Genomic DNA, 72089 nt, shown 5'->3' with positions numbered 1-72089 from the left:
TCATGGATGAGTTATCATTTGTGCCTAGGTTATCATCCTTTCTCATGAGATTTTCCATGCCCATACTAAGTGTAGCCAAAACATGGGTGTTTATATTTGAGAAGGCTTTTGGAGTATCTTGTAGTATACCATGTTGTTCCTTAATATAGAAGTTCCTCCTAGATTTTTGCTCCTACTTAGCATCATGGGTTCCTTTTTTTCCAATCCCCTTAGACACAAAATCCCAGTCTATCTCTTCCAGGCTATCTTTTATTTCATCTTTCTTTTCTTCCACATGTCCACATTTCTCTGATGTAATACTAGAACTTTCAATTATGTTATTTTAGACATTTCAGGGTGTGGATGTAGGTGAGGTTAGGATGGAATTAATTAACTAGGGGTGGGAGACATTCCCATAGAGATGTCTCAAATATTAATAAGAAAAAAAGAGTGAAAAATAATGAGAGCCTGAAAGAACTAGATTCTAACTCTAAGTCTAAAGTAAGCGAGGAGAAAGAGAAACATGCAAGGAAAAAAAAAGAAGCTAGAAGGTTCTAGTACATCGATAATGAGGAGGATGAAAATGTTACTAAATCCCCCCTTAAGATGCAGGAAGTTTCTCAGGATAAAGATATATCTCATGTTTTGGCTAGTTTCAGTTTGGACAAGCTAGATCTCACAGCTTTTTATATGGGAGGCTAGGTTGGACAACCTGTGAGATCCAAATTGTCCAAACTGAAACTAGTAGAAAAATGAGATATACCTTTATAATGACTAAAATTCCTCCATCATCAGGGGGACTTAGTAGCATTTTCCTTCTCATCATCATTGATGCACTAGAACCTCCTAGTTTTCTATTTTTTCCTCGCATGTTTCCCTTTCTCCTCACTTTCTCTAGACTTGGAGTTAGAGGGTGAAAGTACAAAGTTGTGTCACCTTTCAGGCTGACTTATTAGAATGAAAAAATTTGAGTTATTTTAATAGAGTTTCTAAAAATCTATAACTTTTCTAGCATTCTTCGAATTACAATCAAGATATTATTCAATTTCTAATTATAAAATTAAATCTAACAAAATGAATTAATGATTGGCATTCAATTATATCTGTATAAATTTTTGACACTTTTTCAATTAAGATTAGATGTAAACCCTAATATTAATAATAATAATATTTTTTTAAAAAATAGGTCTATTTTATTTATTAGAGTTTGATCCTTAGTAAGGAGAATACCACACAAAAACTTAACTTTCATACAATACCACTATTAAATTGAACACCACCAAAACTTAACCATCATATATTATTATTATATACTACTATTGAATATGATAGATCTTAACAAGGAGTGCAAGCGCCAAAGTTCTTGCCTCTAGTGTGGTGGGTTTTGGGGTAAGTGTTGAGTCAAATTGTACATTAAAATTTTTGAACATTTAGTAATGGTGACATATTCTTAAATTGTAAAGTTTCTTAAAGTAATGTATGTGTTCAAGTGTTCATCTAAAGAGTCATAGACAAAGAATATAGAACTATGTTGCAGCTGTAGCTTGAAAATAAATATTGAACATAAAAAAATGATGTGCACAAGAAATTTAGGAAATATTTCATATTGTTTCTCCTTTGAATGGTTTTTTAGATCCTACAAATGTTCTATTAAAATAGGTGTTAAGTAATTTTAAATTAATAACAGATTATATTCTAAAAATGAATGAGTGGCTCAAGTTAGAAACTTGTTTGTTATGTACTTTATACAATGTATAAAATTTATATTATCTATATTATTGTTAATGTATCTTTAAAATGAGTGTACACCTTAGGCATTGTCAATGTGTATTGTGCTTTTGAATGAAGCAATGCCAAGTATGTATGTTGCTATTAAAAAAGTAGTTAGTCTCATGAATGTACTATTGCCCAAGTCATATTTTGAAGATGTATGGATAATTATAATGATCCTATTTTATCAATGACATGATCTAGCTTTAAACTTGAAACTATATTTTCCTTGAAGTCTTTAAAGGATTTTCTAAAAGTTCATGTTGTGCATGTCCTACAAAAAATTTTGTTCTTGATATAGTGTTTCTTGCAAGAATTACTTAAAAGTTCATATTTCCCTCTCAACAAAATCATTGGGCACATATCCTACAAGTTCTACAAGATTAAATCTAACATAATATGATCTCATCCATTTACAAGATATATTATATTAATTTACTTTTTAAATACTATTGGTTAACAATTTTCTCTCCTATTAGATTTTAAAATCCTAACTCTTTGATACCCAATGCTTGGAGAGACAAAAACGTGTTTACCAAAAAATGGGTTAGTATATGTATTCTATCTTTACCCTCTGAATGATTAGGTGTAATTCCCTATTATTTGAAATGATATGCAATGAATTTGTTTTTATGAGATCAGAGGTTTTGACATTATAAGCTCATAACTTGAGAGTGATAAAATATAACCAAATTTCTTGTAGGCACGAACAATTTAGGCAAAATAGATTTGAATAACCTATCACTCTCAATGGAATGGCTCCAGTATTAGATCTTAATATTTTTAACTCTAACTTCTATTCTAAATGTAGATTAACCATTAAAATGTAGAAGAGGAATGAAGAGATATGCATACGAGAGAAAATGGAATTCCTCTCACTACATTTATAGTTTTTCATTATCCTTTAGTTTAGCAGAGCAATAGTCACAAAATAGAAAAGGAAATAAAATGTGAAATTATCTAGTCATATGAATATGTGGCATCTTCTCCATCAATGATTCTAAATCTATGGTGTTTATGAAAATAGGAAATGACTATTCAATTTCATGCAATCTCACAAAAACTTGTAGAAAATTGTTAATTCTTCATAGTCTACTATTTTGCGCCAAACCTGTGTATTTCATATTCCAATGGTCATTGCATTTTTGAACACTAACCATCGATCTTAAATTAGCGATCATGATTAAAACATTATAAATTTTCTTTAAAACTTCCTCCATGAGTCCCTCCATGTACATGTATCTTTCAATCATTCTGTCACTATGATTATTTTCCTTGTAACTTTTTATAGCGACATAACAATGAGCGTTGATCTCTCTTTTGATCTGATGGAAAAAAATAAAAGATATTAATTCTCTATTTTCTTTATGATGCGGGTCCACTTTCCTACTAGGTACACCATGGTGAATAGTTGGAACTATTTTATTACTTGGAGGATCTAACATTGACCTAGTTTTGCTTCGTGAAATGTAATGGCCTATAGGACACATGTCTTTCTTTCGCTTTTTTGTAATGATTAAAGCATGTTCATCTTTTCATAATGATATAGTGACGAGTGTAGATGTTCTTTTGATCTGACAATGAATAAGATGCATCATTGAATAGTCATATTTCCATCATTAAAACTTCATCCATTGATCTGGTCTTTATGGATGATCTGGATTTGATCTTCTAAACCATTTGACTTGTCAACTAGCCAATAGTGTGCATTCTTCCATTCATTTGAATTTTCTCCACCGTGTAGCTTATTATGATTGCATATGAACCGTTCATGTACTAAATCGACGATGCATATTTTCTTATCTTCATATTTTGACTCTAGGAGGGTTCTGAATCTTTTCTTCTGCATGAACTACTTCTTCTGCTCATTGATCTTTCTTATCTGCAATGTCTTTCATGGAAACCATAACATAATGTTGAATCTTTTTGTTTATCATGGTTGGAACAAATCAATAGAAGGTATAGACCTTCTTCTCATCGAGATGACACATAAAACCTCTCAAACCCTAATCACCTAGCTTTGAATTGATGCCTTGTTCATATGATTCTCTACATTAGGTTAGCTCATTTGAAGGAATGATGAGAAGATAGATAATCCTATGAGAAATATAGACCTAGACTTGAAACATTGATACTTGATTTCACTCGAAAACCCTGAAGCAAAAAGATATGAACTGAAACTTGGGCAAAAGCTGACTCTAGATGGGTATTTAAGCATGATAATGGTTGAAAGAAATCTAGCAATCTTTGGTTTTGCACAAAAGGTGACAACTCAAAAACAAAAACAAAAAACACTAAACTAGGAAAACAACAACAAACTACCTAAGAAAGCAAGCAACTAAGCTAAAGCAAACTGCATGTTACCTACCTATCTAACTACTATGCAAGGGTTATCTACTTTCAATTTTGCATTTGATACAACTTCAAAACCTTCTAATTATAGGAACATAGTCGGGTTTCTCCAGTGGGATATTCCAATTTGAAAGAATTATTCTGATTCACTTAAATGATCTAAAATGGCCCTTTCCACAAAGACTAAAACTTCGAGTGCATACCTCTTGGCTCATGTCTCTTATCCCATAGCAACCCCAAATCACCTTCCATAAATTTTCTAGGCCTTTTTCTTCTATCAAACAGCCTTTTGATTCTTCCCTAGTGTTTAGTGATTTTATCAACCATCTCTTCTCTTTCCTCTTGCAATTTGCTAAGTTACAGGATCATCTTCTCTAATACATCTTTTAAATCATCCTCTTTAATCATAGTCTTTAGTTTACATGTAGAAAGCTCTAAGGGTAGTGGCAAATTAGCTTCCACTTCATAGACTAACTGAAAAGGTGAAATACCAATAGCCCTTTTAGGTGTGGTCCTATCAACCCATAAAGCATCATGAATCTTCTTATGCCCATTTTTTTGTTTATTTGAGACCAATTTCTTTAAAATATTAATCAGATTCTTATTACCAAACTCACCATGCCCATTTCCTTAATAAAAATAGTCAAAGGAATGTCCAACTTGAATACCATTATCATAGCAAAATCTAATAATTTATAAAGAGGAAAAATTAGATGTATTATCCATTATCAATTTTATAGGAACCCTAAACCTAATAAATATATGCTCTTTAAGGAATTCACATACTACTTCTGATGAATTCTTCTTCATTGGCTTTACTTCAACCCATTTACTAAAATAATTTGTGGCAATTAGTATGTAAGAGTGTCCTTGACTAGAAGGAGGATTAAGTGGACCTATAAAATATAAACCCCATTCATTGAAAGGAGCTTCAACTACCATTGGCCTAAGAGGTAGAATAGCAAGCTGAGGTTTACCAGCAAACATCTTGCATTTCTCACAAGTAACCACCCACTTATATGCATCTTTATACATGTAAGGACAATAATAACCTCACCTCAAAATTTTAAATGCAGTAACAGTAGAATAAAAGTGTCCTCCACATGCTTCATTATGAAAAGATGTCAACAATTTTACCTATTGCTCTTTATTCACACATCTCAAAAATGTTCCATCAATTGCTTTTTTGTACAAGACATCATCATGAATCACATACTTCAAGATATTTGTTTTTAGAACCCTTCTTTTCTTAGTAATCAATCCATCAAGGAATTCACCATATATCATAAAATAAGTAATGTTTGAGAACCAAGGATCCTAAAGGCTTACCATTAGAACTTTTGGAGTATCTTCTTCTTTGAATTGTTGATCCTCTACCAAGGCTTTACAAAGTGTATTACTTCCTACAAGTTTTGTTGGCTTAATTTCTATATCATATTTTTGGACTTTTTCTATCCATACTCCTCTATTATTACAACCAACCTCTTGTTCCATCAGAATACTTTTTCTTGTAGGATCTGGCACATATATTATTGAATGAGAATGTAGCACATAAAACCTAAAAAATTAAGGGCTCTCACCATTGCATATACATGTTTTTCCATCTATGAGTATATCAATTCTTGATTCTTCAATGGTATACTCATGAAAGCAATTTGAGCTTGTATTCTTTCTTTATTCTCTTTCATCAATATAGTTGACATAGTATGTTCTAAGGAATAACAGTAACTAATGGATTCTTTACTGTAGTTAGGATGGACAAGAACATGGGCTTTGTCTATGGAACTCTTAATATCTTCAAAAGTCTTTTCCCAACATCATTCCATTTTAAATTTGTATTTTCTTTTATCATACCAACTATACATTTAATTATTTTAGAGAAGTCAAGCATAAATCTCCTCAAGAAATTTACTTGACCAAAGAAGGACTTTACTCTAGTTTTACTCAATGAAAGACTTAATTGTTGAATGACTTTAACTCTGCCTAGATAAATCATCACTCCTTCTTGGGATACAATATGAGCAAGTGGCTTGGCTTCTGTCACACAAAATACTAATTCAACACCCCCCCCCCCAAAAGTTATATTGGTCGAATATATTCAAACACTTTGGGTCCTCTAATTCTAGACCAAGTGGATTCTTCAATTTCTGATCCACTTTACCTTGTGTCTTGTTAAGACATTCAACGGTAGCTTCAAAAATATGCTGAAAACTTTTAATCCTCCCATTCATAGTATTTTCTAGATTCTCAATTCTTTCTATCAATGCTAGAATAACATTGTTATTTTTAATGGGTTTCCTATAATTCTATTTCTCTACGCAATTTTGCACTTACCTAAGATTTCATACATCTTAGCATTTAGGGCCCTATAATTGATATTCGAGAGTTTAATAGCATTGAATGACTAGTTCTCCATACAAAATGTGTTCAAGGAAATTGCTTCCACTATCTACAAAACACCCAAGGAAGGTTCAACACTAAGATCCTTAAGCTCATCTTCCAAAAGCTTCAAATTAACCTCATCCGTGTCCACAATATTAGTTATAGGAATGCTCTTTCTGTTGGAATTCTTTCTTTGACTTTCAACATCTTTATTGATCCCCTTTTTGGGTTGAGGCATTCAGTGAACTGTGCACATCATGATTCACATCATCCACAAATTTTTCAAGATGGAGAGTCTCTTTATCAAAATCATCATCATCCTCCTCTTGATTAATCACTTTTTCCTCCTTTGCCATGTCATTCTGACGAAGGCCTTGGTTGTCATGAGAATGGGATGAAATAGGGGAAGGACAATTATTGAGAGGCTTGTATATTTTGTCCATCGAACCACCAAAATACTCACTATCCCCATCATCCACCATCTTCAATATCTTTCCATCCTCCTCACTTCACCTTCTAACTCTATTTTTGTATCCTTTTAACCGATATTTTTCTTCTTCCTCTTACTCATTTCACTCTTAATATCACCCAACTCTTCCATAATTCCTTTTCCCTTACCTTTATTGCTAGAAGGAAATTTCTAGCTTTTATCCTTATTAAACACCAAGGACCTCGCAAGGTTTAATTTCACATTTTTCCACTATGTAATCATAAATTAAAACCATTAAACCTTGGCGCAAAATGGGTTTATGTGGATTCTCTCTATGAGCCTTGATACTATGAGTGAGAGAGAAGAGCTGACAGAAAGGAAAGAAAACTCATTTCTTAAACCTAAATTATTTAAAAGGGTGAAATAGTAGTTGTGGGTGTTAGCCCTTATTCTAGTAAAGTGCAAAGTCTAATATTTGTATCATAAAATGCTCAAACTTTGTTGATAGGGTGGGATTTCTACTTGTTTCCATGTCCATTAAAGTTTACTAAGTATAAAACCCTACGTGAAACTCTTGAAAACCTTTACCACATTATAATTTTGAGTTACTTTTTGAAATCAATTAATGAAGGGTCGATTGTCATGTTTAAGGCCCCTTTGTTTTCCCAACAGTCAAAACTTTTTAATGTTTCTAGTCTCACTGTGGTCATAAAAATCCCTAAGTCCTTTTTCACAGGTGCAATCATTTTTCATTCAACTATGAGTATAGTATGATGTTGGGTTTCAAGCTGAGGGATTTTTCAGTATTCATTGCTCTTGCTTCTTCCCCATTTTTTTTGCGCAAAATATGCTTGAGTCAAGTTTGTGTGAGAAATATCATTTGGGTTATGCATCAACTTTCCTAGAAAATTCATAGGATCCATCCCCAATTCAAAAGTAAATTTTGTAGACACCTAAATCTATTTACATCACTAGATAATCTTATTTAGTAGTCTCCTAGGACATTACTAATTAAATATTTATTATTTAATTAATTAATCATCATCCCCTAGTTAATTTATTTATTTAATTGACTATAGTCCAATTGATAAAATCAAATGATAACCCAAAATCAATCTATCAATTAAATCCATATTCCTCTATTAAATTAAATAAATCCTCAAAGCTATTTAATTTAATGCCACGTCCCCCATATTATTAAATAAATTATCCAAACCCCTAAAAATATCGCTAAACCCAACCTTTACCCCTAATCCAACTCATGCACCCATACTAACCTTACTTGGCCACCTAACTAACCCATCCCATCAAAGCTAAGCCACTTGCCCCCTAATCCCCTTTCTAAACTAAGTTTAATCCCCCTCCTAAACATGTGCACAACTTTAAGCAAGGGTTGAGACTTGCTAACCCAAGCTAAAGTCAAAAAGTCTCCCTTATCCTCTTCCATCCCTATCCAAGAGCATTTATGGCTCTTACATACCATTAATACCTCTTGCATACCATTAAATACCTCTTACATCCCTCTTACACACTCATCCTCCCTCATTACTCCCTCTGACCAACCATTATCCCATCCCCTCATATTGATCCTCCTTGTGACAAGTGTCACTTCCCTATTGGCTCTAAACAAGCACAATCCATGTGCTTCCCTTTGAAAGCATCATAGCCCTTCCTCACGATTCTTCCATCCTTGCATCTTGACCCTCCATTTCACTACCCCTTAGACTATAAATAAAGCCCTTCCCTCTCACAATCTATCAATCCACTTTTATGAAAACTTATAATGCCCCACTGACTACTACATCATAGCCATTTTACACCATCATAATGCTGAAATACATACACACCTCCATTGTTGAAACTCTCACCCATCTACACACTTGGTAAAAACCCCCACCCATTGGAAGTTTGAGTACATCATCATCATACATCCCCTATCCATCAGGGACATATCTACGTCATAATAGGTTACACCCAAGGAGCTTACCATTCTTGGTTTTCCTTCCTTTTGGTGGTAACCTCGTCTTATTATAAGTTTTTACTTATTTACTTTTGTGAATGCTTTTACTAGTTAATATTCAATATTACGCTACTAGATTAGGTGATACATTTTGGCACACCCAGTGGGAGTCCGCATTCGGGTCACTATAATCACCCTTTTGTTTATTCATGTTTGAACTAACCAAACTAACATTTTGTGTCTTTTATGCATGTAGGTGTTCTTTTAAAAAAATTTGAAGGCACCAAAGTCCCTTGCCAAGAATTATGCTCCTGGCCATAAAATCAAATTCTAGTTTCACCAACATTTTAGAACCCCTGGTTCGCAATCCTGTAACCACAAAATTGTAAACCCGTATTTGTGAAATTGTGATCCTCAACCCACGAGAACACAACCTGGTGAAGGAGAAGTCACCCTTTGCCCCAAACCCCACCACTACGTGCCATTAAAAACATCCGGGTTGTCATTCCCACTGACCCTATTCCCATGGGAACGCTAATTTTTACCAGCAGGATCTCTGTAAAAACCTACAGGAATGTTTCACCTATTTATTCAATCATTCTACCCCACTTTTTTCCCTCCACTATCGAACCCACAGATAAATTTGTTAGTGGGAAAGTGTCCCCATAAACCCATGCGATCATTGTTTTGCAAGATTGCCCTGATACTTTCTTCTCACGACCCATTTTTTCGTAGTTTCACCAATTTTTTTCACTGCAAACCCGATAACTTTTAGCTTCGATCTTGCATTGTGGGATCGCAATTTAAACCTATGAGTTTGCTGGATTGACCAAGCAGTGGCAAACCTATAATCTTTTTTTGTTGCAAGTATTTGTGGGAGCAAAATACTAACAGGTTTTTGCAAGTTTCTTATAATGATTGCTTGAAAACCCATGTTTAAAAGCTTAAAAATGAACCATTCTTGATTTTTCATGGAATGCATGTCTAAATATTATAATTTTTTTCATTGGAATGTTTGGATAGTTTAATTAAGAAAATCCACTCTTGAATGGCAAGTATTAAAAACTAAACCAGTGCGATGAACACTTCATTTAAAATGCAAATGAACATTACGTGAAAACACTTCCATTTCGGGGCTTAAAATCAATCCATCAAATCTTGAATGCTCTAAAGTAAAAATGTTATGCTTCCCTTCTTTTCAAAGCTTTCACGCACGATTTACCTTTTGTTGACTCCATTTACTAGTCTTTGCTAGTCATGTAGATAAATTTGACAATGTGCTTAATCAGTTCTAGTTTTTTCTATCTACTGAAGTGATTTTGTATCTTCAGAAAAAGAGGAATGATGAAGTCTTCCAAAATATCAAGAGGGAACTTACTAGGTTTATTCTTAAACTCACCTTCTTCAATATCATGTCACAAGTATCTATGGTTGTAGAGTTCCTCAAGGATCACTTCATGATCTAGATTAATGAGGGAACAATGATTGTATATAAGGATGGTATACAACTAGTCCATTTTTTTGACATTTATTCAAACATGCTAAATTAGGAAGAATGTGAAGCTTTAAGATAGCTCACTAAAGAGAGTCATTGATATCTAGAAAGTGAATGGGGCCATCCAACTGAAGTGGGACAAGGTAGGCCCAAGTTGGGAGACTTTTCATTAATTCTATTTTATTTATTAGAGTTTGATCCTTAGTAAGGAGAATACCACACAAAAACTTAACTTTCATACAATACCACTATTAAATTGAACACCACCAAAACTTAACCATCATATATTATTATTATATACTACTATTGAATATGATAGATCTTAACAAGGGGTGCAAGCGCCAAAGTTCTTGCCTCTAGTGTGGTGGGTTTTGGGGTAAGTGTTGAGTCAAATTGTACATTAAATTTTTTGAACATTTAGTAATGGTGACATATTCATAAATTGTAAAGTTTCTTAAAGTAATGTATGTGTTCAAGTGTTCATCTAAAGAGTCATAGACAAAGAATATAGAACTATGTTGCATCTGTAGCTTGAAAATAAATATTGAACATAAAAAAATGATGTGCACAAAAAATTTAGGAAATATTTCATATTGTTTCTCCTTTGAATGGTTTTCTAGATCCTGCAAATGTTCTATTAAAATAGGTGTTAAGTAATTTTAAATTAATAATAGATTATATTCTAAAAATGAATGAGTGGCTCAAATTAGAAACTTGTTTGTTATGTACTTTATATAATGTATAAAATTGATATTATCTATATTATTGTTAACATATCTTGAAAATGAGTGTACACCTTAGGCATTGTCAATGTGTATTGTGCTTTTGAATGAAGCAATGACAAGTATGTATGTTGCTATTAAAAAAGTAGTTAGTCTCATGAATGTACTATTGCCCAAGTCATATTTTGAAGATGTATGGATAATTCTAGTGATCCTATTTTATCAATGACATGATCTAGCTTTAAACTTGAAACTATATTTTCCTTGAAGTCTTTAAAGGATTTTCTAAAAGTTCATGTTGTGCATGTCCTACAAAATTTTTTGTTCTTGATATAGTGTTTCTTGCAAGAATTACTTAAAAGTTCATATTTCCCTCTCAACAAAATCATTGGGCACATATCCTACAAGTTCTACAAGATTAAATCTAACATAATATGATCTCATCCATTTACAAGATATATTAGATTAATTTACTTTTTAAATACTATTGGTTAACAATTTTCTCTCCTATTAGATTTTAAAATCCTAACTCTTTGATACCCAATGCTTGGAGAGACAAAAAAATGTTTACCAACAAATGGGTTAGTATATGTATTCTATGATTACCCTCTGAATGATTAGGTGTAATTCCCTATTATTTGAAATGATATGCAATGAATTTGTTTTTATGAGATCAGAGGTTTTGACATTATAAGCTCATAACTTGAGAGTGGTAAAAGATAACCAAATTGCTTGTAGGCACGAACAATTTAGGCAAAATAGATTTGAATAACCTATCACTCTCAATCGAATGACCGTAGTAGATTATCTTAATATTTCTAACTCTTACTTCTATTCTAAATGTAGATTAACCATCAAAATGTAGAAGAGGAATGAAGAGATATGCATACGAGGGAAAATGGAATTGCTCTCACTACCAGCCTTGAATGAAATGGAATCCAACCAATAACTAATAGATTCATACACATTTATCTTTCATTTCCCAATGAAACTATCTAATGTGAGACGAAATTAATAAGAGGAGTAACAAGACCATATATAAAAAAAGTAAATGGAATCACCTTCACTATTGTTACCAAAATAAAATAGAATCCATATGTTAACCACAGAGCCACATATGATTTTCTTTCAACTCTTAATGTAGAACTAATCTATGCATGGGCAATAAAACATGACAAGAAAATAGGGTAAATGAAATTATAGACCAATTCACCATCAAGTTTGTCAACCTTTATATCGTCAAATGAGGTTACATTTATAGTTTTTTGTTATCCTTCAGTTTAGCAGAGCAACAGTCACAAAATAGAAAAGGAAATAAAATGTGAAATTATCTAGTCATATGAATATGTGTCATCTTCTCCATCAATGATTCTAAATCCATGGTGTTTATGAAAACAGGAAATGATTATTCGATTTCATGCAATCTCAGAAAAACTTGTAGAAAATTGTTAATTCTTCATATTCTACTATTTTACGCCAAACCTGTGTATTTCATATTCCAATGGTCATTGCATTTTTGAACACTAACCATCGATCTTAAATTAACGATCATGATTAAAACATTATAAATTTTCTTTAAAGCTTCCTCCATGAGTCCCTCCGTGTACACGTATCTTTCAATCATTCTGTCACTATGATTATTTTCCTTGTAATTTTTTATAGTGACATAACAATGAGCGTTGATCTCTCTTTTGATCTGATGGCAAAAATAAAAGATATTAATTCTCTATTTTCTTTATGATGTGGGTCCACTTTCCAACTAGGTACACCATGGTGAATAGTTGGAACTATTTTATTACTTGGAGGATCTAACAATGACCTAGTTTTGCTTTGTGAAATGTAATGGCCCATAGGACACATGTCTTTCTGTTGCTTTTTTGTAATGATTAAAGCATGTTCATCTTTTCATAATGATATAGTGACGAGTGTAGATGTTCTTTTGATCTGACAATGAATAAGATGCATCATTGAATAGTCATATTTCCATCATTAACACTTCATCCATTGATCTGGTCTTTATCAATGATCTGGATTTGATCTTCTAAACCATTTGACTTGTCAACTGGCCAATAGTGCGCATTCTTTCATTCCTTTGAATTTTCTCCACCATTTAGCTTATTATGATTTCATATGAACCGTTCATGTACCAAATCAACGATGCATATTTTCTTATCTTCATATTTTGACTCTAGGAGGGTTCTGAATCATTTCTTCTGCATGAACTACTTCTTCTGCTCACTGCTCTTTCTTATCTGCAATGTCTTTCATGGAAACCATAACATAATGTTTAATGTTTTTGTTGATCATGGTTAGGAACAAATCAATAGAAGGTCTAGACCTTCTTCTCATCAAGATGACACATAAAACCTCTCAAACCCTAATCACCTAGCTTTGAATTGATGCATTGTTCATATGATTCTCTGCATTAGGTTAGCTCATTTGAAGGAATGATGAGAAGATAAATAATCCTATGGGAAATATAGACCTAGACTTGAAACATTGATACTTGATTTGACTCCAAAACCCTGAAGCAAAAAGATATGAACTGAAACTTGGGCAACAACTGACTCTGGATGGGTATTTAAGCATGATAATGGTTGAAAGAAATCCAAAAATCTTTGGTTCTGCACAAAAGGTGACAACTTAAAAACAAACCAAACAAAAAAAAAAACTAAACTAGGAAAACAACAACAAACTACCTAAGAAAGCAAGCAACTAAGCTAAAGCAAACTGCATGTTACTTACCTATCTAACTACTATGCAGGGGTTATCTACTTTCAATTTTGCATTTGATACAACTTCAAATCCTTCTCATTATAGGAACATAGTAGGGTTTCTCCAGTGGGATATTCCAATTTTAAAGAATTATTCTGATTCACTTAAATGATCTAAAATGGCCCATTCCACAAAGACTAAAACTTCGAGTGCATACCTCTTGGCTCATGTCTCTTATCCCATAGCAACCCCAAATCACCTTCCATAAATTTTCTAGGCCTTGTTCTTCTATCAAACAGCCTTTGGATTCTTCCCTAGTGTTCAATGATTTTATCAACCATCTCTTCTCTTTCCTCTTGCAATTTGCTAAGTTACAGGATCATCTTCTCTAATCCATCTTTTAAATCATCCTCTTTAATCATAGTCTTTAGTTTACATGTAGAAAGCTCTAAGGGTAGTGGCAAATTAGCTTCCACTCCATAGACTAACTGAAAAGGTGAAATACCAATAGCCCTTTTAGGTGTGGTCCTATCAACCCATAAAGCATCATGAATCTTCTTATGCCCATTTTTTTGTTTATTTGAGACAAATTTCTTTAAAATATTAATCAGATTCTTATTACCAAACTCACCATGCCCATTTCCTTAATAAAAATAGTGAAAGGAATGTCCAACTTGAATACCATTATCATAGCAAAATCCAATAATTTATAAAGAGGAAAAATTAGATGTATTATCCATTATCAATTTTATAGGAACCCTAAACCTAATAAATATATGCTCTTTAAGGAATTCACATACTACTTCTGATGAATTCTTCTTCATTGGCTTTACTTCAACCCATTTACTAAAATAATTTGTGGCAATTAGTATGTAAGAGTGTCCTTGACTAGAAGGAGGATTAAGTGGACCTATAAAATATAAACCCCATTCATTGAAAGGAGCTTCAACTACCATTGGCCTAAGAGGTAGAATAGCAAGCTGAGGTTTACCAGCAAACATCTTGCATTTCTCACAAGTAACCACCCACTTATATGCATCTTTATACATGTAAGGCCAATAATAACCTCACCTCAAAATTTTAAATGCAGTAACAGTAGAATAAAAGTGTCCTCCACATGCTTCATTATGAAAAGATGTCAACAATTTTACCTATTGCTCTTTATCCACACATCTATGTCACTTAAAGTGCAAAATCTAATATTTGTATCATAAAATGCTCAAACTTTGTTGATAGGGTGGGATTTCTACTTGTTTCCATGTCCATTAAAGTTTCCTAAGTATAAAACTCTAGGTGAAACTCTTGGAAACCTTTACCACGTTATAATTTTGAGTTACTTTTTGAAATCAATTAATGAAGGGTCGATTGTCATGTTTAAGGCCCCTTTGTTTTCCCAGCAGTCAAAACTTTTTAATGTTTCTAGTCTCACTGTGGTCATAAAAATCCCTAAGTCCTTTTTCACAGGTGCAATCATTTTTCATTCAAATATGAGTATAGTATGATGTCGGGTTTCAAGCTGAGGGATTTTTCAGTATTCATTGCTCTTGCTTCTTCCCCATTTTTTTTGCGCAAAAAATGCTTGAGTCAAGTTTGTGTGAGAAATATCGTTTGGGTTATGCATCAACTTTCCTAGAAAATTCATAGGATCCATCCCCAATTCAAAAGTAAATTTTGTAGACACCTAAATCTATTTACATCACTAGGTAATCTTATTTAGTAGTCTCCTAGGACATTACTAATTAAATATTTATTATTTAATTAATTAATCATCATCCCCTAGTTAATTTATTTATTTAATTGACTATAGTCCAATTGATAAAATCAAATGATAACCCAAAATCAATCTATCAATTAAATCTATATTCCTCTATTAAATTAAATAAATCCTCAAAGCTATTTAATTTAATCCCACGTCCCCCATATTATTAAATAAATTATCCAAACCCCTAAAAATATCCCTAAACCCAATCTTTACCCCTAATCCAACTCATCCACCCATACTAACCTTACTTGGCCACCTAACTAACCCATCCCTTGAAAGCTAAGCCACTTGCCCCCTAATCCCCTTTCTAAACTAAGTTTAATCCCCCTCTTAAAAATGTGCACAACTTTAAGCAAGGGTTGAGACTTGCTAACCCAAGCTAAAGTCAAGAAGTCTCCCTTATCCTCTTCCATCCCTATCCAAGAGCATTTATGGCTCTTACATACCATTAATACCTCTTGCATGCCATTAAATACATCTTACATCCCTCTTACACACTCATCCTCCCTCATTACTCCCTCTGACCAACCATTATCCCATCCCCTCATATTGATCCTCCTTGTGACAAGTGTCACCTCCCTATTGGCTCTAAACAAGCACAATCCATGTGCTTCCCTTTGAAAGTATCATAGCCCTTCCTCACCATTCTTCCATCCTTGCATCTTGACCCTCCATTTCACTACCCCTTAGACTATAAATAAAGCCCTTCCCTCTCACAATCTATCAATCCACTTTTATGAAAACTTAGAATGCCCCACTGACTACTACATCATAGCCATTTTACACCATCATAATGCTGAAATACATACACACCTCCATTGTTGAAACTCTCACCCATCTACACACTTGGTAAAAACCCCCACCCATTGGAAGCTTGAGTACATCATCAGCATACATCCCTTATCCATCAAGGACATATCTACGTCATAATAGGTTACACCCAAGGAGCTTACCATTCTTGGTTTGCCTTCCTTTTGGTGGTAACCTCGTCTTATTATAAGTTTTTACACTACTAGATTAGGTGATACATTTTGGCACACCTAGTGGGAGTCCGCATTCGAGTCACTATAATCACCCTTTTGTTTATTCATGTTTGAACTAACCAAACTAACATTTTGTGTCTTTTATGCATGTAGGTGTTCTTCTAAAAAAATTTGAAGGCACCAAAGTCCCTTGCCAAGAATTATGCTCCTGGCCATCAAATCAAATTCTAGTTTCACCAACATTTTTGAACCCCTGGTTCGCAATCCCATAACCACAAAATTGTAAACCCGTATTTGTGAAATCGTGATCCTCAACCCACGAGAACACAACCTGGTGAAGGAGAAGTCAGCCTTTGCCCCAAACCCCACCACTACGTTCCATTGAAAACATCCGAGTTGTCATTCCCACTGACCCTATTCCCATGGGAATGCTAATTTTTACCAGCAGGATCGCTGTAAAAACCTACAGGAATGTTTCACCTATTTATTCAATCATTCTACCCCACTTTTTTCCCTCCACTATCGAACCCACAGATAAATTTGTTAGTGGGAAAGTGTCCCCATAAACCCATGCGATCATCGTTTTGCAAGATTGCCCTGATACTTTCTTCTCACGACCCATTTTTTCGTAGTTTCACCAATTTTTTTCACAGCAATCCTGATACCTTTTAGCTTCGATCTTGCATTGTGGGATCGCAGTTTAAACCTATGAGTTTGCTGGATTGACCAAGCAGTGGCAAACCTATAATCTATTTTTGTTGCAAGTATTTGTGGGAGCAAAATACTAACAGCTTTTTGCAAGTTTCTTATAATGATTGCTTGAAAACCCATGTTTAAAAGCTTAAAAATGAACCATTCTTGCTTTTTCATGGAATGCATGTCTAAATATTATAATGTTTTTCATTGGAATGTTTGGATAGTTTAATTAAGAAAATCCACTCTTGAATGGCAAGTATTAAAAACTAAACCAGTGCGATGAACACTTCATTTAAAATGCAAATGAACATTATGTGAAAACGCTTCCATTTCGGGGCTTAAAATCAATCCATCAAATCTTGAATGCTCTAAAGTAAAAATGTTATGCTTCCCTTCTTTTCAAAGCTTTTACGCACGATTTACCTTTTGTTGACTCCATTTACTAGTCTTTGCTAGTCATGTAGATAAATTTGACAATGTGCTTAATCAATTCTAGTTTTTTCTATCTACTGAAGTGATTTTGTATCTTCAGAAAAAGAGGAATGATGAAGTCTTCCAAAATATCAAGAGGGAACTTACTAGGTTTATGCTTAAACTCACCTTCTTCAATATCATGTCACAAGTATCTATGGTTGTAGAGTTCCTCAAGGACCACTTCATGATCTAGATTAATGAGGGAATAATGATTGTATATAAGGATGGTATACAACTAGTCCATTTTTTTGACATTTATTCAAACATGCTAAATTAGGAAGAATGTGAAGCTTTAAGATAGCTCACTAAAGAGAGTCATTGATATCTAGAAAGTGAATGGGGCCATCCAACTGAAGTGGGACAAGGTAGGCCCAAGTTGGGAGACTACCACTTACCCTCCTCAAGGTGTAGATCCTCTTATCGGTGCTTTTGAGAAAAATAAAGAAAAAACTAGCAACATTAATTTTGGTGCATTGGACTAGTCCTTCACGTGAAACAATATCATTTTGTTAATTCTTTGTTATCAGCAAGATTTTTTTTGTATATGATAAGCATTGTAACTTGTCACTATCTATTTTTTTATTCACTCATGAGATTACATGGCTTGGTTTCAAATTTAATATTCTTACATGATTGATAGTAATCATTATTTTGATGTTGTAGTTCAAGTTTTTTATGCTATGTATGTAGTTTATCCTTTATCTTATTATTAAAGAAATTAGATCAAAAGTAAGAATGAGTATAACTTTATCAATTTTTGTGAAATTTTTGAAATGAAAACATGTACTTTTCATTCAGTTGACAACTATATAGATCGAACAATTTGAGGTGGTCCCTAAAATTGGTAACAAAGTACTTCAAATAAGTATTTAGAGTAGACAGTGTATGATTTAGATATCTAATTATTTAAAAAAAAAAGTCCTCAATAATATATGATAGTTAAAAATACATATTAATCATTTTCATTATTTCTAGGATAAATATTAAAAATAAGTAAAAGGATAATATATATGTTCTACAATTTTTTGAAGTAGATAAAATTTAATTTAATTTTAACACAACTTAGTGATTAATTGGAGGAAGTTTATAAGCATGTGTCAGGGAAGTGTAGTGGAATTAAACTCTAACAAGTAAGCCCAAATTTAAGGGAAATACCAAAAATAAAAACTAAGAAAACATATTACACAAAATTTAACTTATGCACAATGTCATTATAGAGAAAAAAAACAAGACATGTTACATAATTGTATGCATGAGGTGGATAGTGTTCTCAACTATTTTAATTTTATTAAATATAGTAAACCTAAAAATAATTCTAACTATAATCCTAATGGTAAAATCTAAGTGTTGATCATAATTATAAACACTAACCTTGACACTAAAATTTACTATTATGTGTCCCTAATTAGAACCATAATGCATACTATGATCTAAATACAAAACCCTAAATTTTAACTCCAATCTCAAACACCCAAACAATAATTGTAGTGAGAATATTAAATAAATTAGGGTTATGATTTTTTATTACGCTTACAATCAAAGGTGAAATTTATGTGAGCATAAGGATTAATATATTTCATTAAAGTTTATGGTGAGAATTTGTATTATAGTTCAATTGTAGTTAGGTTTGTGATTAATATTTTTTTCAAAAATTAATATATTTAACCTTAACCTAAGTCTAAGTCTCTCCAACCCCAAATCCCATTTTCTAAACCCTAATCCTAATCCCACCCAAAATTATGATCCTAAATCATAATTTCTAATCACTATTATCAAACACTAATCCTAGCCCTTATTATTGAATCATAATCCTAAATGTTAAACTTTAACCCAAATTCTATCATAATTCAAACTCTACTCATAGCTATAATACTAACCATGATGTAATATCATATCCTATTTCCATAAATAACTAAATAAATCTTAAATTATAAGCCTTAATTGTAATCCTAGTTCTAAATGCTACACCCTAAATAATAAACTCCAATCCTAATCCCAATTACCACATCATAATCCGAAAAACTAAACCCTAAATCTAAATCCAAACTATAATCCTAAATGATAAACCTTAAATCATTATCCAATCCTTATGTTAAACCCTAATCCTAATTGCTAATCATCAAGTCTAAATATACAACCCTAATTCTAAATCCTAGCTCTAACTATTAAACCTAAGCTTAATATAAATCCCAATCTTAACTATGATGCATACCCATACCATAACGCTCAACGTAATAATAACCATAAATGTTAAACCCTCATACAAAATGTAAAAGACTAACCTTGAATCCTAAATCTTAAGATAAACCCTAAGCCTAAATGGTTAACCCTAATAACTTGTTATGAATGTTAAACCATGATCCTAATCCTAAATGTCAAACCCTAATGCTCACCCTAACCCTTAAATCCTTACTTTAACCCTTGTCCCAATAAAAAACTAACCTTAACAAAACTCCTAATAATGTAATTCTAGGTATTAAAATTAAATTTTAATTTATAAAGCCTTCAATAGATTTAAATTAATTAATTAATATAAGATTTAGTATTATTAAAATGAGGTTTGAAGACTTAGAAAATAATTTTGAGAAAAATATTATTTTACATGAAACGTTAATCAATTACAAATGTATTAAAATAAAAATAATTTTTTACTCAAAGAGATTATTATAATGAAAAATAATAATTATGTCTTTCATTTTGTTATGAATTTCCTTGTGGAGGAACCTATTCAATTTCTTATAAGTTCAAAAAAAACTATGACATTTTTCAACATTTCAAATCTTCTTCTTCTTTTTTCTTTTGAACCCATGAAATCGTTGGCATACACATTAATAATGACTCACTTCAACATTTGCAAATGTGTGGATGTAAATATGTGTGTGCGCGCTTTATATAGCTATAAAATATGAATCCCTAGGTCCTTGGAAATCTTTCTATTCAAATCATTCATAATATTTAAAACAATTGGTTTCAAAACTTGAATATTTACTATTTATTTAAGGTTTTCCATTGTCTTGTTTGTAGGTGGCAGTAGTTGCATTGCAAACCTTTTGTTTGTTCTAAAAAAGTGTGCCCAAGCACTCTACACACCAACTTTCAAGTAAAAGGAAAGGTTTGAGATTCTTTTACTCTATTTTAAACCAAAAATAATAACTAATAACAAATATAAAAATAATTAAATTTACTTTTAAATATAGTTAGATATAATCATAAATGAAATCTAGAAGTACATATCATGAAACAATGATGATATAAAGCAGATATTTGAAGGAAGAATGATATTGATATATTTAGAGAAAAGCATATGAAAGAAGAGAACGATGTTTTATAATCTGAAATATTTTCGATAAATATTGTTCATTACTACAAATATTTTTGGTCATGAATAAACATATATTTGATATTTGGAACATAAGAGGTAGTGGTCTCGAAGACGTAATATCAAGAGTTACAGAGATGTAGATATAGCTAGTGGAAACAAATAAAGAATAATCATGATATAAAAGTATGTGATGAGATTATAATTATAATAATAAATAAGAATAGAAGGTATTATAGATTGATATTAGTAAATTAGAAAGAAGTGAGAATTTAAAATGTTATTTGACATCTGCTCAAACAAGATTGGAAGTAGGTGTAACAACTAGTCTTTGAAAAGTTTACAAAAATTTACCAATGTCATAATAGTGTATATTGTTTTTAAATTGATTATTTGGTATAATTATAATATTATTCGATTAGACATGCATAGTGAAGTTAAGATATGTGCTCCTCTCAGAAAGATTGGGATTAGGAGTAGCTCATGGTGTCAGCAAGATGATATGACAATTGTGAGAGAGACAAAAATGAGACTAACGTAAATCATTAATACATAAAATTTAATAATGCAACCATAGAATTTGACTTTGTTTCTGGCAAGCTTAATTTTTCCCTAAAAATTGACTCCTGTATTCGAGTGTGAATTGAAGGGAAAAATCAGTCGACATTGTTGATATGTACACATCTTTCTGGCGTTCTTGCAAGACTGGGTCTCTGGATATAACTACGGGGAGAAGCAGAAGTAGTTATGATTAAAGCCTCCTGATTCGACGTCAAAGGATTGTGAGGCTTGAATTTTGCCATTGCCGCGAGCTCTTCCACGGCGTGTACCACGTGCTCAAGCCTCGCTACGATCTCCACCACCAACCACGCAAACGTAGCCAATGGAAGTGCTTCTCCAAATTCAACGCCGTGTCTCAGCATTAACCTCTTCTCGTCACTACTTTCTCCATGCCATGATCTTCTTCTCGTCGCCCACCTTACCTCCTCCTCTCTATTTTCATTCTCAAGTACAATTTTCTGACTCGGCGTTCTTGTTGTTGAATGCAGTAAGAGCTTTGGTTGAGAATTCAAGGAAACTTGAAGATCCTCCAGTGCATGTTGAACTTCTTCCAATATTGGCTCGAAGTCGTATATTCTCATTTGTTCAATGTAGCTTGACAACTCTGCCAGTAAATTGGCTGCTTTGTGGGCGACGTTGGTGCATGGCTTCTTCAATGGTGAACGAAGGGAATGAGGGACCTGAAACGTATGCAAAACAAAAATTCATCAGCTATAGTGCATGCATTGAAGATAATTTGTAAATTTAAGGTAATGATACCAAATGAGGAAATGCATACGAATATACCTTGATTTCAGATCGAAGGCATCCGTGCAAGGCCACAATAGGATAAGCCAGAGCTTCACTCCAATTTTCACATACTGCTACCATGGATGCCGACATCGAAATAGACCGTGCCTTGGCTCCCACCTAGCAAATGCTTCCTGCAATTAACATGTACAATCACTGCTTTCAGACGATCCATTTAACATTCTTTAATGTCAAAAGTTGTCATGGCTACCACTTAATTAGTTTCTTCTAATAACTATATATTTTTACGGTTTACCAAAGAATCGTCGGTAGCCTTTGAGTCCAGCACAGACTTGTATCCTCTGTGTATAATATCTTCTGACTCATCTTCCACCTTCTCATCATTACGGTATCCGCTGAAATATTCATCCACATATCCTAACATCAAATATATCATGCCCATTACATTAGTCGGATATTTTAACAAGTTAATCTACCGAACTGATAACAAGCCACACCAATCAAAGCGTACTAGTAGTTCATCTGTAACAGCCCATTGCGAAAAACACAAATTTTACGCTGAAGAAAATGTTACGTTTTCATCACAATCAAAACAAGGATTTCTAACCTCAATTGTTTTCGTTCGATTTTCTTACCCTGCAGAGATTTCCCCAAGCCTTGTAACTTCCTGACAGTGGAATTGTAAAGATCCTCCCCAGCCCAAGCGGGGAAGATGAGCAGACTTACAACCAAACACACTCCACATCCGATGAGTATGGTGGCGAAGCGTTCGTATGCCATGCGCGATATATTCTCCACTCGATATCCAGAGACCGTTATCATGCTGAATGTGAGCAGGAATATAAGCACTGCATAGTCAAATGTATTCTTGAGGGAACGAAAGAAACGGGCATACGTGGTAGCCGCTCCTCCAAAATGAGTGTAGCGGAGTACTAATTGAGATTTGGTGAATGCAACAAGGTGATTCCAAGAGAGCACAAAAACTCACCCACGATGAAGAGGGAAGATCCCACTACAAATGCCTTTCCTCGCACTACCTTCTCTGACACGTGGCAAACGAGGAAGGCAAGAAATGCAGCCACCATGGTTCCAATTCCTCTGTTGAGGCCTTTCTTCATGGTAGCCCCTGCTCAAGCAGCAACAACAACCATTCTAAATGTTAGTCGATTAGGGTGAAAAATATGGTTGCGTGGGAAACAATCGAACAAGGGGTAAATTAAATTAAACTAACTCATACCCGCAGAGAATTCGAGAATGACAACGACAGTCATGACTGCCCAAATTGCATGGTTACCAAATCCCACCCTGCGAAATAATCGATCCCACAGAAATAACAGCGAAACCGATGACAATGCCAACCCAACTTTTATAGCATGCGTAATCCTTCTGGGATCCTCTCTTCCAACATCCATTATGTTTCTACACCACCCCATCAAAACATTGCTTATATTTAACCAAATTTTTCTTAGAAATCCCTCCTTTCGAGACTCATTGTAGCTAATTTCTTCATTAGATGTACTGATGTTAGTTCTGCATTCGCCGCTTCCAAGAGACGCCATGGTACACAAAATCGATTCAATCAAATTTCAGATACAAGAGCTTAAATTTCAAGTAGAGGAGATCCAGCCAACCTGATTTATAATGTAATTTAATCTTGGTCTGAACAGTTACACGAGCGCTCAGAAACTCCGAACACCCTGGCTAAAATCTTGGAGCACCTTGTAAATGAGCTCAATTGTAGTAAGGAAGCAGATCTTATAAATTCTGAGGATCGAGAAAACCGTTCATTTCTTCTTGCGGTTGCCTTACAAGATGGAAGAGAAAAAACTCGGCTTCTCGAATGAATCGGCCTGTGCATTTCTTGTTTTACTAATGGAAGAGATAATACTTGTCACGGAGAGGGAGAGGGAGATGATTGAGTTACTTTATTTTCATTGTCACGGAGATAATACTTGTGAATTCTGGGTGGGTGATCTTGTATCTCCCTTCTTTTTTGGTGAATTGTATTCCTAGATTATTAATCATTAATAGAAAAGGCTATTATAAAAAAAAAAGTTAAAAATTTTTTTATATGCAAATATATAGTCTTATAAAATTTAAACGTCTTTCGTTGAAAGTTATTATAGGGAGATTTTATATTATCATTTTTTCTAAATAAGAATATATATTAATTTTAAATTTTAAATTCCATTCTATGGATTGTTCTTTTCGAAATTTGGATGAAATTGTATGATTTCTTTTTCTTTTTTCTTACTTTATGTATGATGGATAATAGACTTTATTCTACCATGTAAGCCAAGAATGGCTTATAAAGTGGGATCAAGTAAGGGACTTTAGATTTAATAATTATCAAGTGATAGATTCTTGATTACAAGAATCTTTAAAGAGCAATATCTATTACTTTTAGATTTTATTGGATGATTTTTTTCCTAGGTGTTCAATATCAAATTTCATGATCTGTCATTTGTCTTGTCATATTTCCCATTTCTAATATTGGATGAGATAGTTTGTGAAAAAACCTTACAAAATTAAATATATAAATAATATACGCAACCAATAGCTAGATCAGAGATTTTGATTGTTTTTGTACTACTTCGAGATATAGTATTTGAATTTTTTTATTAATATTTTATAAAAATATAAATACATAATTAAAATAAATTTTCAGTTTAAATCTTAAAAGAATTACTTTAGTCTAAATTAATCTAAATAATAGTTGAATATATTCTTAACAATCCAAGATAATATAGTCCAACTTCATGCGATTAATTTGAAGGCGTTATATGATTTATTATGCCTAAGAAGGCAATCATCCCCTTACCATCAAATATTATTATGTGGCTAAAGGAGTTTCATATTTGATGTCACATTTATTATGTATAACACTATCAGTCCAAAATGGGCAACTAGCCCAGTGAGAACAACCATAGTGAAGGAAACACTATCACCTGACAGATAGCTCACTGACCCAAATCATAAACAACAAATTAGATGCCCATTATCATAAAAAATAAGTACCTACAAGAATTTGTCAATCTACTATCAAAACCATTATAGTCTATAGTGTCATACAAGTTACCAACAAGAAAACTAATTAGGCTACCAACATTAAAGTTCATATAAAAAGTTTCCATATTGGCCACACAAGATCAAAGTTTAACCATCATAACAATATTAAAAAATTAACACAAAATGAGGCCAAGTAGTCGTTCTTTCTTCTCATCAGGGAGTTGGTTTCCCTTGCTGCACATTCAACATTTCATTTAATTGGAACCTATAGAGTCTTTAGGTGCTTTCCTCATCTTCCTCCACCTTACCTCCCATCTTCCCTGATTGAAGAAGCTAAAGAATGGTTACTACAAAATGCATAAACTTTACAAAAAAAATCCACCAAAGTGGTGAACCTCATATTCAAATAAATTAGCAGGTTCTTTTTCTTTTTCATCTTGGTCCACAATGTCTTCAATTTAGCTTCAACCTATTTGAAAGTACTTTGATCTAAATTGGTGGGTGGGTTGGGGTCTTGAACAAGGGGGTGCATGGGACAAGTAAAAGGGGTCAAGGGTTGGACAGGGGGTTTCTTAGGGGGAGGGGAAATAAGGGGGTCCTCCTTAGGCCTCTTGAGAGGGGAAGTAGATGTCATGGATGAGTTATCATTTGTGCCTAGGTTATCATCCTTTCTCATGAGATTTTCCATGCCCATACTAAGTGTAGCCAAAACATGGGTGTTTATATCTGAGAAGGCTTTTGCAGTATCTTGGAGTATACCATGTTGTTCCTTAATATAGAAGTTTCTCCTAGATTTTTGCTCCTACTTAGCATCATGGGTTCCTTTTTTTCCAATCCCCTTAGACACAAAATCCCAGTCTATCTTTTCCAGGCTATCTTTTATTTCATCTTGCTCTTCTTCCACATGTCCACATTTCTCTGATGTAATACTAGAACTTTCAATCATGTTATTTTAGACATTTCAGGCCGTGGATGTAGGTGACGTTAGGATGGAATTAATTAACTAGGGGTGGGAGACATTCCCATAGAGATGTCTCAAATCTTAATAAGAAAAAAAAGAGTGAAAAATAATGAGAGCCTGAAAGAACTAGATTCTAACTCTAAGTCTAAAGTAAGTGAGGAGAAAGAGAAACATGCAAGGAAAAAAAAAAAAGCTAGAAGGTTCTAGTACATCGATAATGAGGAGGACGAAAATGTTACTAAATCCCCCCTAAAGATGCAAGAAGTTTCTCAGGATAAAGATATATCTCATGTTTTGGCTAGTTTCAGTTTGGACAAGCTAGATCTCACAGCTTTTTATATGGGTGGCTAGGTTGGACAACCTGTGAGATCCAGATTGTCCAAACTGAAACTAGTTGAAACATGAGATATACCTTTATAATGACTAAAATTCCTCCATCATCAGTGGGGACTTAGTAGCATTTTCCTTCTCATCATCATTGATGCACTGGAACCTCCTAGTTTTCTATTTTTTCCTCGCATGTTTCCCTTTCTCCTCACTTTCTCTAGACTTGGAGTTAGAGGGTGAAAGTACAAAGTTGTGTCACCTTTCAGGCTGACTTATCAGAATGACAAAATTTGCGTTATTTTAATAGCATTTTTAAAAATCTATAACTTTTCTAACATTCTTCGAATTACAATCAAGATATTATTCAATTTCTAATTATAAAATTAAATCTAACAAAATGAATTAATGATTGACATTCAATTATATCTGTATAAATTTTTGACACTTTTTCAATTGAGATTAGATGTAAACCCTAATATTAATAATAATAATATTTTTTAAAAAAATAGGTCTATTTTATTTATTAGAGTTTGATCCTTAGTAAGGAGAATACCACACAAAAACTTAACTTTCATACAATACCACTATTAAATTGAACACCACCAAAACTTAACCATCATATATTATTATTATATACTACTATTGAATATGATAGATCTTAACAAGGGGTGCAAGCGCCAAAGTTCTTGCCTCTAGTGTGGTGGGTTTTGGGGTAAGTGTTGAGTCAAATTGTACATTAAAATTTTTGAACATTTAGTAATGGTGACATATTCATAAATTGTAAAGTTTCTTAAAGTAATGTATGTGTTCAAGTGTTCATCTAAAGAGTCATAGACAAAGATAATAGAACTATGTTGCATCTGTAGCTTGAAAATAAATATTGAACATAAACAAATGATGTAGACAAGAAATTTAGGAAATATTTCATATTGTTTCTCCTTTGAATGGTTTTCTAGATCTTGCAAATGTTCTATTAAAATAGGTGTTAAGTAATTTTAAATTAATAACAGATTATATTCTAAAAATGAATGAGTGGCTCAAATTAGAAACTTGTTTGTTATGTACTTTATATAATGTATAAAATTGATATTATCTATATTATTGTTAACGTATCTTGAAAATGAGTGTACACCTTAGGCATTGTAAATGTGTATTGTTCTTTTGAATGAAGCAATGACAAGTATGTATGTTGCTATTGAAAAAGTAGTTAGTCCCATGAATGTACTATTTCCCAAGTCATATTTTGAAGATGTATGGATAATTCTAATGATCCTATTTTATCAATGACATGATCTACCTTTAGACTTGAAACTATATTTTCCTTGAAGTCTTTAAAGGATTTTCTAAAAGTTCATGTTGTGCATGTCCTACAAAAATTTTAGTTCTTGATATAGTGTTTCTTGCAAGAATTACTTAAAAGTTCATATTTCCCTCTCAACAAAATCATTGGGCACATATCCTACAAGTTCTACAAGATTAAATCTAACATAATATGATCTCATCCATTTACAAGATATATTAGATTAATTTACTTTTTAAATACTATTGGTTAACAATTTTCTCTTCTATTAGATTTTAAAATCCTAACTCTTTGATACCCAATGCTTGGAGAGACAAAAACATGTTTACCAACAAACGGGTTAGTATATGTATTCTATGATTACCCTTTGAATGATTAGGTGTAATTCCCTATGATTTGAAATGATATGCAATGAATTTGTTTTTATGAGATCAGAGGTTTTGACATTATACGCTCATAACTTGAGAGTGGTAAAAGATAACCAAATTGCTTGTAGGCACGAACAATTTAGGAAAAATAGATTTGAATAACCTATCACTCTCAATCGAATGACTGTAGTAGATTATCTTAATATTTCTATCTCTTACTTCTATTCTAAATGTAGATTAACCATCAAAATGTAGAATAGGAATGAAGAGATATGCATACGAGGGAAAATGGAATTGCTCTCACTACCAGGCTTAAATGAAATGGAATCCAACCAATAACTAATAGATTCATACACATTTATCTTTCATTTCCCAATGAAACTATCTAATGTGAGTTGAAATTAATAAGAGGAGTAACAAGACCATATATAAAAAAAGTAAATGGAATCACCTTCACTATAGTTACCAAAATGAAATAGAATCCATATGTTAACCACAGAGCCACATATGATTTTCTGTCAACTCTTAATGCAGAACTAATCTATGCATGGGCAATAAAACATGACAAGAAAATAGGGTAAATGAAATTATAGACCAATTCTCCATCAACTTTGTCAACCTTTATATTGTCAAATGAGGTTACATTTATAGTTTTTTGTTATCCTTCAGTTTAGCAGAGCAACAGTCACAAAATAGAAAAGGAAATAAAATGTGAAATTATCTAGTCATATGAATATGTGGCATCTTCTCCATCAATGATTCTAAATCCATGGTGTTTATGAAAACAGGAAATGATTATTCAATTTTATGCAATCTCAGAAAAACTTGTAGAAAATTGTTAATTCTTCATAGTCTACTATTTTGCGCCAAACCTGTGTATTTCATATTCCAATGGTCATTGCATTTTTGAACACTAACCATCGATCTTAAATTAATGATCATGATTAAAAAATTATAAATTTTCTTTAAAACTTCCTCCATGAGTCCCTCCGTGTACACGTATCTTTCAATCATTCTGTCACTATGATTATTTTCCTTGTAACTTTTTATAGCGACATAACAATGAGCGTTGATCTCTCTTTTGATCTGATGGAAAAAATAAAAGATATTAATTCTCTATTTTCTTTATGATGCGGGTCCACTTTCCAACTAGGTACACCATGGTGAATAGTTGGAACTATTTTATTACTTGGAGGATCTAACAATGACCTAGTTTTTCTTTGTGAAATGTAATGGCCCATAGGACACATGTCTTTCTGTCATTTTTTTGTAATGATTAAAGCATGTTCATCTTTTCATAATGATATAGTGACGAGTGTAGATGTTCTTTTGATCTGACAATGAATAAGATGCATCATTGAATAGTCATATTTCCATCATTAAAACTTAATCCATTGATCTGGTCTTTATCGATGATCTGGATTTGATCTTCTAAACCATTTGACTTGTCCACTGGCCAATAGTGTGCATTCTTTCATTCCTTTGAATTTTCTCCACCATTTAGCTTATTATGATTGCATATGAACCGTTCATGTACCAAATCGACGATGGATATTTTCTTATCTTCATATTTTGACTCTAGGAGGGTTCTGAATCTTTTCTTCTGCATGAACTACTTCTTCTGCTCACTGCTCTTTCTTATCTGCAATGTCTTTCATGGAAACCATAACATAATGTTGAATGTTTTTGTTGATCATGGTTAGGAACAAATCAATAGAAGGTCTAGACCTTCTTCTCATCGAGATGACACATAAAATCTCTCAAACCCTAATCACCTAGATTTGAATTGATGCAATGTTCATATGATTCTCTGCATTAGGCTAGCTCATTTGAAGGAATGATGAGAAGATAGATAATCCTATGGGAAATATAGACCTAGACTTGAAACATTGATACTTGATTTGAATCCAAAACCCTAAAGCAAAAAGATATGAACTGAAACTTGGGCAACAACTGACTCTGGATGGGTATTTAAGCATGATAATGGTTGAAAGAAATCCAACAATCTTTGGTTCTGCACAAAAGGTGACAACTTAAAAACAAAACAAACAAAAAAAAAAAAACTAAACTAGGAAAACAACAACAAACTACCTAAGAAAGCAAGCAACTAAGCTAAAGCAAACTGCATGTTACCTACCTATCTAACTACTATGCAGGGGTTATCTACTTTCAATTTTGCATTTGATACAACTTCAAATCCTTCTCATTATAGGAACATAGTAGGGTTTCTCCAGTGGGATATTCCAATTTGAAAGAATTATTCTGATTCACTTAAATGATCTAAAATGGCCCTTTCCACAAAGACTAAAACTTCGAGTGCATACCTCTTGGCTCATGTCTCTTATCCCATAGCAACCCCAAATCACCTTCCATAAATTTTCTGGGCCTTGTTCTTCTATCAAACAACCTTTTGATTCTTCCCTAGTGTTCAGTGATTTTATCAACCATCTCTTCTCTTTCCTCTTGCAATTTGCTAAGTTGCAGGATCATCTTCTCTAATCCATCTTTTAAATCATCCTCTTTAATCATAGTCTTTAGTTTACATGTAGAAAGCTCTAAGGGTAGTGGCAAATTAGCTTCCACTCCATAGACTAACTGAAAAGGTGAAATACCAATAGCCCTTTTAGGTGTGGTCCTATCAACCCATAAAGCATCATGAATCTTCTTATGCCCATTTTTTTGATTATTTGAGACCAATTTCTTTAAAATATTAGTCAGATTCTTATTACCAAACTCACCATGCCCATTTCCTTAATAAAAATAGTCAAAGGAATGTCCAACTTGAATACCATTATCATAGCAAAATCCAATAATTTATAAAGAGGAAAAATTAGATGTATTATCCATTATCAATTTTATAGGAACCTTAAACATAATAAACATATGCTCTTTAAGGAATTCACATACTACTTCTGATGAATTCTTCTTCATTGGCTTTACTTCAACCCATTTACTAAAATTATTTGTGGCAATTAGTATGTAAGAGTGTCCTTGACTAGAAGGAGGATTAAGTGGACCTGTAAAATATAAACCCCATTCATTGAAAGGAGCTTCAACTACCATTGGCCTAAGAGGTAGAATAGCAAGCTGAGGTTTACCAGCAAACATCTTGCATTTCTCACAAGTAACCACCCACTTATATGCATCTTTATACATGTAAGGCCAATAATAACCTCACCTCAAAATTTTAAATGCAGTAACAGTAGAATAAAAGTGTCCTCCACATGCTTCATTATGAAAATATGTCAACAATTTTACCTATTGCTCTTTATCCACACATCTCAAAAATGTTCCATCAATTGCTTTTTTGTACAAGACATCATCATGAATCACATACTTCAAGATTTTTTTTTTTAGAACCCTTCTTTTCTTAGTAATCAATCCATCAAGGAATTCACCATATATCATAAAATAAGTAATGTGTGGGAACCAAGGATCCTAAAGGCTTACCATTAGAACTTTTGGAGTATCTTCTTCTTTGAATTGTTGATCCTCTACCAAGGCTTTACAAAGTGTATTACTTCCTACAAGTTTTGTTGGCTTAATTTCTATATCATATTCTTGGACTTTTTCTATCCATACTCCTCTATTATTACAACCAATCCCTTGTTCCATCAGAATACTTTTTGTTGTAGGATCTGGCACATATATTATTGAATGAGAATGTAGCACATAAAACCTAAAAAATTTAAGGGCTCTCACCATTGCATATACATTTTTTTCCATCTATGAGTATATCAATTCTTGATTCTTCAATGGTATACTCATGAAAGCAATTTGAGCTTGTATTCTTTCTTTATCCTCTTTCATCAATATAGTTGACATAGTATGTTCTAAGGAATAACAGTAAATAATGGATTCTTTAGTGTAGTTAGGATTGACAAGAACATGGGCTTTGGCTATGGAACTCTTGATATGTTCAAAAGTCTTTTCCCAACATCAGTCCATTTTAAAGTTGTATTTTCTTTTATCATACCAACTATACGTTTAATTATTTTAGAGAAAACAACCATAAATCTCCTCAAGAAATTTACTTGACCAAAGAAGAACTTTACTCTAGTTTTACTCAATGAAAGACTTAATTGTTGAATGACTTTAACTCTGCCTAGATAAATCATCACTCCTTCTTGGGATACAATATGAGCAAGTGGCTTGCCTTTTGTCACACAAAATACTAATTCAACACCCACCCCCCCAAAAGTTATATTGGTCAAATATATTCGAACACTTTGGGTCCTCTAATTCTAGAACAAGTGGATTCTTCAATTTCTGATCCACTTTACCTTGTGTCTTGTTAAGACATTCAACGGTAGCTTCCAAAATATGCTAAAAACTTTTAATCCTCACATTCATAGTATTTTCTAGATTCTCAATTCTTTCTATCAATGCTAGAATAACATTGTTCTTTTTAATGGGTTTCCTATAATTCTCTTTCTCTACGCAATCTTGCATTTACCTAAGATTTCATACATCTTAGCATTTAGGGCCCTATAATTGATATTCGAGAGTTTAATAGCATTGAATGACTAGTTCTCCATACAAAATGTGTTCAAGGAAATTGCCTCCACTATCTACAAAACACCCAAGGAAGGTTCAACACTAAGATCCTTAAGCTCATCTTCCAAAAGCTTCAAATTAACCTCATCCGTGTCCACCATATTAGTTATAGGAATGTTCTTTCTGTTGGAATTCTTTCTTTGACTTTCAACATCTTTATTGATCCCCTTTTTGGGTTGAGGCATTCAGTGAACTGTGCACATCATGATTCACATTATCCACAAATTTTTCAAGATGGAGAGTCTCTTTATCAAAATCCTCATCATCCTCCTCTTGATTAATCGTTTTTTCCTCCTTTGCCATGTCATTCTGACGAAGGCCTTGGTTGTCATGAGAATGGGATGAAATAGGGGAAGGACAATTATTGAGAGGCTTGTATATTTTGTCCATCGAACCACCAAAATACTCACTATCCCCATCATCCACCATCTTCAATATCTTTCCATCCTCCTCACTTCACCTTCTAACTCTATTTTTGTATCCTTTTAATTGATATTTTTCTTCTTCCTCTTACTCATTTCACTCTTAATATCACCCAACTCTTCCATAATTCCTTTTCCCTTACCTTTATTGCTAGAAGGAAATTTCTAGCTTTTATCCTTATTAAACACCAAGGACCTCGCAAGGTTTAATTTCACATTTTTCCACTATGTAATCATAAATTAAAACCATTAAACCTTGGCGCAAAATGGGTTTATGTGGATTCTCTCTATGAGCCTTGATACTATGAGTGAGAGAGAAGAGCTGACAGAAAGGAAAGAAAACTCATTTCTTAAACCTAAATTATTTAAAAGGGTGAAATAGTAGTTGTGGGTGTTAGCCCTTATTCTAGTAAAGTGCAAAGTCTAATATTTGTATCATAAAATGCTCAAACTTTGTTGATAGGGTGGGATTTCTACTTGTTTCCATGTCCATTAAAGTTTCCTAAGTATAAAACCCTAGGTGAAACCCTTGAAAACCTTTACCACGTTATAATTTTGAGTTACTTTTTGAAATCAATTAATGAAGGGTCGATTGTCATGTTTAAGGCCCCTTTGTTTTCCCAGCAATCAAAACTTTTTAATGTTTCTAGTCTCACCGTGGTCATAAAAATCCCTAAGTCCTTTTTCACAGGTGCAATCATTTTTCATTCAAATATGAGTATAGTATGATGTCGGGTTTCAGGCTGAGGGATTTTTCAGTATTCATTGCTCTTGCTTCTTCCCCATTTTTTTTGCGCAAAAAATGCTTGAGTCAAGTTTGTGTGAGAAATATCGTTTGGGTTATGCATCAACTTTCCTAGAAAATTCATAGGATCCATCCCCAATTCAAAAGTAAATTTTGTAGACACCTAAATCTATTTACATCACTAGGTAATCTTATTTAGTATTCTCCTAGGACATTACTAATTAAATATTTATTATTTAATTAATTAATCATCATCCCCTAGTTTATTTATTTATTTAATTGACTATAGTCCAATTGATAAAATCAAATGATAACCCAAAATCAATCTATCAATTAAATCCATATTCCTCTATTAAATTAAATAAATCCTCAAACCTATTTAATCTAATCCCACGTCCCCCATATTATTAAATAAATTATCCAAACCCCTAAAAATATCCCTAAACCCAACCTTTACCCCTAATCCAACTCATCCACCCATACTAACCTTACTTGGCCACCTAACTAACCCATCCCATCAAAGCTAAGCCACTTTCCCCCTAATCCCCTTTCTAAACTAAGTTTAATCCCCCTCCTAAACATGTGCACAACTTTAAGCAAGGGTTGAGACTTGCTAACCCAAGCTAAAGTCAAAAAGTCTCCCTTATCCTCTTCCATCCCTATCCAAGAGCATTTATGGCTCTTACATACCATTAATACCTCTTGCATGCCATTAAATACCTCTTACATCCCTCTTACACACTCATCCTCCCTCATTACTCCCTCTGACCAACCATTATCCCATCCCCTCATATTGATCCTCCTTGTGACAAGTGTCACTTCCCTATTGGCTCTAAACAAGCACAATCCATGTGCTTCCCTTTGAAAGCATCATAGCCCTTCCTCACCATTCTTCCATCCTTGCATCTTGACCCTCCATTTCACTACCCCTTAGACTATAAATAAAGCCCTTCCCTCTCACAATCTATCAATCCACTTTTATGAAAACTTATAATGCCCCACTGACTACTACATCATAGCCATTTTACACCATCATAATGCTGAAATACATACACACCTCCATTGTTGAAACTCTCACCCATCTACACACTTGGTAAAAACCCCCACCCATTGGAAGCTTGAGTACATCATCAACATACATCCCCTATCCATCAGGGACATATCTACGTCATAATAGGTTACACCCAAGGAGCTTACCATTCTTGGTTTGCCTTCCTTTTGGTGGTAACCTCGTCTTATTATAAGTTTTTACTTATTTACTTTTTTGAATGCTTTTACTAGTTAGTATTCAATATTACACTACTAGATTAGGTGATACATTTTGGCACACCCAGTGGGAGTCCGCCTTCGGGTCACTATAATCACCCTTTTGTTTATTCATGTTTGAACTAACCAAACTAACATTTTGTGTCTTTTATGCATGTAGGTTTTCTTCTAAAAAAATTTGAAGGCACCAAAGTCCCTTGCCAAGAATTATGCTCCTGGCCATAAAATCAAATTCTAGTTTCACCAACATTTTTGAACCCCTGGTTCGCAATCCCGTAACCACAAAATTGTAAACCCGTATTTGTGAGATCGTGATCCTCAACCCACGAGAACACAACCTGGTCAAGGAGAAATCACCCTTTTCCCAAAACCCCACCACTACGTGCCATTAAAAACATCCGGGTTGTCATTCCCACTGACCCTATTCCCATGGGAACGCTAATTTTTACCAGCAGGATCGCTGTAAAAACCTACAGGAATGTTTCACTTATTTATTCAATCATTGTACCCCACTTTTTTCCCTCCACTATCCAACCCACAGATAAATTTGTCAGTGGGAAAGTGTCCCCATAAACCCATGCGATCATCGTTTTGCAAGATTGCCCAGATACTTTGTTCTCACGACCCATTTTTTCGTAGTTTCACCAATTTTTTTCACTGCAATCCCGATACCTTTTAGCTTCGATCCTGCATTGTGGGATCGCAGTTTAAACCTATGAGTTTGCTGGATTGACCAAGCAGTGGCAAACCTATAATCTTTTTTTGTTGCAAGTATTTGTGGGAGAAAAATACTAACAGGTTTTTGTAAGTTTCTTATAATGATTGCTTGAAAACACATGTTTAAAAGCTTAAAAATGAACCATTCTTGCTTTTTCATGGAATGCGTGTCTAAATATTATAATGTTTTTCATTGGAATGTTTGGATAGTTTAATTAAGAAAATCCACTCTTGAATGGCAAGTATTAAAAACTAAACCAGTGCGATGGACACTTCATTTAAAATGCAAATGAACATTATGTGAAAACGCTTCCATTTTGGGGCTTAAAATCAATCCATCAAATCTTGAATGCTCTAAAGTAAAAAATTTATGCTTCCCTTATTTTCAAAGCTTTCATGCACGATTTACCTTTTGTTGACTCCATTTACTAGTCTTTGCTAGTCATGTAGATAAATTTGACAATGTGCTTAATCAGTTCTAGTTTTTTCTATCTACTGAAGTGATTTTGTATCTTCAGAAAAAGAGGAATGATGAAGTCTTCCAAAATATCAAGAGGGAACTTACTAGGTTTATGCTTAAACTCACCTTCTTCAATATCATGTCACAAGTATCTATGGTTGTAGAGTTCCTCAAGGACCACTTCATGATCTAGATTAATGAGGGAATAATGATTGTATATAAGGATGGTATACAACTAGTCCATTTTTTTGACATTTATTCAAACATGCTAAATTAGGAAGAATGTGAAGCTTTAAGATAGCTCACTAAAGAGAGTCATTGATATCTAGAAAGTGAATGGGGCCATCCAACTGAAGTGGGACAAGGTAGGCCCAAGTTGGGAGACTACCACTTACCCTCCTCAAGGTGTACATCCTCTTATCGGTGCTTTTGAGAAAAATAAAGAAAAAACTAGCAACACTAATTTTGGTGCATTGGACTAGTCCTTCACGTGAAACAATATCATTTTGTTAATTCTTTGTTATCAGCAAAATATTTTTTTGTATATGATAAGCATTGTAACTTGTCACTATCTATTTTTTTATTCACTCATGAGATTACATGGCTTGGTTTCAAATTTAATATTCTTACATGATTGATAGTAATCATTATTTTTATGTTGTACTTCAAGTTTTTTATGCTATGTATGTAGTTTATCCTTTATCTTATTATTAAAGAAATTAGATCAAAAGTAAGAATGAGTATAAATTTATCAATTTTTGTGAAATTTTTGAAATGAAAACATGTACTTTTCATTCAGTTGACAACTCTATAGCTCGACCAATTTGAGGTGGTCCCTAAAATTGGTAACAAAGTACTTCAAATAAGTATTTAGAGTAGACAGTGTATGATTTAGATATCTTATTATTTAAAAAAAAAGTCCTCAATAATATATGATAGTTAAAAATACATATTAATCATTTTCATTATTTCTATGATAAATATTAAAAATAAGTAAAAGGATAATATATATGTTCTACAATTTTTTGAAGTAGATAAAATTTAATTTAATTTTAACACAACTTAGTGATTAATTGGAGGAAGTTTATAAGCATGTGTCAGAGAAGTGTAGTGGAATTAAACTCTAACAAGTAAGCCCAAATTTAAGGAAAATACCAAAAATAAAAACTAAGAAAACACATTACACAAAATTTAACTTATGCACAATGTCATTATAGAGAAAAAAAAACAAGACATGTTACATAATTGTATGCATGAGGTGGATAGTGTTCTCAACTATTTTAATTTTATTAAATATAGTAAACCTAAAAATAATTCTAACTATAATCCTAATGGTAAAATCTAAGTGTTGATCATAATTATAAACACTAACCTTGACACTAAAATTTACTATTATGTGTCCCTAATTAGAACCATAATGCATACTATGATCTAAATACAAAACCCTAAATTTTAACTCCAATCTCCAACACCCAAACAATAATTGTAGTGAGAATATTAAATAAATTAGGGTTATGATTTTTTATTACGCTTACGATCAAAGGTGAAATTTATGTGAGCATAAGGATTAATATTTTTCATTAAAGTTTATGGTGAGAATTTGGATTATAGTTCAATTGTAGTTAGGTTTATGATTAATATTTTTTTCAAAAAATAATATATTTAACCTTAACCTAAGTCTAAGTCTCTCCAACCCCAAATCCCATTTGCTAAACCCTAATCCTAATCCCACCCTAAATTATGATCCTAAATCATAATTTCTAATCACTATTATGAAACACTAATCCTAGCCCTTATTATTGAATCATAATCCTAAATGTTGAACTTTAACCCAAATTCTATCATAATTCAAACTCTACTCATAGCTATAATACTAATCATGATGTAATATCATATCCTATTTCCATAAATAACTAAATAAATCTTAAATTATAAGCCTTAATTGTAATCCTAGTTCTAAATGCTACACCCTAAATAATAAAGTCCAATCCTAATCCCAAATACCACATCATAATCCGAAAAACTAAACCCTAAATCTAAATCCAAAATATAATCCTAAATGATAAACCTTAAATCATTATCCAATCCTTATGTTAAACCCTAATCCTAATTGCTAATCATCAAGTCTAAATATACAACCCTAATTCTAAATCCTAGCTCTAACTATTAAACCTAAGCTTAATATAAATCCCAATCTTAACTATGATGCATACCCATACCATAACGCTCAACGTAATAATAACCATAAATGTTAAACCCTCATACAAAATGTAAAAGACTAACCTTGAATCCTAAATCTTAAGATAAACCCTAAGCCTAAATGGTTAACCCTAATAACTTGTTATGAATGTTAAACCATGATCCTAATCCTAAATGTCAAACCCTAATGCTCACCCTAACCCTTAAATCCTTACTTTAACCCTTGTCCCAATAAAAAACTAACCCTAACAAAAGTCATAATAATGTAATTCTAGGTATTAAAATTAAATTTTAATTTATAAAGCCTTCAATAGATTTAAATTAATTAGTTAATATAAGATTTAGTATTATTAAAATGAGGTTTGAAGACTTAGAAAATAATTTTGAGTAAAATATTATTTTACATGAAACATTAATCAATTACAAATGTATTAAAATAAAAATAATATTTTACTCAAAGAGATTATTATAATTAAAAATAATAATTATGTCTTTCATTTTGTTATGAATTTCCTTGTGGAGGAACCTATTCAATTTCTTATAAGTTTCAAAAAAAACTATGACATTTTTCAACATTTCAAATCTCCTTCTTCTTTTTTCTTTTGAACCCATGAAATCGTTGGCATACACATTAATAATGACTTACTTCAACATTTGCAAATGTGTGGATATAGATATTTGTGTGCGCGCTTTATATAGCTATAAAATATGAATCCCTAGGTCCTTGGAAATCTTTCTATTCAAATCATTCATAATATTTAAAACAATTGGTTTCAAAACTTGAATATTTACTATTTATTTAAGGTTTTCCATTGTCTTGTTTGTAGGTGGCAGTAGTTGCATTGCAAACCTTTTGTTTGTTCTAAAAAAGTGTGCCCAAGCACTCTACACACCAACTTTCAAGTAAAAGGAAAGGTTTGAGATTCTTTTACTCTATTTTAAACCAAAAATAATAACTAATAATAAATATAAAAATAATTAAATTTACTTTCAAATATAGTTAGATATAATCATAAATGAAATCTAGAAGTACATATCATGAAAAAATGATGATATAAAGCAGATATTTGAAGGAAGAATGATATTGATATATTTAGAGAAAAGCGTATGAAAGAAGAGAACGATGTTTTATAATCTGAAATATTTTCGATAAATATTGTTCATTACTACAAATATTTTTGGTCATGAATAAACATATATTTGATATTTGGAACATAAGAGGTAGTGGTCTCGAAGACATAATATCAAGAGTTACAGAGATGTAGATATAGCTAGTGGAAACAAATAAAGAATAATCATGATATAAAAGTATGTGATGAGATTATAATTATAATAATAAATAAGAATAGAAGCTATTATAGATTGATATTAGTAAATTAGAAAGAAGTGAAAATTTAAAATGTTATTTGACATCTGCTCAAACAAGATTGGAAGTAGGTGTAACAACTAGTCTTTGAAAAGTTTACAAAAATTTACCAATGTCATAATAGTGTATATTGTTTTTAAATTGATTATTTGGTATAATTATAATATTATTCGATTTGACATGCATAGTGAAGTTAAGATATGTGCTCCTCTCAGAAAGATTGGGATTAGGAGTAGCTCATGGTGTCAGCAAGATGATATGACAATTGTGAGAGAGACAAAAATGAGACTAGCGTAAATCATTAATACATAAAATTTAATAATGCAACCATAGAATTTGACTTTGTTTCTGGCAAGCTTAATTTTTCCCTAAAAATTGACTCCTGTATTAGAGTGTGAATTGAAGGGAAAAATCAGTTGACATTGTTGATATGTACACATCTTTCTGGCGTTCTTGCAAGACTGGGTCTCTGGATATAACTACGGGGAGAAGCAGAAGTAGTTATGATTAAAGCCTCCTGATCCGACGACAAAGGATTGTGAGGCTTGAATTTTGCCATTGCCTCGAGCTCTTCCACGGCGTGTACCACGTGCTCAAGCCTCGCTACGATCTCCACCACCAACCACGCAAACGTAGCCAATGGAAGTGCTTCTCCAAATTCAACGCCGTGTCTCAGCATTAACCTCTTCTCGTCACTACTTTCTCCATGCCATGATCTTCTTCTCGTCGCCCACCTTACCTCCTCCTCTCTATTTTCATTCTGAAGTACGATTTTCTTACTCGGCATTCTTGTTGTTGAATGCAGTAAGAGCTTTGGTTGAGAATTCAAGGAAACTTGAAGATCCTCCAGTGCATGTTGAACTTCTTCCAATATTGGCTCGAAGTTGTATATTCTCATTTGTTCAATGCAGCTTGACAGCTCTGCCAGTAAATTGGCTGCTTTGTGGGCGACGTTGGTGCATGGCTTCTTCAATGGTGAACGAAGGGAATGAGGGGCCTGAAACGTATGCAAAACAAAAATTCATCAGCTATAGTGCATGCATTGAAAATAATTTGTAAATTTAAGGTAATGATACCAAATGAGGAAATGCATACGAATATACCTCGATTTCAGATCGAAGGCATCCGTGCAAGGCCACAATAGGATAAGCCAGAGCTTCACTCCAATTTTCACATCGAAATAGACCGTGCCTTGGCTCCCACCTAGCAAATGCTTCCTGCAATTAACATGCACAATCACTGCTTTCAGACGATCCATTTAACATTCTTTAATGTCAAAAGTTGTCATGGCTACCACTTAATTAGTTTCTTCTAATAACTATATATTTTTACGGTTTACCAAAGAATCGTCGATAGCCTTTGAGTCCAGCACAGACTTGTATCCTCTGTGTATAATATCTTCTGACTCATCTTCCACCTTCTCATCAGTACGGTATCCGCTGAAATATTCATCCACATATCCTAACATCAAATATATCATGCCCATTACATTAGTTGGATATTTTAACAAGTTAATCTACCGAACTGATAACAAGCCACACCAATTAAAGCGTACTAGTAGTTCATCTGTAACAGCCCATTGCGAAAAACACAAATTTTACGCTGAAGAAAACGTTACGTTTTCATCACAATCAAAACAAGGATTTCTAACCTCAATTGTTTTCGTTCAATTTTCTTACCCTGCAGAGATTTCCCCAAGCCTTGTAACTTCTTGACAGTGGAATTGTGAAGATCCTCCCCAGCCCAAGCGGGGAAGATGAGCAGACTTACAACCAAACACACTCCACATCCGATGAGTACGGTGGCGAAGCGTTCGTATGCCATGCGCAATATATTCTCCATTCGATATCCAGAGACCGTTATCATGCTGAATGTGAGCAGGAATATAAGCACTGCATAGTCAAATTTATTCTTGAGGGAACGAAAGAAACGGGCATACGTGGTAGCCACTCCTGCAAAATGAGTGTAGCGGAGTACAAATTGAGATTTGGTGAATGCAACAAGGTGATTCCAAGAGAGCACAAAAACTCACCCACGATGAAGAGGGAAGATCCCACTACAAACACCTTTCCTCGCACTACCTTCTCTGACACGTGGCAAACGAGGAAGGCAAGAAATGCAGCCACCATGGTTCCAATTCCTCTGTTGAGGCCTTTCTTCATGGTAGCCCCTGCTCAAGCAACAACAACAGCCATTCTAAATGTTAGTCGATTAGGGTGAAAAAGATGGTTGCGTGGGAAACAATCGAACAAGGGGTAAATTAAATTAAACTAACTCATACCCGCAGAGAATTCGAGAACGACAACGACAGTCATGACTGCCCAAATTGCATGGTTACCAAATCCCACCCTGCGAAATAATCGATCCCACAAAAATAACAGCAAAACCGATGACAATGCCAAACCAACTTTTATAGCATGCGTAATCCTTCTGGGATCCTCTCTTCCAACATCCATTATGTTTCTACACCACCCCATCAAAACATTGATTATATTTAACCAAATTTTTCTTAGAAATCCCTACTTTCGAGACTCATTGTAGCTAATTTCTTCATTAGTAGTATTGATGTTAGTTCTGCATTCGCCGCTGCCAAGAGACGCCATGGTACACAAAATCAATTCAATCAAATTTCAGATACAAGAATTTAAATTTCAAGTAGAGGAGATCCAGCCAACCTGATTTATAATGTAATTTAATCTTGGTCTGAACAGTTACACGAGCGCTCAGAAACTCCGAACACCCTGGCTAAAATCTTGGAGCACCTTGTAAATGAGCTCAATTATAGTAAGGAAGAAGATCTTATAAATTCTGAGGATCAAGAAAACCGTTCATTTCTTCTTGCGGTTGCCTTACAAGATGGAAGAGAAAAAACTCGGCTTCTCGAATGAATCGGCCTTTGCATTTCTTGTTTTACTAATGGCAGAGATAATACTTGTCACGGAGAGGGAGAGGGAGATGATTGAGTTACTTTATTTTCATTGTCACGGAGATAATACTTGTGAATTCTGGGTGGGTGATCTTGTATCTCCAGTTCTTTTTTGGTGAATTGTATTCCTAGATTATTAATCATTAATAAAAAAGGCTATTATAAAAAAAAATTTAAAAATTATTTTTATATGCAAATATATAGTCTTATAAAATTTAAACGTCTTTCATTGAAAGTTATTATAGGGAGATTTTATATTATCATTTTTTCTAATTAAGAATATATATTAATTTTAAATTTTAAATTCCATTCTATGGATTGTTCTTTTCAAAATTTGGATGAAATTGTATGATTTCTTTTTCTTTTTTCTTACTTTATGTATGATGGATAATAGACTTTATTCTACCATGTAAGCCAAGAATGGCTTATAAAGTGGGATCAAGTAAGGGACTTTAGATTTAATAATTATCAAGTGATAGATTCTTGATTACAAGAATCTTTAAAGAGTAATATCTATTACTCTTAGATTTTATTGGATGATTTTTTTCCTAAGTGTTCAATATCAAATTTCATGATCTGTCATTTGTCTTGTCATATTTCCCATTTCTAATATTGGATGAGATAGTTTGTGCAAAAACCTTACAAAATTAAATCTATAAATAATATACGCAACCAATAGCTAGATCATAGATTTTGATTGTTTTTGTACTACTTCGAGATATAGTATTTGAATTTTTTTATTAATATTTTATAAAAATATAAATACATAATTAAAATAAATTTTCAGTTTAAATCTTAAAAGAATTACTTTAGTCTAAATTAATCTAAATAATAGTTGAATATATTCTTAACAATCAAAGATAATATAGTCCAACTTCATGCGATTAATATGAAGGCGTTATATGAATTATTATGCCTAAGAAGGCAATCATCCCCTTACCATCAAATATTATTATGTGGCTAAAGGAGTTTCATATTTGATGCCACATTTATTATGTATAACACTAGCAGTCCAAAATGGGCGACTAGCCCAGTGAGAACAACCATAGTGAAGGAAACACTATCACCTGACAGATAGCTCACTGACCCAAATCATAAACAACAAATTAGCTGCCCATTATCATAAAAAATAAGTACCTACAAGAATTTGTCAATCTACTATCAAAACCATTATAGTCTATAGTGTCATAGAAGTTACCGACAAGAAAACTAATTAGGCTACCAACATTAAAGTTCATATAAAAGTTTCCATATTGGCCACACAAGATCAAAGTTTAACCATCATAATAATATTTAAAAATTAACACAAAATGAGGCCAAGTAGTCGTTCTTTCTTCTCATCAGGGGGTTGGTTTCCCTTGCTGCACATTCAACATGTCATTTAATTGGAACCTATAGAGTCTGTAGGTGCTTTCCTCATCTTCCTCCGCCTTACCTCCCATCTTCCCTGATTGAAGAAGCTAAAGAATGGTTACTAAAAAATGCATAAACTTTACAAAAAAAATCAACAAAAGTGGTGAACCTCATATTCAAATAAATTAGCAGGTTCTTTTGCTTTTACATCTTGGTCCACAATGTCTTCAATTTAGCTTCAACCTATTTGAAAGTACTTTGATCTAAATTGGTGGGTGGGTTGGGGTCTTGAACAAGGAGGTGCATGGGACAAGTAAAAGGGGTCAAGGGTTGGACAGGGGGTTTCTTAGGGGGAGGGGAAATAAGGGGGTCCTCCTTAGGCCTCTTGAGAGGGGAAGTAGATGGCATGGATGAGTTATCATTTTTGCCTAGGTTATCATCCTTTCTCATGAGATTTTCCATGCCCATACTAAGTGTAGCCAAAACATGGGTGTTTATATCTGAGAAGGCTTTTGCAGTATCTTGGAGTATACCATGTTGTTCCTTAATATAGAAGTTCCTCCTAGATTTTTGCTCCTAGTTAGCATCATGGGTTCCTTTTTTTTCCAATCCCCTTAGACACAAAATCCCAGTCTATCTTTTCCAGGCTATCTTTTATTTCATCTTTCTATTCTTCCACATCTCCACATTTCTCTGACGTAATACTAGAACTTTCAATTATGTTATTTTAGACATTTCAGGCCGTGGATGTAGGTGAGGTTAGGATGGAATTAATTAACTAGGGGTGGGAGACATTCCCATAGAGATGTCTCAAATCTTAATAAGAAAAAAAAGAGTGAAAAATAATGAGAGCCTAAAAGAACTAGATTCTAACTCTAAGTCTAAAGTAAGTGAGGAGAAAGAGAAACATGCAAGGAAAAAAAAAAAAAAGCTAGAAGGTTCTACTACATCGATAATGAGGAGGAAGAAAATGTTACTAAATCCCCCCTAAAGATGCAGGAAGTTTCTCAGGATAAAGGTATATCTCATGTTTTGGCTAGTTTCAGTTTGGACAAGCTAGATCTCACAGCTTTTTATATGGGTGGCTAGGTTGGACAACCTGTGAGATCCAGATTGTCCAAACTGAAACTAGTTGAAACATGAGATATACCTTTATAATGACTAAACTTCCTCCATCATCAGTGGGGACTTAGTAGCATTTTCCTTCTCATCATCATTGATGCATTGGAACCTCCTAGTTTTCTATTTTTTCCTCACATGTTTCCCTTTCTCCTCACTTTCTCTAGACTTGGAGTTAGAGGGTGAAAGTACAAAGTTGTGTCACCTTTCAGGCTGACTTATCAGAATGACAAAATTTGAGTTATTTTAATAGCATTTCTAAAAATCTATAACTTTTCTAACATTCTTCGAATTACAATCAAGATATTATTCAATTTCTAATTATAAAATTAAATCTAACAAAATGAATTAATGATTGACATTCAATTATATCTGTATAAATTTTTGACACTTTTTCAATTAAGATTAGATGTAAACCCTAATATTAATAATAATAATATTTTTTAAAAAAATAGGTCTATTTTATTTATTAGAGTTTGATCCTTAGTAAGGAGAATACCACACAAAAACTTAACTTTCATACAATACCACTATTAAATTGAACACCACCAAAACTTAACCATCATATATTATTATTATATACTACTATTGAATATGATAGATCTTAACAAGGGGTGCAAGCGCCAAAGTTCTTGCCTCTAGTGTGGTGGGTTTTGGGGTAAGTGTTGAGTCAAATTGTACATTAAATTTTTTGAACATTTAGTAATGGTGACATATTCATAAATTGTAAAGTTTCTTAAAGTAATGTATGTGTTCAAGTGTTCATCTAAAGAGTCATAGACAAAGAATATAAAACTATGTTGCATCTGTAGCTTGAAAATAAATATTGAACATAAACAAATGATTTGCACAAGAAATTTAGAAAATATTTCATATTGTTTCTCCTTGAATGGTTTTCTAGATCTTGCAAATGTTCTATTAAAATAGGTGTTAAGTAATTTTAAATTAATAACAGATTATATTCTAAAAATGAATGAGTGGCTCAAATTAGAAACTTGTTTGTTATGTACTTTATATAATGTATAAAATTGATATTATCTATATTATTGTTAACATATCTTGAAAATGAGTGTAAACCTTAGGCATTGTCAATGTGTATTGTTCTTTTGAATGAAGCAATGACAAGTATGTATGTTGCTATTGAAAAAGTAGTTAGTCCCATGAATGTACTATTTCCCAAGTCATATTTTTAAGATGTATGGATAATTCTAATGATCCTATTTTATCAATGACATGATCTACCTTTAAACTTGAAACTATATTTTCTTTGAAGTCTTTAAAGGATTTTCTAAAAGTTCATGTTGTGCATGTCCTACAAAAATTTTAGTTCTTGATATAGTGTTTCTTGCAAGAATTACTTAAAAGTTCATATTTCCCTCTCAAAAAAATCATTGGGGACATATCCTACAAGTTCTACAAGATTAAATCTAACATAATATGATCTCATCCATTTACAAGATATATTAGATTAATTTACTTTTTAAATACTATTGGTTAACAATTTTCTCTCCTATTAGATTTTAAAATCCTAACTCTTTGATACCCAATGCTTGGAGAGACAAAAACATGTTTACCAACAAACGGGTTAGTATATGTATTCTATGATTACCCTCTGAATGATTAGGTGTAATTCCCTATGATTTGAAATGATATGCAATGAATTTGTTTTTATGAGATTAGAGGTTTTGACATTATAAGCTCATAACTTGAGAGTGGTAAAAGATAACCAAATTGCTTGTAGGCACGAACAATTTAGGCAAAATAGATTTGAATAACCTATCACTCTCAATCGAATGATTGTAGTAGATTATCTTAATATTTCTAACTCTTACTTTTATTCTAAATGTAGATTAACCATCAAAATGTAGAAGAGGAATGAAGAGATATGCATACGAGGGAAAATGGAATTGCTCTCACTACTAGCCTTGAATGAAATGGAATCCAACCAATAACTAATAGATTCATACACATTTATCTTTCATTTCCCAATGAAACTATCTAATGTGAGTTGAAATTAATAAGAGGAGTAACAAGACCATATATAAAAAAAGTAAATGGAATCACCTTCACTATAGTTACCAAAATGAAATAGAATCCATATGTTAACCACAGAGCCACATATGATTTTCTTTCAACTCTTAATGCAGAACTAATCTATGCATGGGCAATAAAACATGACAAGAAAATAGGGTAAATGAAATTATAGACCAATTCCCCATCAACTTTGTCAACCTTTATATCATCAAATGAGGTTACATTTATAGTTTTTCGTTATCCTTCAGTTTAGCAAAGCAACAGTCACAAAATAGAAAAGGAAATAAAATGTGAAATTATCTAGTCATATGAATATGTGGCATATTCTCCATCAATGATTCTAAATCCATGGTGTTTATGAAAATAGGAAATGATTATTCGATTTTATGCAATCTCAGAAAAACTTGTAGAAAATTGTTAATTCTTCATCGTCTACTATTTTGCGCCAAACCTGTGTATTTCATATTCCAATGGTCATTGCATTTTTGAACACTAACCATCGATCTTAAATTAACGATCATGATTAAAACATTATAAATTTTCTTTAAAACTTCCTCCATGAGTCCCTCCGTGTACACGTATCTTTCAATCATTTTGTCACTATGATTATTTTCCTTGTAACTTTTTATAGCGACATAACAATGAGCGTTGATCTCTCTTTTGATCTGATGGCAAAAATAAAAGATATTAATTCTCTATTTTCTTTATGATGCGGGTCCACTTTCCAACTAGGTACACCATGGTGAATAGTTGGAACTATTTTATTACTTGGAGGATCTAACAATGACCTAGTTTTTCTTTGTGAAATGTAATGGCCCATAGGAAACATGTCTTTCTGTCGTTTTGTTGTAATGATTAAAGCATGTTCATCTTTTCATAATGATATAGTGACGAGTGTAGATGTTCTTTTGATCTGACAATGAATAAGATGCATCATTGAATAGTCATATTTCCATCATTAAAACTTCATCCATTGATCTGGTCTTTATCGATGATCTGGATTTGATTTTCTAAACCATTTGACTTGTCAACTGGCCAATAGTGTGCATTCTTTCATTCCTTTGAATTTTCTCCACCATTTAGCTTATTATGAGTGCATATGAACCGTTCATGTACCAAATCGACGATGCATATTTTCTTATCTTCATATTTTGACTCTAGGAGGGTTCTGAATCTTTTCTTCTGCATGAACTACTTCTTCTGCTCACTGCTCTTTCTTATCTGCAATGTCTTTCATGGAAACCATAACATAATGTTGAATGTTTTTGTTGATCATGGTTAGGAACAAATCAATAGAAGGTTTAGACCTTCTTCTCATCGAGATGACAAATAAAACCTCTCAAACCCTAATCACCTAGATTTCAATTGATGCATTGTTCATATGATTCTCTGCATTAGGCTAGCTCATTTGAAGGAATGATGAGAAGATAGATAATCCTATGGGAAATATAGACCTAGACTTGAAATATTGATACTTGATTTGAATCCAAAACCCTGAAGCAAAAAGATATGAACTGAAACTTGGGCAACAACTGACTCTGGATGGGTATTTAAGCATGATAATGGTTGAAAGAAATCCAACAATCTTTGGTTCTGCACAAAAGGTGACAACTTAAAAACAAAACAAACAAAAAAAAAAAAACTAAACTAGGAAAACAACAACAAACTACCTAAGAAAGCAAGCAACTAAGCTAAAGCAAACTGCATGTTACCTACCTATCTAACTACTATGCAGGGGTTATCTACTTTCAATTTTGCATTTGATACAACTTCAAATCCTTCTCATTATAGGAACATAGTAGGGTTTCTCCAGTGGGATATTCCAATTTGAAAGAATTATTCTGATTCACTTAAATGATCTAAAATGGCCCTTTCCACAAAGACTAAAACTTCGAGTGCATACCTCTTGGCTCATGTCTCTTATCCCATAGCAACCCCAAATCACCTTCCATAAATTTTCTGGGCCTTGTTCTTCTATCAAACAACCTTTTGATTCTTCCCTAGTGTTCAGTGATTTTATCAACCATCTCTTCTCTTTCCTCTTGTAATTTGTTAAGTTACAGGATCATCTTCTCTAATCCATCTTTTAAATCATCCTCTTTAATCATAGTCTTTAGTTTACATGTAGAAAGCTCTAAGGGTAGTGGCAAATTAGCTTCCACTCCATAGACTAACTGAAAAGGTGAAATACCAATAGCCCTTTTAGGTGTGGTCCTATCAACCCATAAAGCATCATGAATCTTCTTATGCCAATTTTTTTGATTATTTGAGACCAATTTCTTTAAAATATTAGTCAGATTCTTATTACCAAACTCACCATGCCCATTTCCTTAATAAAAATAGTCAAAGGAATGTCCAACTTGAATACCATTATCATAGCAAAATCCAATAATTTATAAACAGGAAAAATTAGATGTATTATACATTATCAATTTTATAGGAACCCTAAACATAATAAATATATGCTCTTTAAGGAATTCACATACTACTTCTGATGAATTCTTCTTCATTGGCTTTACTTCAACCCATTTACTAAAATAATTTGTGGCAATTAGTATGTAAGAGTGTCCTTGACTAGAAGGAGGATTAAGTGGACCTGTAAAATATAAACCCCATTCATTGAAAGGAGCTTCAACTACCATTGGCCTAAGAGGTAGAATAGCAAGCTGAGGTTTACCAGCAAACATCTTGCATTTCTCACAAGTAACCACCCACTTATATGCATCTTTATACATGTAAGGCCAATAATAACCTCACCTCAAAATTTTAAATGCAGTAACAGTAGAATAAAAGTGTCCTCCACATGCTTCATTACGAAAATATGTCAACAATTTTACCTATTGCTCTTTATCCACACATCTCAAAAATGTTCCATCAATTGCTTTTTTTTACAAGACATCATCATGAATCACATACTTCAAGATTTTTTTTTTTAGAACCCTTCTTTTCTTAGTAATCAATCCATCAAGGAATTCACCATATATCATAAAATAAGTAATGTGTGGGAACCAAGGATCCTAAAGGCTTACCATTAGAACTTTTGGAGTATGTTCTTCTTTGAATTGTTGATCCTCTACCAAGGCTTTACAAAGTGTATTACTTCCTACAAGTTTTGTTGGCTTAATTTCTATATCATATTCTTGGACTTTTTCTATCCATACTCCTCTATTATTACAACCAATCTCTTGTTCCATCATAATACTTTTTGTTGTAGGATCTGGCACATATATTATTGAATGAGAATGTAGCACATAAAACCTAAAAAATTTAAGGGCTCTCACCATTGCATATACATTTTTTTCCATCTATGAGTATATCAATTCTTGATTCTTTAATGGTATACTCATGAAAGCAATTTGAGCTTGTATTCTTTCTTTATCCTCTTTCATCAATATAGTTGACATAGTATGTTCTAAGGAATAACAGTAAATAATGGATTCTTTAGTGTAGTTAGGATGGACAAGAACATGGGCTTTGGCTATGGAACTCTTGATATGTTCAAAAGTCTTTTCCCAACATCAGTCCATTTTAAAGTTGTATTTTCTTTTATCATACCAACTATACATTTAATTATTTTAGAGAAGTCAAGCATAAATCTCCTCAAGAAATTTACTTGACCAAAGAAGGACTTTACTCTAGTTTTACTCAATGAAAGACTTAATTGTTGAATGACTTTAACTCTGCCTAGATAAATCATCACTCCTTCTTGGGATACAATATGAGCAAGCGGCTTGCCTTCTGTCACACAAAATACTAATTCAACACCCACCCCCCCAAAAGTTATATTGGTCAAATATATTCGAACACTTTGGGTCCTCTAATTCTAGAACAAGTGGATTCTTCAATTTCTGATCCACTTTACCTTGTGTCTTGTTAAGACATTCAACGGTAGCTTCCAAAATATGCTAAAAACTTTTAATCCTCGCATTCATAGTATTTTCTAGATTCTCAATTCTTTCTATCAATGCTAGAATAACATTGTTCTTTTTAATGGGTTTCCTATAATTCTCTTTCTCTACGCAATCTTGCATTTACCTAAGATTTCATACATCTTAGCATTTAGGGCCCTATAATTGATATTCGAGAGTTTAATAGCATTGAATGACTAGTTCTCCATACAAAATGTGTTCAAGGAAATTGCCTCCACTATCTACAAAACACCCAAGGAAGGTTCAACACTAAGATCCTTAAGCTCATCTTCCAAAAGATTCAAATTAACCTCATCCGTGTCCACCATATTAGTTATAGGAATGTTCTTTCTGTTGGAATTCTTTCTTTGACTTTCAACATCTTTATTGATCCCCTTTTTGGGTTGAGGCATTCAGTGAACTGTGCACATCATGATTCACATTATCCACAAATTTTTCAAGATGGAGAGTCTCTTTATCAAAATCCTCATCATCCTCCTCTTGATTAATCACTTTTTCCTCCTTTGCCATGTCATTCTGACGAAGGCCTTGGTTGTCATGAGAATGGGATGAAATAGGGGAAGGACAATTATTGAGAGGCTTGTATATTTTGTCCATCGAACCACCAAAATACTCACTATCCCCATCATCCACCATCTTCAATATCTTTCCATCCTCCTCACTTCACCTTCTAACTCTATTTTTGTATCCTTTTAACCGATATTTTTCTTCTTCCTCTTACTCATTTCACTCTTAATATCACCCAACTCTTCCATAATTCCTTTTCCCTTAAATTTATTGCTAGAAGGAAATTTCTAGCTTTTATCCTTATTAAACACCAAGGACCTCGCAAGGTTTAATTTCACATTTTTCCACTATGTAATCATAAATTAAAACCATTAAACCTTGGCGCAAAATGGGTTTATGTGGATTCTCTCTATGAGCCTTGATACTATGAGTGAGAGAGAAGAGCCGACAGAAAGGAAAGAAAACTCATTTCTTAAACCTAAATTATTTAAAAGGGTGAAATAGTAGTTGTGGGTGTTAGCCCTTATTCTAGTAAAGTGTAAAGTCTAATATTTGTATCATAAAATGCTCAAACTTTGTTGATAGGGTGGGATTTCTACTTGTTTCCATGTCCATTAAAGTTTCCTAAGTATAAAACCCTAGGTGAAACTCTTGAAAACCTTTACCACGTTATAATTTTGAGTTACTTTTTGAAATCAATTAATGAAGGGTCGATTGTCATGTTTAAGGCCCCTTTGTTTTCCCAGCAGTCAAAACTTTTTAATGTTTCTAGTCTCACTGTGGTCATAAAAATCCCTAAGTCCTTTTTCACAGGTGCAATCATTTTTCATTCAAATATGAGTATCGTATGATGTCGGTTTTCAGGCTGAGGGATTTTTCAGTATTCATTGCTCTTGCTTCTTCCCCATTTTTTTTGCGCAAAAAATGCTTGAGTCAAGTTTGTGTGAGAAATATCGTTTGGGTTATGCATCAACTTTCCTAGAAAATTCATAGGATCCATCCCCAATTCAAAAGTAAATTTTGTAGACACCTAAATCTATTTACATCACTAGGTAATCTTATTTAGTAGTCTCCTAGGACATTACTAATTAGATATTTATTATTTAATTAATTAATCATAATCCCCAAGTTAATTTATTTATTTAATCTACTATAGTCCAATTGATAAAATCAAATGATAACCCAAAATCAATCTATCAATTAAATCCATATTCCTCTATTAAATTAAATAAATCCTGAAACCTATTTAATTTAATCCCACGTCCCCCATATTATTAAATAAATTATCCAAACCCCTAAAAATATCCCTAAACGCAACTTTTACCCCTAATCCAACTCATCCACCCATACTAACCTTACTTGGCCTCCTAACTAACCCATCCCATCAAAGCTAAGCCACTTGCCCCCTAATCCCCTTTCTAAACTAAGTTTAATCCCCCTCCTAAACATGTGCACAACTTTAAGCAAGGGTTGAGACTTGCTAACCCAAGCTAAAGTAAAAAATTCTCCCTTATCCTCTTCCATCCCTATCCAAGAGCATTTATGGCTCTTACATACCATTAATACCTCTTGCATGCCATTAAATGCCTCTTACATCCCTCTTACACACTCATCCTCCCTCATTACTCCCTCTGACCAACCATTATCCCATCCCCTCATATTAATCCTCCTTGTGACAAGTGTCACTTCCCTATTGGCTCTAAACAAGCACAATCCATGTGCTTCCCTTTGAAATCATCATAGCCCTTCCTCACCATTCTTCCATCCTTGCATCTTGACCCTCCATTTCACTACCCCTTAGACTATAAATAAAGCCCTTCCCTCTCACAATCTATCAATCCACTTTTATGAAAACTTATAATGCCCCACTGACTACTACATCATAGCCATTTCACACCATCATAATGCTGAAATACATACACACCTCCATTGTTGAAACTCTCACCCATCTACACACTTGGTAAAAACCCCCACCCATTGGAAGCTTGAGTACATCATCAGCATACATCCCCTATCCATCAGGGACATATCTACGTCATAATAGGTTACACCCAAGGAGCTTACCCAGTGGGAGTCCGCCTTCGGGTCACTATAATCACCCTTTTGTTTATTCATGTTTGAACTAACCAAACTAACATTTTGTGTCTTTTATGCATGTAGGTGTTCTTCTAAAAAAATTTGAAGGCACCAAAGTCCCTTGCCAAGAATTATGCTCCTAGCCATAAAATCAAATTCTAGTTTCACCAACATTTTAGAACCCCTGGTTCGCAATCCTGTAACCACAAAATTGTAAACCCGTATTTGTGAGATCGTGATCCTCAACCCACGAGAACACAACCTGGTGAAGGAGAAATCACCCTTTTCCCCAAGCCCCACCACTACGTGCCATTAAAAACATCCGGGTTGTCATTCCCACTGACCCTATTCCCATGGGAACGCTAATTTTTACTAGCAGGATCGCTGTAAAAACCTACAGGAATGTTTCACTTATTTATTCAATCATTGTACCCCACTTTTTTCCCTCCACTATCGAACCCACAAATAAATTTGTCAGTGGGAAAGTGTCCCCATAAACCCATGCGATCATCGTTTTGCAAGATTGCCCTGATACTTTGTTCTCACGACCCATTTTTTTGTAGTTTCACCAATTTTTTTCACTGCAATCCCGATACCTTTTAGCTTTGATCCTGCATTGTGGGATCCCAGTTTAAACCTATGAGTTTGCTGGATTGACCAAGCAGTGTCAAACCTATAATCTTTTTTTGTTCCAAGTATTTGTGGGAGCAAAATACTAATAGGTTTTTGCAAGTTTCTTATAATGATTGCTTGAAAACACATGTTTAAAAGCTTAAAAATGAACCATTCTTGCTTTTTCATGGAATGCGTGTCTAAATATTATAATGTTTTTCATTGGAATGTTTGGATAGTTTAATTAAGAAAATCCACTCTTGAATGGCAATTATTAAAAACTAAACCAGTGCGATGGACACTTCATTTAAAATGCAAATGAACATTATGTGAAAACGCTTCCATTTTGGGGCTTAAAATCAATCCATCAAATCTTGAATGCTCTAAAGTAAAAATGTTATGCTTCCCTTCTTTTCAAAGCTTTCACGCACGATTTACCTTTTGTTGACTCCATTTACTAGTCTTTGCTAGTCATGTAGATAAAATTGACAATGTGCTTAATCAGTTCTAGTTTTTTCTATCTACTGAAGTGATTTTGTATCTTCAGAAAAAGAGGAATGATGAAGTCTTCCAAAATATCAAGAGGGAACTTACTAGGTTTATGCTTAATCTCACCTTCTTCAATATCATGTCACAAGTATCTATGGTTGTAGAGTTCCTCAAGGACCACTTCATGATCTAGATTAATGAGGGAATAATGATTGTATATAAGGATGGTATACAACTAGTCCATTTTTTTGACATTTATTCAAACATGCTAAATTAGGAAGAATGTGAAGCTTTAAGATAGCTCACTAAAGAGATTCATTGATATCTAGAAAGTGAATGTGGCCATCCAACTGAAGTGGGACAAGGTAGGCCCAAGTTGGGAGACTACCACTTACCCTCCTCAAGGTGTAGATCCTCTTATCGGTGCTTTTGAGAAAAATAAAGAAAAAACTGGCAACATTAATTTTGGTGCATTGGACTAGTCCTTCACGTGAAACAATATCATTTTGTTAATTCTTTGTTATCAGCAAGATTTTTTTTGTATATGATAAGCATTGTAACTTGTCACTATCTATTTTTTTATTCACTCATGAGATTACATGGCTTGGTTTCAAATTTAATATTCTTACATGATTGATAGTAATCATTATTTTGATGTTGTACTTCAAGTTTTTTATGCTATGTATGTAGTTTATCCTTTATCTTATTATTAAAGAAATTAGATCAAAAGTAAGAATGAGTATAACTTTATCAATTTTTGTGAAATTTTTGAAATGAAAACATGTACTTTTCATTCAATTTACAACTATATAGCTCGAGCAATTTGAGGTGGTCCCTAAAATTGGTAACAAAGTACTTCAAATAAGTATTTTTCAACATTTCAAATCTCCTTCTTCTTTTTTCTTTTGAGCCCATGAAATCGTTGGCATACACATTAATAATGACTTACTTCAACATTTGCAAATGTGTGGATATAAATATTTGTGTGCGCGCTTTATATAGCTATAAAATATGAATCCCTAGGTCCTTGGAAATCTTTCTATTCAAATCATTCATAATATTTAAAACAATTGGTTTCAAAACTTGAATATTTACTATTTATTTAAGGTTTTCCATTGTCTTGTTTGTAGGTGGCAGTAGTTGCATTGCAAACCTTTTGTTTGTTCTAAAAAAGTGTGCCCAAGCACTCTACACACCAACTTTCAAGTAAAAGGAAAGGTTTGAGATTCTTTTACTCTATTTTAAACCAAAAATAATAACTAATAATAAATATAAAAATAATTAAATTTACTTTTAAATATAGTTAGATATAATCATAAATGAAATCTAGAAGTACATATCATGAAACAATGATGATATAAAGCAGATATTTGAAGGAAGAGTGATATTGATATATTTAGAGAAAAGCGTATGAAAGAAGAGAACGATGTTTTATAATCTGAAATATTTTCCATAAATATTGTTCATTACTACAAATATTTTTTTTCATGAATAAACATATATTTGATATTTGGAACATAAGAGGTAGTGGTCTCAAAGACGTAATATCAAAAGTTACAGAGATGTAGATATAGCTAGTGGAAACAAATAAAGAATAATCATGATATAAAAGTATGTGATGAGATTATAATTATAAATAGAAGGTATTATAGATTGATATTAGTAAATTAGAAAGAAGTGAAAATTTAAAATGTTATTTGACATCTGCTCAAACAAGATTGGAAGTAGGTGTAACAACTAGTCTTTGAAAAGTTTACAAAAATTTACCAATGTCATAATAGTGTTTATTGTTTTTAAATTGATTATTTGGTATAATTATAATATTATTCGATTAGACATGCATAGTGAAGTTAAGATATGTGCTCCTCTCAGAAAGATTGGGATTAGGAGTAGCTCATGGTGTCAGCAAGATGATATGACAATTGTGAGAGAGACAAAAATGAGACTAGCGTAAATCATTAATACATAAAATTTAATAATGCAACCATAGAATTTGAATTTTTTTCTGGCAAGCTTAATTTTTCCCTAAAAATTGACTCCTGTATTAGAGTGTGAATTGAAGGGAAAAATCAGTCGACATTGTTGATATGTACACATCATTCTGGCGTTCTTGCAAGACTGGGTCTCTGGATATAACTACGGGGAGAAGCAGAACTAGTTATGATTAAAGCCTCCTGATCCGACGTCAAAGGATTGTGAGGCTTGAATTTTGCCATTGCCGCGAGCTCTTCCACGGCGTGTACCACGTGCAGTAAGAGCTTTGGTTGAGAATTCAAGGAAACTTGAAGATCCTCCAGTGCATGTTGAACTTCTTCCAATATTGGCTCGAAGTCGTATATTCTCATTTGTTCAATGCAGCTTGATAGCTCTGCCAGTAAATTGGCTGCTTTGTGGGCGACGTTGGTGCATGGCTTCTTCAATGTTGAACGAAGAGAATGAGGGGCCTGAAACGTATGCAAAACAAAAATTCATCAGCTATAGTGCATGCATTGAAGATAATTTGTAAATTTAAGGTAATGATACCAAATCAGGAAATGCATACGAATATACCTCGATTTCAGATCGAAGGCATCCGTGCAAGGCCACAATAGGATAAGCCAGAGCTTCACTCCAATTTTCACATACTGCTACCATGGATGCCGACATCGAAATAGACCGTGCCTTGGCTCCCACCTAGCAAATGCTTCCTGCAATTAACATGCACAATCACTGCTTTCAGACGATCCATTTAACATTCTTTAATGTCAAAAGTTGTCATGGCTACCACTTAATTAGTTTCTTCTAATAACTATATATTTTTACGGTTTACCAAAGAATCGTCGGTAGCCTTTGAGTCCAGCACAGACTTGTATCCTCTGTGTATAATATCTTCTGACTCATCTTCCACATTCTCATCAGTATGGTATCCGCTGAAAGATTCATCCACATATCCTAACATCAAATATATCATGCCCATTACATTAGTCGGATATTTTAACAAGTTAATCTACCGAACTGATAACAAGCCACACCAATCAAAGCGTACTAGTAGTTCATCTGTAACAGCCCATTGCGAAAAACACAAATTTTACGCTGAAGAAAACGTTACATTTTCATCACAATCAAAACATGGATTTCTAACCTCAATTGTTTTCGTTCGATTTTCTTACCCTGCAGAGATTTCCCCAAGCCTTGTAACTTCCTGACAGTGGAATTGTGAAGATCCTCGCCAGCCCAAGCGGGGAAGATGAGAAGACTTACAACCAAACACACTCCACATCCAATGAGTATGGTGGCGAAGCGTTCGTATGCCATGCGCGATATATTCTCCACTCGATATCCAGAGACCGTTATCATGCTGAATGTGAGCAGGAATATAAGCACTGCATAGTCAAATTTATTCTCGAGGGAACGAAAGAAACGGGCATACGTGGTAGCCGCTCCGACAAAATGAGTGCAGCGGAGTACTAATTGAGATTTGGTGAATGCAACAAGGTGATTCCAAGAGAGCACAAAAACTTACCCACGATGAAGAGGGAAGATCCCACTACAAATGCCTTTCCTCACACTACCTTCTCTGACACGTGACAAATGAGGAAGGCAAGAAATGCAGCCACCATGGTTCCAATTCCTCTGTTGAGGCCTTTCTTCATGGTAGCCCCTGCTCAAGCAGCAACAACAGCCATTCTAAATGTTAGTCGATTAGGGTGAAAAAGATGGTTGCGTGGGAAACAATCGAACAAGGGGTAAATTAAATTAAACTAACTCATACCCGCAGAGAATTCAAGAATGACAACGACAGTCATGACTGCCCAAATTGCATGGTTACCAAATCCCACCCTGCAAAATAATTGATCCCACAGAAATAACAGGGAAACTGATGACAATGCCAACCCAACTTTTATAGCATGCGTAATCCTTCTGGGATCCTCTCTTCCAACATCCATTATGTTTCTACACCACCCCATCAAAACATTGCTTATATTTAACCAAATTTTTCTTAGAAATCCCTCCTTTCGAGACTCATTGTAGCCAATTTCTTCATTAGACGTACTGATGTTAGTTCTGCATTCGCCGCTGCCAAGAGACGCCATGGTATACAAAATCGATTCAATCAAATTTCAGATACAAGAGCTTAAATTTCAAGTAGAGGAGATCCAGCCAACCTGATTTATAATGTAATTTAATCTTGGTCTGAACAGTTACACGAGCACTCAGAAACTCCGAACACCCTGGCTAAAATCTTGGAGCACCTTGTAAATGAGCTCAATTGTAGTAAGGAAGCAGATCTTAAAAATTCTGAGGATCGAGAAAACCGTTCATTTCTTCTTGCGGTTGCCTTACAAGATGGAAGAGAAAAAACTCGGCTTCTCGAATGAATCGGCCTTTGCATTTCTTGTTTTACTAATGGCAGAGATAATACTTGTCACGGAGAGGGAGAGGGAGATGATTGAGTTACTTTATTTTCATTGTCACGGAGATAATACTTGTGAATTAATCATTAATAGAAAAGGCTATTATAAAAAAAAAATTAAATTTTTTTTTTTATATGCAAATATAGTCTTATAAAATTTAAACATCTTTCATTGAAAGTTATTATAGGGAGATTTTATATTATCATTTTTTCTAAATAAGAATATATATTAATTTTAAATTTTAAATTCCATTCTATGGATTGTTCTTTTCAAAATTTGGATGAAATTGTATGATTTCTTTTTCTTTTTTCTTACTTTATGTATGATGGATAATAGACTTTATTCTACCATGTAAGCCAAGAATGGCTTATAAAGTGGGATCAAGTAAGGGACTTTAGATTTAATAATTATCAAGTGATAGATTTTTTATTACAAGAATCTTTAAAGAGTAATATCTATTACTTTTAGATTTTATTGGATGATTTTTTTCCTAGGTGTTCAATATCAAATTTCATGATCTGTCATTTGTCTTGTCATATTTCCCATTTCTAATATTGGATGAGATAGTTTGTGCAAAAACCTTACAAAATTAAATCTATAAATAATATACGCAACCAATAGATAGATCATAGATTTTGATTGTTTTTGTACTACTTCGAGATATAGTATTTGAATTTTTTTATTAATATTTTATAAAAATACAAATACATAATTAAAATAAATTTTCAGTTTAAATCTTAAAAGAATTACTTTAGTCTAAATTAATCTAAATGATAGTTGAATATATTCTTAACAATCCAAGATAATATAGTCCAACTTCATGCGATTAATTTGAAGACGTTATATGATTTATTATGCCTAAGAAGCCAATCATCCCTTTACCATCAAATATTATTATGTGGCTAAAGGAGTTTCATATTTGATGTCACATTTATTATGTATAACACTAGCAGTCCAAAATGGGCGACTAGCCGAGTGAGAACAACCATAGTGAAGGAAACACTATCACCTGACAGATAGCTCACTGACCCAAATCATAAACAACAAATTAGCTGCCCATTATCATAAAAAATAAGTACCTACAAGAATTTGTCAATCTACTATCAAAACCATTATAGTCTATAGTGTCATACAAGTTACCAACAAGAAAACTAATTAGGCTACCAACATTAAAGTTCATATAAAAAGTTTCCATATTCACCACACAAGATTAAAGTTTAACCATCATAACAATATTTAAAAATTAACACAAAATGAGGCCAAGTAGTCGTTCTTTCTTCTCATCAGGGGGTTGGTTTCCCTTGCTGCACATTCAACATGTCATTTAATTGGAACCTATAGAGTCTTTAGGTGCTTTCCTCATCTTCCTCCACCTCACCTCCCATCTTCCCTGATTGAAGAAGCTAAAGAATGGTTACTACAAAATGCATAAACTTCACAAAAAAAATCCACCAAAGTGGTGAACCTCATATTCAAATAAATTAGCAGGTTGTTTTGCTTTTTCATCTTGGTCCACAATGTCTTCAATTTAGCTTCAACCTATTTGAAAATACTTTGATCTAAATTGGTGGGTGGGTTGGGGTCTTGAACAAGGGGGTGCATGGGACAAGTAAAAGGGGTCAAGGGTTGGACAGGGGGTTTCTTAGGGGGAGGGGAAATAAGGGGGTCCTCCTTAGGCCTCTTGAGAGGGGAAGTAGATGTCATGGATGAGTTATCATTTGTGCCTAGGTTATCATCCTTTCTCATGAGATTTTCCATGCCCATACTAAGTGTAGCCAAAACATGGGTGTTTATATCTGAGAAGGCTTTTGCAGTATCTTGGAGTATACCATGTTGTTCCTTAATATAGAAGTTCCTCCTAGATTTTTGCTCCTACTTAGCATCATGGGTTCCTTTTTTTCCAATCCCCTTAGACACAAAATCCCAGTCTATCTTTTCTAGGCTATCTTTTATTTCATCTTGATTTTCTTCCACATGTCCACATTTCTCTGATGTAATACTAGAACTTTCATTTATGTTATTTTAGACATTTCAGGCCGTGGATGTAGGTGAGGTTAGGATGGAATTAATTAACTAGGGGTGGGAGACATTCCCATAGAGATGTCTCAAATCTTAATAAGAAAAAAAAGAGTGAAAAATAATGAGAGCCTGAAAGAACTAGATTCTAACTCTAAGTCTACAGTAAGTGAGGAGAAAGAGAAACATGCAAAGAAAAATAAAAAATTCTAGAAGGTTCTAGTACATCGATAATGAGGAGGACAAAAATGTTACTAAATCCCCCCTAAAGATGTAGGAAGTTTCTCAGGATAAAGATATATCTCATGTTTTGGCTAGTTTCAGTTTGGGCAAGCTAGATCTCACAGCTTTTTATATGGGTGGCTAGGTTGGACAACCTGTGAGATCCAGATTGTCCAAACTGAAACTAGTTGAAACATGAGATATACCTTTATAATGACTAAACTTCCTCCATCATCAGTGGGGACTTAGTAGCATTTTCCTTCTCATCATCATTGATGCACTGGAACCTCCTAGTTTTCTATTTTTTCCTCGCATGTTTCCCTTTCTCCTCACTTTCTCTAGACTTGGAGTTTGAGGGTGAAAGTACAAAGTTGTGTCACCTTTCAGGCTGACTTATCAGAATGACAAAATTTGAGTTATTTTAATAGCATTTCTAAAAATCTATAAATTTTCTAACATTCTTCGTATTACAATCAAGATATTTTTCAATTTCTAATTATAAAATTAAATCTAACAAAATGAATTAATGATTGACATTCAATTATATCTGTATAAATTTTTGACACTTTTTCAATTAAGATTAGATGTAAACCCTAATATTATTAATAATAATATTTTTGAAAAAAATAGGTCTATTTTATTTATTAGAGTTTGATCCTTAGTAAGGAGAATACCACACAAAAACTTAACTTTCATACAATACCACTATTAAATTGAACACCACCAAAACTTAACCATCATATATTATGGTGCAAGTGCCAAAGTTCTTGCCTCTAGTGTGGTGGGTTTTGGGGTAAGTGTTGAGTCAAATTGTACATTAAAATTTTTGAAAGTTTAGTAATGGTGACATATTCATAAAATGTAAAGTTTCTTAAAGTAATGTATGTGTTCAAGTGTTCATCTAAAGAGTCATAGACAAAGAATATAGAACTATGTTGCATCTGTAGCTTGAAAATAAATATTGAACATAAACAAATGATGTACACAAAAAATTTAGGAAATATTTCATATTGTTTCTCCATTGAATGGTTTTCTAGATCCTGCAAATGTTCTATTAAAATAGGTGTTAAGTAATTTTAAATTAATAACAGATTATATTCTAAAAATGAATGAGTGGCTCAAATTAGAAACTTGTTTCTTATGTACTTTATATAATGTATAAAATTGATATTATCTATATTATTGTTAACATATCTTGAAAATGAGTGTACACCTGAGGTATTGTCAATGTGTATTGTGCTTTTGAATGAAGCAATGACAAGTATGTATGTTGCTATTAAAAACGTAGTTAGTCTCATGAATGTACTATTGCCCAAGTCATATTTTTAAGATGTATGGATAATTCTAATGATCCTATTTTATCAATGACATGATCTAGCTTTAAACTTGAAACTATATTTTCCTTGAAGTCCTTAAAGGATTTTCTAAAAGTTCATGTTGTGCATGTCCTACAAAAATTTTAGTTCTTGATATAGTGTTTCTTGCAAGAATTACTTAAAAGTTCATATTTCCCTCTCAACAAAATCATTGGGCACATATCCTACAAGTTCTACAAGATTAAATCTAACATAATATGATCTCATCCATTTACAAGATATATTAGATTAATTTACTTTTTAAATACTATTGGTTAACAATTTTCTCTCCTATTAGATTTTAAAATCCTAACTCTTTGATACCCAATGCTTGGAGAGACAAAAACATGTTTACCAACAAATGGGTTAGTATATGTATTCTATGATTACCCTCTAAATGATTAGGTGTAATTCCCTATGATTTGAAATGATATGCAATGAATTTGTTTTTATGAGATCAGAGGTTTTGACATTATAAGCTCATAACTTGAGAGTGGTAAAAGATAACCAAATTGCTTGTAGGCACGAACAATTTAGGCAAAATAGATTTGAGTAACCTATCACTCTCAATCAAATGACTATAGTAGATTATCTTAATATTTCTAACTCTTACTTCTATTCTAAATGTAGATTAACCATCAAAATGTAGAAGAGGAATGAAGAGATATGCATACGAGGGAAAATGGAATTGCTCTCACTACCAGCCTTGAATAAAATGGAATCCAACCAATAACTAATAGATTCATACACATTTATCTTTCATTTCCCAATGAAACTATCTAATGTGAGTTGAAATTAATAAGAGGAGTAACAAGACCATATATAAAAAAAGTAAATGGAATCACCTTCACTATAGTTACCAAAATGAAATAGAATCCATATGTTAACCACAGAGCCACATATGATTTTCTTTCAACTCTTAATGCAGAACTAATCTATGGATGGGAAATAAAAAATGACAAGAAAATAGGGTAAATGAAATTATAGACCAATTCACCATCAAGTTTGTCAACCTTTATATCGTCAAATGAGGTTACATTTAGAGTTTTTTGTTATCCTTCAGTTTAGCAGAGCAACAGTCACAAAATAGAAAAGGAAATAAAATGTGAAATTATCTAGTGATATGAATATGTGGCATCTTCTCCATCAATGATTCTAAGTCCATTGTGTTTATGAAAACAGGAAATGATTATTCGATTTTATGCAATCTCAAAAAAACTTGTAGAAAATTGTTAATTCTTCATTGTCTACTATTTTGCGCGAAACCTGTGTATTTCATATTCCAATGGTCATTGCATTTTTGAACACTAACCATCGATCTTAAATTAATGATCATGATTAAAACATTATAAATTTTCTTTAAAACTTCCTCCATGAGTCCCTCCGTGTACACGTATCTTTCAATCATTCTGTCACTATGATTATTTTCCTTGTAACTTTTTATGGCGACAGAACAATGAGTGTTGATCTCTCTTTTGATCTGATGGCAAAAATAAAAGATATTAATTCTCTATTTTCTTTATGATGTGGGTCCACTTTCCAACTAGGTACACCATGGTGAATAGTTGGAACTATTTTATTACTTGGAGGATCTAACAATGACCTATTTTTTCTTTGTGAAATGTAATGGCCCATAGGAAACATGTCTTTCTGTCACTTTTTTGTAATGACTAAAGCATGTTCATCTTTTCATAATGATATAGTGACGAGTGTAGATGTTCTTTTGATCTAACAATGAATAAGATGCATCATTGAATAGTCATATTCCCATCATTAAAACTTCATCCATTGATCTGGTCTTTATCAATGATTTGGATTTGATCTTCTAAACCATTTGACTTGTCAACTGGCCAATAGTGTGCATTCTTTCATTCCTTTGAATTTTCTCCACCATTTAGCTTATTATGATTGCATATGAACCGTTCATGTACCAAATCGACGATGCATATTTTCTTATCTTCATATTTTGACTCTAGGAGGGTTCTGAATCTTTTCTTCTGAATGAACTACTTCTTCTGCTCATTGCTCTTTCTTATCTGCAATGTCTTTCATGGAAACCATAACATAATGTTGAATGTTTTTGTTGATCATGGTTAGGAACAAATCAATAGAAGGTCTAGACCTTCTTCTCATCGAGATGACACATAAAACCTCTCAAACCCTAATCAGCTAGCTTTGAATTGATGCATTGTTCATATGATTCTCTACATTAGGTTAGCTCATTTGAAGGAATGATGAGAAGATAGATAATCCTATGGGAAATATAGACCTAGACTTGAAACATTGATACTTGATTTGACTCCAAAACCCTGAAGCAAAGAGATATGAACTGAAACTTGGGCAACAACTGACTCTGGATGGGTATTTAAGCATGATAATGGTTGAAATAAATCCAACAATCTTTGGTTCTACAGGAAAGGTGACAACTTAAAAACAAAACAAACAAACAAAAAAAAAACTAAACTAGGAAAACAACAACAAACAACCTAAGAAAGTAAGCAACTAAGCTAAAGCAAACTGCATGTTACCTACCTATCTAACTACTATGCAGGGGTTATCTACTTTCAATTTTGCATTTGATACAACCTCAAATCCTTCTCATTATAGGAACATAGTAGGGTTTCTCCAGTGGGATATTCCAATTTGAAAGAATTATTCTGATTCACTTAAATGATCTAAAATGGACCTTTCCACAAAGACTAAAACTTCGAGTGCATACCTCTTGGCTCATGTCTCTTATCCCATAGCAACCCCAAATCACCTTCCATAAATTTGCTAGGCCTTTTTCTTCTATCAAATAGCCTTTTGATTCTTCCCTAGTGTTCAGTGATTTTATCAACCATCTCTTCTCTTTCCTCTTGCAATTTGCTAAGTTACAGGATCATCTTCTCTAATCCATCTTTTAAATCATCCTCTTTAATCATAGTCTTTAGTTTACATGTAGAAAGCTCTAAGGGTAGTGGCAAATTAGCTTCCACTCCATAAACTAAATGAAAAGGTGAAATACCAATAGCCCTTTTAGGTGTGGTCCTATCAACCCATAAAGCATCATGAATCTTCTTATGCCAATTTTTTTGATTATTTGAGACCAATTTCTTTAAAATATTAATAAGATTCTTATTACCAAACTCACCATGCCCATTTCCTTAATAAAAATAGTCAAAGGAATGTCCAACTTGAATACCATTATCATAGAAAAATCCAATAATTTATAAAGAGGAAAAATTAGATGTATTATCCATTATCAATTTTATAGGAACCCTAAACATAATAAATATATGCTCTTCAAGGAATTCACATACTACTTCTGATGAATTCTTCTTCATTGGCTTTACTTCACCCCATTTACTAAAATAATTGGTGGCAATTAGTATGTAAGAGTGTCCTTGACTAGAAGGAGGATTAAGTGGACCTATAAAATATAAACCATATTCATTGAAAGGAGCTTCAACTACCATTGGCCTAAGAGGTAGAATAGCAAGCTGAGGTTTACCAGCAAACATCTTGCATTTCTCACAAGTAACCACCCACTTATATGCATCTTTATACATGTAAGGCCAATAATAACCTCATCTCAAAATTTTAAATGTAGTAACAGTAGAATAAAAGTGTCCTCCACATGCTTCATTATGAAAAGATGTCAACAATTTTACCTATTGCTCTTTATCCACACATCTCAAAAATGTTCCATCAATTGCTTTTTTGTACAAGACATTATCATGAATCACATACTTCAAGATTTTTGTTTTTAGAACCCTTCTTTTCTTAGTAATCAATCCATCAAGGAATTCACCATATATCATAAAATAAGTAATGTTTGGGAACCAAGGATCCTAAAGGCTTACCATTAGAACTTTTGGAGTATCTTCTTCTTTGAATTGTTGATCCTCTACCAAGGCTTTACAAAGTGTATTACTTCCTACAAGTTTTGTTGGCTTAATTTCTGTTTCATATTCTTGGAATTTTTCTATCCATACTCCTCTATTATTACAACCAATCTCTTGTTCCATCAGAATGCTTTTTGTTGTAGGATCTGGCACATATATTATTGAATGAGAATGTAGCACATAAAACCCAAAAAATTTAACGGCTCTCACCATTGCATATACATGTTTTTCCATCTATGAGTATATCAATTCTTGATTCTTCAATGGTATACTCATGAAAGCAATTTGAGCTTGTATTCTTTCTTTATCCTCTTTCATCAATATAGTTGACATAGTATGTTCTAAGGAATAACAGTAAATAATGGATTCTTTAGTGTAGTTAGGATGGACAAGAACATGGGCTTTGGCTATGGAACTCTTGATATCTTCAAAAGTCTTTTCCCAACATCAGTCCATTTTAAAGTTGTATTTTCTTTTATCATACCAACTATACGTTTAATTATTTTAGAGAAGTCAGGCATAAATCTCCTCAAGAAATTTACTTGACCAAAGAAGGACTTTACTCTAGTTTTACTCAATGAAAGACTTAATTTTTGAATGACTTTAACTCTGCCTAGATAAATCATCACTCCTTCTTGGGATACAATATGAGCAAGCGGCTTGCCGTCTGTCACACAAAATACTAATTCAACACCCACCCCCCCAAAAGTTATATTGGTAAAATATATTCAAACACTTTGGGTCCTCTAATTCTAGAACAAGTGGATTCTTCAATTTCTAATCCACTTTACCTTGTGTCTTGTTAAGACATTCAACGGTAGCTTCAAAAATATGCTGAAAACTTTTAATCCTCGCATACATAGTATTTTCTAGATTCTCAATTCTTTCTATCAATGCTAGAATAACATTTTTCTTTTTAATGGGTTTCCTATAATTCTCTTTCTCTATGCAATCTTGCATTTACCTAAGATTTCATCCATCTTAGCATTTAGGGCCCTATAATTGATATTCAAGAGTTTAATAGCATTGAATGACTAGTTCTCCATACAAAATTTGTTCAAGGAAATTGCCTCCACTATCTACAAAACACCCAAGGAAGGTTCAACACTAAGATCCTTAATCTCATCTTCCAAAAGCTTCAAATTAACCTCATCTGTGTCCACCATATTAGTTATAGGAATGTTCTTTCTGTTGGAATTCTTTCTCTGACTTTCAACATCTTTATTGATCCCCTTATTGGGTTGAGGCATTCAGTGAACTGTGTCCATCGAACCACCAAAATACTCACTATCCCCATCATCCACCATCTTCAAAATCTTTCCATCCTCCTCACTTCACCTTCTAACTCTATTTTTGTATCCTTTTAACCGATATTTTTCTTCTTCCTCTTACTCATTTCACTGTTAATATCACCCAACTCTTCCATAATTCCTTTTCCCTTACCTTTATTGCTAGAAGGAAATTTCTAGCTTTTATCCTTAATAAACACCAAGGACCTAGCAAGGTTTAATTTCACATTTTTCCACTATGTAATCATAAATGAAAACGATTAAACCTTGGCGCAAAATGGGTTTATGTGGATTCTCTCTATGAGCCTTGATACTATGAGTGAGAGAGAAGAGCTGATAGAAAGGAAAGAAAACTCATTTCTTAAACCTAAATTATTTAAAAGGGTGAAATAGTAGTTGTGGGTGTTAGCCCTTATTCTAGTAAAGTGCAAAATCTAATATTTGTATCATAAAATGCTCAAACTTTGTTGATAGGGTGGGATTTCTACTTGTTTCCATGTCCATTAAAGCTTCCTAAGTATAAAACCCTAGGTGAAACTCTTGACAACCTTTACCATGTTATAATTTTGAGTTACTTTTTGAAATCAATTAATGAAAGGTCAATTGTCATGTTTAAGGCCCCTTTATTTTCCCAGCAGTCAAAACTTTTTAATGTTTCTAGTCTCATTGTGGTCATAAAAATCCCTAAGTCCTTTTTCACAGGTGCAATCATTTTTCATTCAAATATGAGTATAGTATGATGTCAAGTTTCAAGCTGAGGGATTTTTCAGTATTCATTGCTCTTGCTTCTTCCCCATTTTTTTTGCGCAAAAAATGCTTGAGTCAAGTTTGTGTGAGAAATATCGTTTGGGTTATGCATCAACTTTCCTAGAAAATTCATAGGATCCATCCCCAATTCAAAAGTAAATTTTTTAGACACCTAAATCTATTTACATCACTAGGTAATCTATCAATTAAATCCACATTCCTCTATTAAATTAAATAAATCCTCAAACCTATTTAATTTAATCCCACGTCCCCCATATTATTAAATAAATTATCCAAACCCCTAAAAATATCCCTAAACCCAACCGTTACCCCTAATCCAACTCATCCACCCATACTAACCTTACTTGGCCTCCTAACTAACCCATCCCATCAAAGCTAAGCCACTTGCCCCCTAATCCCCTTTCTAAACTAAGTTTAATCCCCCTCCTAAACATGTGCACAACTTTAAGCAAGGGTTGAGACTTGCTAACCCAAGCTAAAGTCAAAAAGTCTCCCTTATCCTCTTCCATCCCTATCCAAGAGCATTTATGGCTCTTACATACCGTTAATACCTCTTGCATGCCATTAAATACCTCTTACATCCCTCTTACACACTCATCCTCCCTCATTACTCCCTCTGACCAACCATTATCCCATCCCCTCATATTGATCCTCCTTGTGACAAGTGTCACTTCCCTATTGGCTCTAAACAAGCACAATCCATGTGCTTCCCTTTGAAAGAATCATAGCCCTTCCTCACCATTCTTCCATCCTTGCATCTTGACCCTCCATTTCACTACCCCTTAGACTATAAATAAAGCCCTTCCCTCTCACAATCTATCAATCCACTTTTATGAAAACTTATAATGCCCCACTGACTACTACATAATAGCCATTTTACACCATCATAATGCTGAAATACATACACACCTCCATTGTTGAAACTCTCACCCATCTACACACTTGGTAAAAACCCCCACCCATTGGAAGCTTGAGTACATCATCAGCATACATCCCCTATCCATCAGGGACATATCTACGTCATAATAGGTTACACCCAAGGAGCTTACCATTCTTGGTTTGCCTTCCTTTTGGTGGTAACCTCGTCTTATTATAAGTTTTTACTTATTTACTTTTTTGAATGCTTTTACTAGTTAGTATTCAATATTACACTACTAGATTAGGTGATACATTTTGGCACACCCAGTGGGAGTCCGCCTTCGGGTCACTATAATCACCCTTTTGTTTATTCATGTTTGAACTAACCAAACTAACATTTTGTGTCTTTTATGCATGTAGGTGTTCTTCTAAAAAAATTTGAAGGCACCAAAGTCCCTTGCCAAGAATTATGCTCCTGGCCATGAAATCAAATTCTAGCTTCACCAACATTTTAGAACCCCTGGTTCGCAATCCCATAACCACAAAATTGTAAACCCGTATTTGTGAGATCGTGATCCTCAACCCACGAGAACACAACCTGGTGAAGGAGAAATCACCCTTTGCCCCAAACCCCACCACTACGTGCCATTAAAAACATCCGGGTTGTCATTCCCACTGACCCTATTCCCATGGGAATGCTAATTTTTACCAGCAGGATCGCTGTAAAAACCTACAGGAATGTTTCACCTATTTATTCAATCATTATAACCCACTTTTTTCCCTCCACTACCGAACCCACAGATAAATTTGTCAATGGGAAAGTGTCCCCATAAACCCATACGACCATCATTTTGCAAGATTGCCCTGATACTTTCTTCTCACGACCCATTTTTTTGTAGTTTCACCAATTTTTTTCACTACAATCCTGATACCTTTTAGCTTCGATCCTGCATTGTGGGATCACAGTTTAAACCTATGAGTTTTCTGGATTGACCAAGCAGTGGCAAACCTATAATCTTTTTTTGTTGTAAGTATTTGTGGGAGCAAAATACTAATAGGTTTTTACAAGTTTCTTATAATGATTGGTTGAAAACCCATGTTTAAAAGCTTAAAAATGAACCATTCTTGCTTTTTCATGGAATGCGTGTCTAAATATTATAATGTTTTTCATTGGAATGTTTGGATAGTTTAATTAAGAAAATCCACTCTTGAATGGGAAGTATTAAAAACTAAACCAGTGCGATGGACACTTCATTTAAATTGCAAATGAACATTATGTGAAAATGCTTCCATTTTGGTGCTTAAAATCAATCCATCAAATCTTGAATGCTCTAAAGTAAAAATGTTATTCTTCCCTTCTTTTCAAAGCTTTCACGCACGATTTACCTTTTTTGACTCCATTTACTAGTCTTTGCTAGTCATGTAGATAAATTTGACAATGTGCTTAATCAGTTCTAGTTTTTTCTATCTACTGAAGTGATTTTGCATCTTTAGAAAAAGAGGAATGATGAAGTCTTCCAAAATATCAAGAGGGGACTTACTAGGTTTATGCTTAACCTCAGCTTCTTCAATATCATGTCACAAGTATCTATGGTTGTAGAGTTCCTCGAGGACCACTTCATGATCTAGATTAATGAGGGAATAATGATTGTATATAAGGATGGTATACAACTAGTCCATTTTTTTGACATTTATTCAAACATGCTAAATTAGGAAGAATCTGAAGCTTTAAGATAGCTCACTAAAGAGAGTCATTGATATCTAGAAAGTGAATGGGGCCATCCAACTGAAGTGGGACAAGGTAGGCCCAAGTTGGGAGACTACCACTTACCCTCCTCAAGGTGTAGATCCTCTTATCGGTGCTTTTGAGAAAAATAAAGAAAAAACTAGCAACATTAATTTTGGTGCATTGGACTAGTGCTTCACGTGAAACAATATCATTTTGTTAATTCTTTGTTATCAGCAAGATGTTTTTTTGTATATGATAAGCATTGTAACTTGTCACTATCTATTTTTTTATTCACTCATAAGATTACATGCCTTGGTTTCAAATTTAATATTCTTACATGATTGATAGTAATCATTATTTTGATGTTGTACTTCAAGTTTTTTATGCTATGTATGTAGTTTATCCTTTATCTTATTATTAAAGAAATTAGAACAAAAGTAAGAATGAGTTTAACTTTATCAATTTTTGTGAAATTTTTG

At 33.2% G+C, this 72089-nt stretch overlaps 2 protein-coding genes and 1 pseudogene across 2 annotated transcripts; all 3 read right to left on the bottom strand.

Moving 5' to 3' along the window:
• Window positions 1-21695: 21695 nt before the first annotated feature.
• On the bottom strand, window positions 21696-23909 carry LOC149563409 (aluminum-activated malate transporter 14-like; annotated as a pseudogene).
• Window positions 23910-40459: 16550 nt separating this feature from the next.
• LOC149563408 (aluminum-activated malate transporter 14-like) lies at window positions 40460-42503 on the bottom strand. The gene is made up of 7 exons (XM_089828168.1): window positions 42329-42503; window positions 42080-42217; window positions 41727-41999; window positions 41568-41613; window positions 41387-41486; window positions 41151-41264; window positions 40460-41044 (listed from the first exon to the last, which is right to left on the bottom strand). Exons 1-7 carry the CDS (start codon window positions 42501-42503, stop codon window positions 40460-40462), a joined length of 1431 nt encoding a protein of 476 aa, XP_089684294.1.
• Window positions 42504-57188: 14685 nt separating this feature from the next.
• On the bottom strand, window positions 57189-59165 carry LOC149563407 (aluminum-activated malate transporter 14-like). Its single transcript, XM_089828167.1, has 7 exons — window positions 58844-59165; window positions 58661-58732; window positions 58242-58538; window positions 58083-58128; window positions 57902-58001; window positions 57643-57765; window positions 57189-57536 (listed from the first exon to the last, which is right to left on the bottom strand). The coding sequence occupies exons 1-7, from the start codon at window positions 59163-59165 to the stop codon at window positions 57189-57191; spliced, it is 1308 nt and encodes a 435-aa protein (XP_089684293.1).
• Between the last annotated feature and the right edge of the window lie 12924 nt (window positions 59166-72089).

Source organism: Cupressus sempervirens, chromosome 4 (assembly GCF_028749045.1).
Source record: "Cupressus sempervirens isolate cs-2001-9-10 chromosome 4, ASM2874904v1, whole genome shotgun sequence".
Lineage (NCBI taxonomy): Eukaryota > Viridiplantae > Streptophyta > Pinopsida > Cupressales > Cupressaceae > Cupressus > Cupressus sempervirens.
Note: the sequence above shows the minus strand (reverse complement) of the source record. Positions and strands in the feature narration are given on the sequence as shown.

Bases quoted from the DNA above. Each gene is read 5' to 3' on its own strand.
- LOC149563407 (XM_089828167.1), bottom strand. From the start codon at position 59,165: ATGGCGTCTCTTGGCAGCGGCGAATGCAGAACTAACATCAGTACGTCT. The intron at 58,733-58,843 runs GTATGAGTTAGT...CTGCTTGAGCAG, and splicing joins CATTCTTGAATTCTCTGCGG to GGGCTACCATGAAGAAAGGC. The intron at 58,002-58,082 runs GTAGATTAACTT...TGAATCTTTCAG, and splicing joins TGTGGCTTGTTATCAGTTCG to CGGATACCATACTGATGAGA.
- LOC149563408 (XM_089828168.1), bottom strand. From the start codon at position 42,503: ATGGATGTTGGAAGAGAGGATCCCAGAAGGATTACGCATGCTATAAAA. The intron at 42,218-42,328 runs GTATGAGTTAGT...TTGCTTGAGCAG, and splicing joins CGTTCTCGAATTCTCTGCGG to GGGCTACCATGAAGAAAGGC. The intron at 41,487-41,567 runs GTAGATTAACTT...TGAATATTTCAG, and splicing joins TGTGGCTTGTTATCAGTTCG to CGGATACCGTACTGATGAGA.